Genomic DNA, 72,089 nt, shown 5'->3' with positions numbered 1-72,089 from the left:
AGACTTCAAAAACTATTCCACCGCCTCTACTATCTTGCTAAGAGTAGGTGAAAATTTTGAATCGAGCCCTTTAAACTAGAAGGGAGGTAGTGGTACTCTAATAGCTAACCTTGTTGTGATTGACAAGATAGGACATGGCACGCACCTGGACGAAGGAACTAGTCTGCATTGTGGATTTAAGTTTTGTTTGAAGCCAATGTACCTCTACTTTCACCAGACTTATAGAAAAATGTGTCAACATTCACAATTGTCAAAGATTAGTCGTTCGGCCATTAAGGTGGCACACTTAATCGCTAAGTATAGATTTGACAATAGATTAGATGGTATTCTTGTAAATAACGTACCACCCTGTGTGGTGAATATTGTATCGAATGAGTGTACTGGTGTGGCTGGTTAATTAATATAAGGTGGTGTTCAAAAAAAGTATAAATTTGGTCAAACACTTTGCAAACAGTTGACGGGAGTAAAAAGGACTAGAGGGAGTATCATGCATGCGGAGTAGGGAAAAATTGCTTGTCTAAAAAAAGGCAAAACAAATTGCTCATTTATAGCCGGTCGAAGTCTCAAAGGGCGTGACCGCGCGAGGGAGGCGAAGGTTGTGGGAGGCGCGACGTTTGACGGAATTAAGTGAAGTTACATCCACGTGCCGGCATGGCGTGCGAACAGGCAGAAGCTATACCGTCAGGCCTACGATATGGGTCTAGTAGACATGACATCTAGTGGGTCCCGCATAGTTCTCGAGAACTCTTTGCGGGCTTGCAGCCATTTATCCACCGGGAAAGCCAGCAACCCCACGCCGTTCGCACGCCCTACTCGTCCCCGTCTTCTACCTTACAACAGTTCGCTCCCGGTCGTCCCGTCCTTTCACATTAGTTCGCTCCCAGTTTTTTTTGCGGGGTACAACAGTTCAACTTCTCCTAACCCTCCTCCAAAATCCATGGCCTCCCAAATCTCCATGGTCACCGCTGAGTACCAAGTTAGAGCCATCACCGGCGATCAGTTCATCGTCATCTACACACGTGGATCCGAGATGGTGAAAGCATGGCTTGCTCGCTTCCTACGCATGTTCAACAGTTCAACGAATGAGTGGGTCGCTGGGCTAGATGTTGAGTACACCACAGTCCTGGGACGAGAGAAGGATCTAAAGGACGAAGAGAGGAAGAAGCCCGCCGTGATCCAGGTTTGCGTACATAACGTTTGCTTGGTCTACCACATATGCCATGCCGACATTGAGTGCCAGGATTTTAAGAACTTCCTCAAGCACAAAAGAGTGAAATTCATTACTGTAGGCTTTAAGAACGACAGGGATGTCCTGCGTTGGTAAGTCTAATTGTAGGCTAGCCCTTCGATCTCCAGAAGGCAAGCCTGGTGTCCTCCTCTCAACCTTCAATGCTGACCCTGGCAGCAGCCATGATTGATCCTTCGTATGCTAAACTGAAGAAACCTCATCACGAGTTTCATCATGCATGGGAGTCGAAGACATTAGATGAAGATCACATCCTGTACGCAGCAATGGATGCCTACCTTTGTTTAAATATCTATAAGGGTTGGATGAAGAAGCAGAGCCCAGTGTCCGGTTCAAGCAAAGAAGCGTCGGACAAGAGGAAGAGGAAGAGGGATGAGGACAAAGTCGAGGATGTGGACTCGGACTCTGAGTAGGTGGCAGTGACGTCGCTCATGCTGGTTCTACTGCAGTGTCAAGCGGACTAGTTGCTTAGTTTATTTTCAAGGGCGTATTGTGCTGAGGCCCCAGCAGAACTATGTTTATGTTCTTTCTCGTTATTTGAACTCTTTAGTACGTACAGTAGTACTAGTACTATGTCTTACTACTGTTCTTCTTGCAGTTGGTACTACTGCTCGTATCTTCGTGTTCCTACTATACTTAATACGTTCGTACTAGTAGTAAAATTTGGGTTAGTCGATTTGTGAAAGAAGTTCGACAGAGCGAGGGAAGAAGAGGTGGAAGAAGCCCTTCTAGCCATCCATGTTGCATCAAACGGCTCACATGAGTCGCCTGACCCAAATTGCTCCTTCAGATTGCAGGATCCACGTGGCATTCAAGGTCTCAAAGGTATATTCCGCGTTCGCACCCGGTTTGCGGGCTCGACACGCGTGCGACCGGCTTCCGCCGCGACAGCCATCATGCGCGCCTCCTCCGCGTGGACAGAGACGACAATGACATGGTAGTTCCTCCTCGCCGGCGTGCTGGAGCACGCGCTCATCCTCCTCTTCGTACGCTGCATGCATAGACGCGGTTCCACCAGCTGCTCGCGTGCTTGGCAGCGCGGCGGCATCGCGAGGAGGGACTACAGACGACGTGAGCGGGCGAGCCTTCGACTTCATGGCACAGGGATGGCGGCGACATGGCGGTGATGGGCGAGAAATTGTTGGCCGGAGCAGGCGAGCGCCAGCATGCGCAACGGCGGCGGCAGCATATTGATGAGTGCGCGTGTGGAAGCTTACTTTAGTTATATATATATAAGGTTGGTCAAACTTAAAAGAAAACCGTACTAGTACACGTAAACATTAGACTTAGGCAACACTTTTATTAGTTAGTACCACAGCCACGATACGGAATCCTATGCAAGCGCGTGAACCGCGACCGCGCGGTCGATCGAACGGTGCATCACCGTGTCGCGCTCGAAGGACATCCACCGAACCTTTTTGTGTGTGTGAAAACAATCCTCAAATATTACTCAACTTTTTTCCTGTGAAAGTTCTTGACGCTGCAATATTTCCATATATTTGAATTTAGCTCCAGTTCGTGTTTATTTGGATTTGGACGTTTTAGGTGCGCCCTAGTTTTTTTAATACTGATTTTGTGTGTGTGACTGAGAGAGAATGTGTGTATGTGTCCATATGTGTGTTGTGGCGGAAGGGCAATGTGGAGACGGTGTACGTGTGATACAGACATAGAGAGGTGTGAATGTGCAAATGATCATGCATGAGTGAGACATAGATAGATGCCGATACGTTGTGTATACATGAGAGAACGGTCTTCTAGTTTAGGGCATGTTTGGTTCCAATAAGTCACCTGACTTATAAGTCAGGTGACTTAAAATTCGTGACTTATAAGTCACGCCTGTTTGGTTGTCATCTGACTTATAGGTCAGCTGACCACACCTTCCCACCTTGTTTTTTAAGGTAAAGGTGATGGGACCCACGTAAAAAGGGGTGACTTATAAGTTTTAAGTTGGGGTGGAGCAACTTATGACTTATAAGTTGGGGTGACTTATAAGTTGGGTCCGTTTGGCAAAATAAGTCACTTTTTGCACTTTTCGACTTATAAGTTGGTGACTTATTTGGAACCAAACAGGGCCTTACTTGTGTGTGTGTGTGAGAGAGAGAGAGACAGAGAGAGGAGTATCCGTAACACAACAACCATCTCTCTCGATTCGTCCGTCCCTCGCACGGTCGCATGCAACACATGCATCAACGCGCACATTTTGACACCCTCACCCGGCCCCTGCCCACCTCAAGGCCCGCACAATCTCTTTGTGAATACCCATTTCTCTCCTTAGGTTTGTTTTCTCTCAATATCTTACACACACATAGAGAGAGAGACATGCAGCACAACACACACACACACACACTCCCCCGAGCACACAATTCATCCCCATCCAAGGTTATACGGCGACCACTCTCGCTTGTGCTTCTTTGCACCCCAACATGCACAACACCTCAATATTCAAAGAGGGCATCGAGCAGATCGAAGATGGCGACCACACCGCGCTAGAGAATGCGGGGTCATTTGGAAGCAGGGTGATGTGACGACGGCTGACTGACTCCTCCCCCACCCCCTCTCTCTCTCTCTTGCACAAAATTACCAATCCCTCTCTCTCCCGCACAAAATTTTCAATCCCTCAACCCACGAGATCCTTCCCCTCTCGTCCATATTTTTCCAGCTCTCTCATCAAACATGTTGTCTCTTCTCTTTCCACGTATACAGAATCCAGATGCACACGCATCTCATGTATATTACATGTATCCATCTTTCTCACAGACCTAACTTCTTCCTCTCTCTTTCTCTCTCTATATCTCTCTCTCTGTCTCGTTAGGTTTGTCTCCTACTCTCTCGTCCACATACATACAATCTTTCCCACCCTATCTGCTCCATCTTCAAAAGCTCTTTCTGCACGTTTCATTCACACATTGGGATATGTCAAAATGTTGCTTCTATAATGGCTGATGTAGAGTTCTGGTTGTTTTTGTTGCACCCTACAAAGCAATAACTATGAAATACATTTAGATTCTCATTTGACTGGGATTATGTGAGTTTGAGCATGTTGTGAAGTACTATAGACCTTGTATACATCTTGGGATTCGACAATGATTGTAACTATTGAATTGTATAGACCATTACATTCGAAGTCAATAGCCTAATATATTTATTTCACAATTTCAACAAATGATTAGTTCACTACAAACTAACAAAACAAATGTGTACTCCCTCCATTTTTATTTAAGTCCGCGTATTAGCATTGGTCAAAGTCAAGTTTTGTAAACTCTCAGAAAGCTTATAACAAAAAATATTAACATATACAATAACAAATAAATACCATTAGATTCATTATTGAATGTACTTTGACATCATACATATTTGTTATGGTAAATGTTTATATTTTTCTATAAACTTGGTCAAACTTTAGGAAATTTGACTTCGGTCAAACCTAATATGCAGAGTTTACTACTACTACTCGCTATTTGCTTAGCTGAATCACTCAACATGCCACACGGGGAGTCCAGTGTCACAAAATTTTGAGGTCGGCGGGAAAATCTCCCGCGACCCTGATTCGAGCAGTGGGAAGTTACCATCATAGCCTTCGGAACAGGCCTATGGATGACGCTTGGTAGGGGGCTGTTTTTGTAACTTCAGGTTCACACTACCCAGCCAACCCCACCCCGGCACCCAGAGTAGTACACCTGAATACTACCCATTTTCTATCCCCACCGCAAAATAGACTTCTCCACGGCACCGCAACCTTCGTGCTCCTCCCCTTTACATCGGCGCACTCATCCACCGCAGCGCATCTACCTCATCGACGACCTCGTACGCCGCACTAGAGCCGGTCCACCGTCGTCGTCGTACACGGAGCCTCTTCCCCGGCATCATTTTCCACGGTCTCGGATCTGCTTCCCGAAAGCCGACGCCAAGCACAGAAGTACCACCGTCGTGAACAATGAACTGACTCCCGTTGCCGACCATGACTCACAGAGGCCGCCATGACCATTGTTCACCTCCTCGATTGGTAATGTGTGTATTGAATCACTTAGCAGTACATGTGCAGTTCCAATTTTGTTCATACTTACCCTTCAAATTTCCTGGGTGCTATTGTTCCCGTAAAAGTAATTGGTTATAGCCTCCATTGTCCAATAGAATATCAGCTTGTAATTGTGCGTCGCTCCTGTATCGCGCTGTGCTTGGGTAGGTTTTTCATCTGCAACCAGTAGTGTGACAAATGATGGAAAGGTTTTTAGAAGTAGCAAGATGCCCATGCGTTGCACGCATCAAGATGCATTTGTATGAGTAGTTTATCTTGTGGGAGAAAAGGATGAACGAGGGAAGGCCTTATTTGCAAATCTGGAGAGGGGTATGGGTATCTTTTTGCCAAATTCCCATTTGTTTCCTTCCTATCTGTCAGATATAAATCGGACGGCCTATATTGGAAGAAAAAAGTATAGAGAAAAAAAAGTAGACAGTAAAGGAAGTAGAGATAAATATTAAATCTAAAATATAAAATAAATATAACAGTAGAGAAGAGAGTAGAGATAGCATGTTGAGATTTTTAAAGCGCCGCGCGTTGCGATTCTATTGGAGATGCTCTAACATGGCAGACGAGTGCTTTAATGTTGCCCACAAGATGCACGAGTATTACTAGTAGTATATTTTTCTTGCCATGTTGAAATTTTAAAACCACGAGTGCGAACATGCAGAGGAGCAATGAAGACCAAACACGGGATATTCGAGACATCTTCAAGGAGCGTGGCAAGTTAAAGAGGAGCTGCACCGAACCTGTAAAATGAGCTTTGGTAAGTAACACCCTTTCAATTACTTTCGTGTAGCCTCATGTTCTTCAATGTGTATATGTTGTAGTTTCTGTTTCTCTTAAGTGTGGTGTTCTTCGATGTGTAATAAGAAGAGTCTTAATCATCCTAATGCTTTCGTTTTTAGCTTGATGTAGGAAGTGGGTGTTCTCACCTTGTAGTCTATTTTTATTTTATTTTTTCCTTTTGAATTCACTTCTCCGAGTTCTGTTTATCTGGCTTCTACTAAATGGATCTAGGTTGCTCTGAGTATTGATCTAAAAAAGAAGTAACTTCATGTCAGGATGAAGTCCTGCGAGGAGGGAAGTATGGTCAACCTCGATATCATGTTTCCAAAATGAGGCCAGATTACACACAAGGTGCCAGTTCCCTAATGATGCTGGATTAGACACAAGGTGCAAATTCCTAGATGATGCTGGATTACACACAAGCCAGGTGGAGTCGTCAGTTGTTCGTGTCCTCGTGACATTAGTAAAGACTGAAAGAAAGCGTGCAGCAGCCCTTGAGAATGTAGCTGAGTTCCTGAAGAAGTGAAAAGAACAATCAGATGCTCTCTTCACCCAAGCCAAAGAAGAGATGGAAGAAGCCAGAAATAAGCTAGCAGAGGCAAAGCAGGCTAGGCGTCTCCTGCTATCTAAAACTGTTGTCAATACAAAATTTCCTTCATAATAGCTAGGTTCAAATGTTTATCCAGACAGCATGCCTATTGTGATGTTCGTGCATCTACTGATGTATCACAAAATGTTTTTTTCGGGTCATGTAATAACAGCAATTACTTTCCAAACTATAACAGACGAAGCATTGGACATGGTATAGTTCACGCGCAAGCCCGACATTCCAAGTTCAACTTCCACATCAAACTCATGTTCACAGATATCTGCACATTCATATATAATGTCCACAACCATGATTCACTTCAAAGCCAAAAAAATGTGAGGAGAGTTATAAATAAAGAAAATCCTCTACTAGTTCCTGCTACCAGTGCGAGCACAACAAGTCAAGACCATGCGTAAATTAATTATATTTTAGTCATTTTGTGTTCTAAAATGCCTGCCGGCTCCCGGAAGGATGTGTTGCCAGCACACGCGCGGATTCAATGAAGGCAGGCGGGGCAGTCTTAAGTTGGTTGCACGCGGCGAGGAGGCGTGCTCAACCGGGCCTGCAGCGAGTGCGGCCCTCTTGGCCGGCGCGCCGGTTCAATGCCTGCGCTATGAGAGGTCGCATCTGTGTCAGAGCAATCACTCCCTCCAGTCCTTTTTTGTTTGGGTATAACAAAATCTCGTTTTCCATTCACATTTTACAAGTAAAATTCGTGGACAAACTTTGACCCAAAGTACGATGGTAAACCAGAATGGAGGTAGTAGTTTTTTTTAATCAAAGAAGGGTTTCCCCTTCCGATTTTCATTACTGAAAACCAGCATCTAAATCTAAACCATAGTATTTTCCCTAGAACTACCAGGTTCAACATCTCGCAACATAAACCCATACAACCTCCATCGCAAAAAAAACCATACAACCATACACCAAGGAGGTACGTAGTACTATGAATTCCATTTTCGCTCCATACCAATCGTTCTAAAAACTACTTACTACTTATAACGCGCCATTGAAAATCGAAACTCTTAACCTTGCTAAAAACGATATTTTAAACGTGGCTACTCGATCTGTGGCAACTGGCAAGCCACCGCGCTCCAAGTCGTTCACCTGTGGTCCCGACCATCAACTCCTACCGATCAAATTATCACACGAGCTGACTATTCCTACAAAGGTGCTCCACCACGTACCCGGTACCCGTGAATGCAGCAATCATGCACCTAGGGTTTTAGGGTTTATTTGTTAACGTCGCATTTACGTAACTCTCATGTGTGCGAGACAGCGAGAGGTCGACTGCGTGTGTGCGCCTCTTCTATTCGTATATGTACTCCGTCGTTTGTCTGGTGTCCAAAAAATTATAATAACTACTAGCAATGTGCCAATGCGTTGCCACACGATCAAAGTAGATTAATACATATTCACCGATTTGACAGAAAAAAAGTCTAGTTTTGAAATACGTATATCACTAAAAATATGTTATGTTTCACTCAAAATATATTCCTTTGGCGGTTTTGATGAGATAAGCGAGGAATGTTGTTGGTTTCAAGATTCGAGAAGTGGTATATGTCTAATTTCTACTCTTACTAGAAAGATGCCCGTGTGCTGCACGGAACATCAAGATCTTGTGGGAGAAAAGGATGAACGAGGGAAGGCCTTATCTGCAAATGTGGTGAAGAGTGCTGGTAAATTGCCATATTTTCCTTCCTATCCGTCAAATATAAATTGGATGACCTACATTGCAGGATGGCAGGCCAACCATCATCACCAACTCTGTTTTTCATCCCTACTCTTATAAAAAGCATTGTCGGTGATGATCATGTGCTTGCCATCCTGCAATATAGGTCGTGCGATCTATATCTGACGGATAGGAAGGAAAGTATGGCAATTTTGCAAAAAGATACCCACACCCGTCTCCACATTTGCAAATAAGGCCTTCCCTCGTTCATCCTTTTCCCCCACAAGATAAACTACTCATACAAATGCATCTTGATGTTCCATGCAATGCATGGGCATCTTGCTAGTTGTTGCAAAAAGCCCATGTTTGTGTGAGAGAGAGGGAGAGTGGAGGAGGACGGAGTGCATGTGTGACAAAGACACAAGGAGTGTGTGTGCGATAGGTATCAACTTAAAATGAGGCGATAGTGTGTGTGTGCACGATCGAGAGGGCGTGTCTCAAGAAGGGAAGAAAAATCTACATAGATACAAGGAGCGGGAGAGAGACATGTATGCGATGGTGGAAGCACGAGTGTGCGGGTGTATAAACCTATCTAGAGGCTAGCTAGTCGATAAATGTTTGTGAGAGAAATACGAGTCGGGGTGCAAAAGCGAGAGTTTTGTGAGAGAGAGAGACGGTAGTCGGGAAGGGGAGTGGAAGCAGGAGTTGTGTGTGTGTGTGTGTCTGTGAGAGAGAGAGAGGAGACGGTAGTCGGGGTTGTCTCGGTAAACAAATGAATAATGTCAGTCTGGGATGGAGACGAAAAGGAGACCACAACAAATGTTGTGTCTACAGGAGAGAGAGAGAGAGAGAGAGAGAGAGTAATTTTAGTGGTATGAGTCATATGTAGAGACATATAGGGTGTGTGAGATAATCCCATAGAGAGAAAGATAAAGTGAAAGACGAGTGGAGACTGTGTGTGTGGCAGTGAAAAATAAAGCTTAGGTACCGAGTGATACCAGAGAACAGTAGAGACGTGAGAGATAATGAAAACTGTGTAATGTATAATGATAGGGAGAGTGTGACACTTCTCAAGGGAGACGTCGAGAGACCATGTTTGCGAGGATAGGAGAAACATGAAGTGAGCGTGCGGGTGAGCTGGAGAAAAGAGAGTGATAGCTACCTGAAGGAGCATGCATGCGAGAGAGATGGGCGTGAAGGAGTGAACAAAAAAGGGATTCAAATATTTGAATTCGAGATGATGATACATGTAATCCATACTCGAACCAAAATTGATCTATCAAACATGCATACTCATATGAATTCACACACATCTATGTTATTTAATATGTAGATATTACTGATCCATACATTTTAGTAGAACATAATTTGGTTAAAAAATTTCGAATTCAACCTTAATATTTCGAGATCGTTGTATTTGTAAATCATATTATACATATAAAGGAGCAGAATTCTTTGTTGTGCTTTTGAAAGTATATATAAAAAATGATGTATATAGAATGTAATTCCAATTGAAAATGGATCATGCCCGAAAAAAATAGAATACAAACGGGATTCGAATTGAGTTGGCATGGTAAACGTGCACTCTGCAAAATTTGAACGAAGCGGGGAAAGTCGCAGTAACCGCCCGAAACCAAAATCTGTGAGATGGAAATCACTACTGCCTATCCCTGTCATGCAAAGCCTATCTGCTGGATTTCTATAGGTTTCGATAGGGGTAGGTTTGTAATTTCACCCAAACGTGACGTAACCGCCTCTCACCCGGATTCATACATGGTGGGCGCCAAAACACAGTGTGTCCTCGGCCGAAATCGACTCCCTCCCCGATTCATATTCCTACACGGTGGGCGCCAAAAAAACTCTCGTCGGCAAATATTCGGTGTATGCGAGATTACCGTCCTATCCCCAACCGACTAATGTTGCTGTGATGTAGTAGAAATTTGAAACGGGGGCTAAGTTTGTAAATTTCCTCGCATTTGAGACAAGCGCGCCCGGAATACATGGTTCCCCCTTCCTCTCTACCTCCCTTTTCCCCATTCATACTCCGTGGGCGCCAAAACACCCTCTCCACCCCACCCTCCTCCGTCCGCCGCCGTCCGCCACCCCATCCACCGCCGTCCTCCTCCACCATGAAGGAGCTGATACCCCGACGCCGCCGTCCATTACAAGAGATCGACCTCTCTCATCCACGGCTTCGGACCGGGATCCTTGCATCCCGTCCTCTCGCTTCATCCCCGTCGTCGTCCACCTTGCCGACGCCGCTCCTACGATTGTCTCGTCCACCGCACCCCGCCGCCACCGTCTACCCTCCTAGATCTGCTTCCACGTTGCCGATAGCCATCGCTACCGTAGCACCGTCAAATTCTCAGCAGATGCGTACACGGCGCCACACCAGAGGCGATACTCTTTCGTATCTGCTCAACTTATTTATCGCAGCAAGAAAATAGATCGCCACTGCTTTACTCTGATTTCTTGTCTTGGCTGCGAAGTTGCCTTTGTCCGGTTTGCACCTTCAGATCCGCCATGGCACGCTCAACACTATACTCCCAATGCTTATGGTTTTCCCCTTTTATATTCCGCACTAGTTAAATCACAGTAGACTAAATTTCAAAATTGGGTCAGTAAATTTTTCAGAGCTCGCCGGAGTTCGCCGGTGCGATCAAAGGGGCTCGGGTGGTTGTGGGGCCTCGCCGAACGAAGAAAACTCGACGCAGGTGGGGGTTGGGGCAGGGGTGCGGGTGGGGGTTGTGGAGGAACACAGGCGGTGGGGGCCGGTGGTCCGGCCGGCGGCCCGTGCGGTGTTCTATATGGGAAGAATCAGAGACAAGGAAGAAGAAGGGTTAGGAGACGTAAGATCTTCATCCAACCGCCTGAAATGGTCGAGAGACAGTTGGGAGTTGCATTCTTAGTGCGCTCTGGTTCATCATGTGTGGGCACTGTGCAACCAACATTTTATTATCCAAAATCTGCTTGGTCTTCTTTACCATGTTCCTCTTCCGTTCTTCTTTAATATGTACTCTCTCCGTTTCTAAATACAAGTCTTTGTATAGATTCCACCATGGACTACATATGGAGCAAAATGAGTGAATCTACACTCTAAAATGTATCTGGATGCATCTGTATGTGATCCATAGTGGAAATCTCTACCAAGACTTATATTTTGGAACAGATGGGAGTATAATAGTAGTATAGTATGTTTCTTGTACTGAAGATGAGCAGGGACATTTGCAGTGTAGAGGTCTATACGGTCGGTTGTGATGGACACTTTGAGCCTCTTTGATTCGTAGGATCTTGTAAACATAGGAATAGGATTTGTAGTGGCCTGCCCAATTGAATCCTATAAGAATAGCAAGGAAATGCGGGCAGCTATGTCGCCTTTGAGAGTTACACTGATATTAACAGTACCGCACCTTCACTTGAAGAGAGCTGGTATCCGAAGCCTTTCTAGTCGTACCGGCAATACTAGCACATATATTCCAGCAAGTTCCACTTTGCTGATTTTACTCCGATGCTTAAGGTTTTCCCATTATATCTACACTATGATATGTGTAGCTGCTTTGTGTCACACTAGCAGCAGTCCACTCTTGAAGCTAAACACTGCAATGACTTACAAAATTGGCACCAAGGCATTGAGTGCCATTCTGGATGCAATGAAACTCATACGCTCCCCACCTGTTGATTCTTGTTCAAAATATGATCCTAATGACTATTCTAACCTCGAGGAGTCAAAGGCAGATGGCCTGTCCTGTTCACCCATCAAGGTGCCTATTCTAATTTGGCAATGTTTTATTGATTGTGGGTATCTTGCATATGTTGTCTTGCATTTCTTCTACTTTGTTGCACCGCCATCTGCTTAGTTTACTCATCATATATGTCGAGATGCCATGCCCATCCATTATCAATACATATTCCATCTGTCATCATACCATGTTTTTCCACTCAAATGATGTTCTTATGCATCAGACATCAAAAAGGAAGAGGGTGATTGCCGAACCTGAAGGAGCACCAGCAAAGTCCTTGAAAAACATGGTGGTGCCGGAGAAATCAGACAGCACCCCACTTATATTGGCTGTACAACCAGTGACACAAAACGTAGGACCGACTCTAGCAGACTGTACCCATACTTCACTGGCCCCACCACTAGCCCCACCACACAGGACCTGCACTCCAGCAAAAGGTATACCGATTTCATTTGCCATTGCACCAGCTGTACCATAGAAAAATCCCACTCCAGCAAAAAGTACAGCAAGTCCACCGGCCGAAGACCTATCCCAACTGCAGAGACGGCCAATTCCTGCAGATTGGAACCCCATTCCATTTATTCCCAGTTTAAAAGACAATGCTTTCAATGTTGTTAGGGACTACGTGCATATATTCCCATCATGGGAAGATTATTGTGAAGACAAACACCATTTTCACATCTTCCTGTCCAACTTACGTGTAAGTGCTATTATGCATGGTTATTATTTTCCTGTTTTCTGCTGATTGAACACATCAATTTTTTGCATTACATTGTTGTAACTAGGCGAGGGTCAATCTGGATAGTCATGACGAGCAAAGCTTGCTTGTGCTTTTCAAGGAAGCATTGCAGCCGTATCGGTGTTACCTGAGGAAATCACACTTTGATGGCAAGTCTATAAACGAATTTCCGGTGAAGTCTCCTGTGCTAAATTTAGAAGACATTGAATGGAAAAACCTTGTTATGCACTGGTCTCGTTCCCAGGATGAGGTACTGTCTATGAAATCACATGACAATTTGAACTTCTGCTTTTCCGCATGTGCCTTACGGATCTTTTTGCAGGAAATCTACTTGAAGAAGAATTTTGGGTTGACAAGAACGACAGGATATCGCAAATATGCTACTCGCTGCTTTGCTCTTGTTAGTACCAGTTGTCATGTATCACTGTACTTGCATACATACCTGGTTCATTATGTGACAGCAGTATGCATGATAGCTTGCTTATCAATTGTTCGCTCCAAATTATCTGATTTGTATGAATGGTTACATTAGTGTAGAATATATCCAATGCCAATGTTTTTTTAGCTCTGCATTGTTCTTGTAAGTACATGTTGTCCTTTATCAATGTACTTATAATGACAGGTAGTTTTTCATGTACCATCACCATACAGCTTATTTTCCTTTGCCCTCCATTTTCTACACATCAGATCTATATTCACTCTTACCATAAGGTTGGTACTGAAGAAGTTTAGCTGTGCATTGCTCTTGGATGTACCTTTTGCATGTATCGCTGCACTTACATTTATAGCTACTTGGTTATGTAGCATCACTCTTCATCTTATCTTAAATATTCTCCATTTTTTCGTATATTATCACATCTATATTTACTCTTAACAAAATGTAGAATAAAGGCAATGCTTTTGAAGAAGATTCTGTGGTAAACTTCTTGAATTGCCCCCCCATCATCATGGACAAGGCCTTTATAGAGCCTGTCTTCACCAATAATGTAAGTTTGTCCATCTCAAGCCTTCAAACTTTGTTGTATATATTTGGTTAGGCATGACTGTAACAGCTGTTTGTTTTTGGTGTTTGCATCAAATTGCTTGTTTAAAGTTTTTTATGTAGTTCATAAACAAAAGTTTGTCCTTTCTCAATTTAAGTTTTTAGTTGTACAACCAAGTTCCTTCTTCGTACCATGTAAATTAAACTATACAGAGCAAGTGATCTTCTTTTGCACTGCATGTATGCTTATGTTCTTCATCCGTAATCCAGTGGTGTGGTGAACCTACCCACTACAGCACAATGTCATATTCTGCAATGTCTTAACTATGAACAATGTCATATCATTCTACTATTATTTAAACTGTCTCTTTATTTGCGAATCTGAAATGGTATAAATTGACAGCACACTAACCATTGATACTTATGAGTTCTTGATCTGTAATCCAGTGGTGTCATGAAGCTGCCAACTCCTTCACAATGTCATTTCCTGCCATGTCTTGACCTGAACAATACCATATTGTGTTAATGCAATTTTAAACTGTGTCACTTTATTCGTCAGTAAGAAATGTGATGAATTGTCAGCACTGATACTTTTATGTGCAAAACCTGTCATCTTTCTGCTTGTTTATCTTTCAGAGTGAGGAAGATATAAGTGTTGAACAAGCGCAGTCTCATCATCTTGCTCGGCTGCTTGCGCTGCAGCTCCCCAGTAGGGCTAACCTTTCTTGAACTCTATTGAAGTGTTGTCGGTTTTGTATATTATTTTGTCGGCGTGTTTATTTGCACTGGTGGCGATCTTTGATGCCCCGTGTATGTAATCTGCTGTCTGCTTGTGCTTTATTATCATAGTGGCGAACTTTGATGCCTAGTGGATGTAATATGCCGTAATTTCTTTATTGTATAGTCTAGGGTTTTTTCTTATTCATGATGATGCAATTATTTTACTGTATATATATCCTGTCTTCGCAGTAAACCGGCTAAACTGTAAAATTACGGTACATAATCGGGCCGTCATGCAATCACGATGTAGGTTGGGCCTGAAACGTGCCGAACAGCTCACGGGCCGGCAGCAACCCGAAATGAACCCCGGCCCATGATTGTGCGAATCAAATCACGGGCTTTTAACAGACCAAAATTGTCTCGGTCCTTGTTTGGCCCAATCAGATATCGGCTGCGAGCAGGCCGGATGCAAACCAGGCTGTAGTTAGGCCCAACTATATGACGGGTTTTTAACAGGCCGAAATTAATATAGGGCCGAAATGTTAAACGGGCCCTTAACAGGCCAAAACTAATATCAGGTCGAATTACTAAGTGGGCCTTTAGCAAGTGGGCCCAAAAGCATAGTGTCCAGTTGACAGGCCGAATCTGATATGGGCATAATTGAGCCCAAAGCCTCTTAAAGGGTCAGACCTGATCTGTGCCGTAATTTGGCCCAGAACGTGGTAGGCTTTAAATGGGCCGGATCTCATATGGGCCACTATTAGGCCCGGAGCGTGGCAGGCCATTAATGGACCGGATCAAATATGGATCGACATTTGGCCCAAAACTGTGACGCCCCCGATTCAATCGTACACTAATCATACACACAAACGTGTACGATCAAGATCAGGGACTCACGGGAAGATATCACAACACAACTCTACAAATAAAATAAGTCATACAAGCATCATATTACAAGCCAGGGGCCTCGAAGGCTCGAATACAAGAGCTCGATCATGGACGAGTCAGCGGAAGCAACAATATCTGAGTACAGACATAAGTTAAACAAGTTTGCCTTAAGAAGGCTAGCACAAACTGGGATACAGATCGCAAGAGGCGCAGGCCTCCTGCCTGGGATCCTCCTAACTACTCCTGGTCGTCGTCAGCGGGCATCACGTAGTAGTAGGCACCTCCGGTGCAGTAGGAGTCGTCGTTGAAGGTGGCTTCTGGCTCCTGGGCTCCAACATCTGGTTGCGACAACCAGGTAGAAGGGATAGGGGGAAAAGAGGGAGAAAGCAACCGTGAGTACTCATCCAAAGTACTCGCGAGCAAGGAACTATACTACATATGTATGCATTGGTATCAAATGGAATAAGGGTTTCATATGTGGACTGAATTGCAGAAAGCCGGAATAAGGGGGGGTAACTAATCCTGTCGAAGACTACGCTTCTGGCAGCCTCCGTCTTACAACATGTAGAAGAGAGTAGACTGAAGTCCTCCAAGTAGCATCGCATAGCATAATCCTAACCGATGATCCTCCCCCCATTGCCCTGTGAGAGAGCAATCACCGGTTGTATCTGGCACTTGGAAGGGTGTGTTTTATTAAGTATCCGGTTCTAGTTGTCATAAGGTCAAGGTACAACTCCAAATCGTCCTGTTACCGAAGATCACGGCTATTCGAATAGATTAACTTCCCTGCAGGGGTGCACCACATACCCCAACACGCTCGATCCCATTTGGTCGGACACACTTTCCTGGGTTATGCCCGGCCTCGGAAGATCAACACGTCGCAGCCCCACCTAGACCAACAGAGAGGTCAGCACGCCGGTCTAAACCTAAGCGCACAGGGGTCTGGGCCCATCGCCCTTAGCACACCTGCACGTTGCGTACGCGGCCGGAAGCAGAACTAGCCCCCTTAATACAAGAGCAGGCTTATGTTCCAATCCGGCGCGCGCCACTCAGTCGCTGACGTCACGAAGGCTTCGGCTGATACCACGACGCCGGGATACCCATAACTACTCCCGCGTAGATGGTTAGTGCGTATAGACCAAATGGCCAGACTCGGATTAAATATCCAGATCTCGTTAAGCGTGTTAAGTATTCGCGAACGTCGACCAGGGCCAGGCCCACCTCTCTCCTAGGTGGTCGGAACCTGCCCTGTCGCTCCGCCTCAAAGATCCACTCGCGGGTGCTCCTCAAGCCGACCCGTCTTTAGTCACCACATGTATCATGTATAAAGTATATAGTATATACCCGTGATCAACTCCCGAGTGATCACGGCCCGATAGTATAGCATGGCAGACGGACAAGGATGTAGGGCCACTGATGAAAAACTAGCATCCTATACTAAGCATTAGGATTGCAGGTAAGGTAACAACAGTAGTAGCAAGGACAGGCTATGCATCAGTATAGGATTAACGGGAAGCAGTAACATCCTACACTAATCTAATGCAAGCAGTATAGAGAAGAGTAGGCGATATCTGGTGATCAAAGGGGGGGCTTGCCTGGTTGCTCTGGCAAGAGAGAGGGATCGTCAACTCCGTAGTCGTACTGGGTAGTAGCGGCGTCAGTCTCGGTGTCTATCGAGAGAAGAGGGGGGGAGAAACAATAAATATATAAGCAAGCATATGCATAGTGATGCATGACATGACAAGTAACGACGTTAGAGGTGCCCTAACGCGGTATTAGGTGATACCGGTGAAGGGGAATAACATCCGGGAAAGTATCCCCGATGTTTCGCGTTTTCGGACAGATGAACCGGAGGTGAAATGTTGCAGGTTCACTATGCTAGGGACGTGTGGTGGATAAACGGGCTGCGTATCCGGATTCGTCTCGTCGTTCTGAGCAACTTTCATGTATAAAACTTTTTCATCCGAGCTACGGATTATTTTATATTAATTTTTAAAGATTTAATCAATTTCCCAAATTATTTGTATTTCAAAATTAATAGACAAAATGCTATGGGTACCCAGTCCTGTGTACACAAAATGTACACAAAGGCTGACATGTGGGCCAGTGGACCCAGTTGACCAGTCAAACTTTGACTGGTCAACAGGAGGGTGGGGCCTCCTTGTCATTGACTCATTGAACTAGTGAGGTAGTTAATTAGTTAACTAAGCAATATTAATTAAGTTAATTAACTATTAAATTAATTAATTAATTATTAAATATATTTAGTTATTTTGAAATTCTTTTTTTTTCTAACAGGGGGCGGGCCCCACTAGTCATACCCACAAGGGGCATTAGCACTTAATCTAATCCGGGGGTTATCCCCACTAATCCAACAGTGGACCGGCTGGACTCGTGCGGGCACGCGGCGCCAACGGCGGTCGGGGCGGCGCCAGGCAATGGCAGCAGCTACTACAACAGCAGCAGCAGTAGTAGGCGACGACGGCCTGATGGAGCGATGCGGGGGGGGGGGTTGCAGCAGCAGAAGTGACCGGAGGTGCGGGGCTCCGGTGGTGGCGGGGCTACCAGGGGAGCGAAGGCAGAGCCGGCGAGGTCATGGCACGCGCGTGGCCAGCGCCACGGTCGGGGCTCCGGCGCGGCGGAGGCGCACGGGGCCGCAGCAGGGGGAGCAGCACTCGGGCGGAGGCAGCATGGCACGACGGGTCAACTGCGGGGCCGGCGACGAGCGGGCGCGGTGGTGCGGGGACCGCAAGGCGAGGGGGAGGGCCGCGCGCGAGTGGGAGAGCGCGAGCGTGGCTGATCCGGTGACGGGAAAGAGAGAGGTTGAAGAGGAGGTGCTCACGTTCAGAGCAGGGGATCGGGCAGCGAGGCTTGAGGTAGTCCGGCGAGGAGGAGGATGGGGACGGGCGGCGAGCTGGTGCGAATCCAGCGACGGAGCTCGGCGGCGGGGCAGCGCATGCGAGGCGGCGCCTGGCGCCGGTGATGACGACGCGTCGGTGGTGGTTGCGCGGGCTTCGGGCGGCGGCGCCCAATCGGCGAGGGGCGGCGCGGATCGATCCGGTGACCTCGGGGTTGGTGACGGGGCGAGGCGACGGCGGCGATGCGGGTGGGGGCTGGCGGAGCGCCGGCGTTGGGTGGTTCGGGGGGGGAACGGCGGTGGTCTCCTCCCGATCCAGATCGGGGGAGAGGGGGATATTTCGGGGGGGAGTGGGGGCTGTCGGTGGGGAGTGGGGGGGAGGAGTGGATAAGGGAGAGGACGTGGGGGCCGGCCTGGGCCGGCCTGGTTGGCCCGATGGCCAGCTGGGCCGCGGTCCAGCAGGGGGGGGCTTTTTCCTTTTTTTTTGTTAGTTTAGTTTTTTTTATTTATTTTCTTTTCTGTTTTAATTCATTTTAAGTATTTAGGTCTTTTACAAAGGCATGGATCCCACACCATAAATTCCTAGGAATTTATTTGCACACCCCGAACATTTTGTCTTAAATTTTGAAAAGTTTTTATTCTTTGCTTGATTTGAATTTGAATTTGAATCAGTTTCGAACTAGCACGAGACTAGGAACAGTAATCGAGGTGACGTGGCATCATTAGCAGAGGTTCACTGTAGCTTAATTACCCGGGCGTTACAAAACTCCTCCACTATAAGAAATCTCGTCCCGAGATTTAGGAGGTAGAAGGAAACAACGCGGGGTATTCATCACGCAGGCGATCCTCGCGTTCCCAAGTGGCTTCGTCTTCAGAGTGATTCGACCACTGGACTTTGAGGAATTTGATCGCCTTCTGACGTGTGCGGCGTTCAGCTTGGTCGAGAATGCGGACCGGATGCTCTTTATAGGAGAGGTCTTGTTGCAATTCAAGCACTTCATGATCCACTGCTCGAATTGGGTCCTTGAAGCAGCGTCGGAGTTGTGACACATGGAACACATCGTGCACCTGAGAAAGGTTCGGCGGAAGCTCCAGTTGATATGCCACTTTACCACGCCTTTCGAGAATAGTGAAAGGACCAATATAGCGGGGAGCTAGCTTTCCCTTGATCCCGAAGCGGTGAGCACCCTTCATTGGTGTAACTCGAAGATAAGCCTTTTCGCCAGGTTGATAGACCATGTCTTGGTGATGACGGTCATACTGACTTTTCTGACGTGACTGAGCAGTCTTGAGATTCTCGCGAATAATGCGAACTTGTTCTTCGGCCTGTTGTATAATATCCGGACCAAAGAGTGGACGTTCCCCAGTTTCTGACCAGTTCAGAGGGGTTCGACACTTTCGTCCATATAGCACTTCGAAGGGGGACATCTTTAGACTAGCTTGATAGCTATTATTAGAAGAGAACTCGGCATATGGAAGAGATTCCTCCCATTTCTTGCCGAATGAGATTACACAAGCTCGAAGCATGTCTTCGAGAACTTGGTTGACACGTTCAACCTGTCCATGCGACTGGGGATGGAACGCAGTACTGAACGACAGATGAGTCCCCATAGCTTCTTGGAAACTCGCCCAAAACCTTGAAGTGAATAAGCTGCCACGGTCTGAACTGATAACCAGTGGGATACCGTGAAGTGAAACAATTCTAGCCATGTAGAGAGTAGCAAGCTGACTAGCAGTGATTGTCTCTTTGACCGCCAGGAAATGGGCAACTTTGGAAAGCCGGTCAATGACGACAAGAATAGCATCATTACCTTTCTGCGATTTGGGAAATCCAGTGACGAAGTCCATTTCAACATGGTCCCATTTCCATTCAGGAATAGAGATAGGTTGCAGAGTTCCAGCAGGCCTTTGATGCTCTGCTTTGACTCGGCGACAAACGTCACACTCAGCAACATAACGAGCAATGTCCTGCTTCATATTAGACCACCAGAATCTTTGACGAATATCCTGGTACATCTTTGTACTACCAGGATGGATGGACAGAGGTGTATCATGGGCTTCTTGCATAACCCTTTTAGTCTTATCCAGGTTTTTCTTCGAACATGGTACCACTAGGCGGCCTTTGAAATACAAGGCGCCATCGTCGGCGATCGTGAAGAATGAGGGCTTTCCTCTTTTGAGGTCGCGCTTAATCTTGAGGACTTCATCGTCACACTTCTGTATCCATTTGATGGTGTCCACAAGATCTGGTTTCGCAACCAGGGTATTGAGAGAACCCTTGGGAACAACATGGAGGTTCTGTTTGGGGAAACCTTCGGGAGGGGGAGCGAGTGATCCCGGGGGAACAATATGGAGGTTCAGCCCTCTAAATTCTTCGACAAGCGAGGGCTGAACTTTGTGGACCTGGAGGTGGTTGCAGTAAGACTTGCGGCTCAGGGCATCAGCCATTACATTAGCCTTGCCGGGGGTATATGATATATCCACGTCAAAGTCTGCAACAGTTTCCATCCATCTTTGCTGGCGTAGGTTCAAATCTGGCTGAGTAAACAGATACTTCAGACTTCGATGGTCGGTGAAGATCTCGCAACGATTACCGAGAAGGTAATGTCGCCACTGCTTCAGTGCATGAATGACAGCAGCAAGCTCGAGGTCGTGAACTGGGTAGTTTTCTTCGTGAGGGCGCAGTTGACGAGAGGCATAAGCAATCACTCTACGCTCCTGCATTAGGACACAGCCTAATCCTTGACGGGAAGCGTCGCAGTAAATGACGAAGTCCTTCTTAGTATCAGGTGGAGCAAGTACGGGGGCAGAAGTCAACTTGTCTTTGAGCGCCTGGAAACTTTCCTGACACTTGTCTGTCCAGTCAAACTTGACACCCTTATGCAACAGATTAGTCAGGGGCCTGGCAATCTTGGAGAAGTTCTCGACGAATCGACGGCAATAGCTGGCGAGACCGAGGAAACTTCGGACTTGCTTCACATTCTTCGGAGGAGTCCAATCGAGAATAGCCTGAACTCGTTCAGGGTTGACGGCAATACCATTCTTGGAGATGACATGCCCAAGATAGGTTACTTCGGGGAGCCAGAATTCACACTTGGAATACTTAGCATACAGTTGATGCTCTCGAAGTTTTCCCAGCACAAGACGAAGATGTTCAGCATGTTCCTCCTTGTTCTTGGAAAATACAAGGATATCGTCCAAATAAACCATGACGAACTTGTCGAGGTAATCCATGAATATATAATTCATCAGACGAGAGAAGGTGGCTGGAGCATTCGTTAAACCGAATGACATGACGGTGTACTCGTATGATCCATACCGAGTCACGAAGGCAGTTTTTGGGATGTCCTCTTCACGAACACGGATCTGGTGGTAACCCAACCTCAAGTCGAGTTTGGAGAACACTGATGAGCCAGCTAGTTGATCATAAAGATCATTGATCCGAGGAAGAGGATATTTATTCTGAATGGTAGCTTGGTTTATAGGACGGTAGTCTTGGACTAATCGGTTTGTCCCATCCTTTTTCTTAACAAAGAGAGAAGGTGCTCCCCAAGGAGAGCAACTAGGACGAATGAAACCTTTGACAAGAGATTTGTCGATTTCCTCCTTAAGCTCAATGAGTTCATGCGGCGGCATCTTATAGGGTCGTTTGGCTATAGGGGTGGTGCCGGGTTTCAAGTCGATGATGAATTCGACAGCTCTAGCAGGGGGAATCCCTGGAAGTTCTTCTGGGAAGACATCTTGGAATTCACGAACGACGGGAATGTTTTCAATGCCCTCGAGTGGTGCAGCGTTCAACACATTCAAGGCATAAAGACGTGCCTCGGCGTTCTGAACTAGATGAGCTTGGTAAGCTATTATTTCATCAGAAGGGTGTAGCAGATGGACGACCTTAGTGGCGCAAACTATAGAAGCAGTATGCGCTTTCAACCAATCCATTCCCAGAATGAGGTCGATGTTAGACGACTTCAGGATAATGGGAGAGGCATAGAATTCCAGCCCTTCGATTTCCACGGGGACATCGATGCCAACCAGTGAGGTTTGACATTGTCCCACGGGGGTTTTTACCAATACCGAAGCGTTCATCTCCTCACATTTAACATCATGCTTGTATGCAAACTCTTCTGACATGAATGAATGCGATGCCCCTGAATCGAATAAAACAGATGCAGGTACTGAGTTTACGAGGAGTGTACCCATCACGGTAGCAGGCTGGTCTAGAACTTCATTGAGATCAACATGGTTGGCATGAACACGACCATAAGACTTGGCACTGTTGTTGCGAGGCTGGTTGCTTCCACGGCCAGTTGCTGGGAGGGCCAGTTGATTCTGGTTTTGATTGCAATCCCTAGCACGGTGACCTGGCTGACCACACTTGTAGCAGAGGCCATTATTGGGAGTGGGAACAGGAGCTTGTGGTGGTGGAGCTGGAAGTCTTGTCTGCCTAGTTGGAGGAGCAGGCAGACGAGGTGCAGCATAGGACTGCCTTGGGGCAGGTGCATCCGGCTGGTACATGCTGTTGGGGATCCATATCTTGCGCTTCTGCGAGGACGGGCCCGAAGATGAGCCCGTGTCACGGCTGCGCTTGTGAGAGCTCTGGTATTCCTGCAGACCAGTTTCGACGTTGATGGCTTTGTTCACCAGAGTGGCGAAATCAGCAAAGTCGTGCACTAGAAGTGCGAGCTTGATGTCAGCTTGAAGGCCATCACGGAACTTCTCCTGTCTGCGTGCATCAGTTGCGATGTCTTCTTCAGCATAGCGGGACAAGTCGAGAAACTCCCGCTGGTAAGCTTCCACAGTTTTATTGCCTTGGGTGAGGTTGCGGAACTCACGCTTCTTCCGGTCCATAACTCCCTGAGGAATGAAGCGAGCACGGAAGGCAGCTTGGAAGTCTGGCCAGGTGATGATTGTTCCAGCTGGCAGAGTACGCCTGTGGCTATCCCACCATTGAGCTGCGGGTCCTTTCAGGAAGAAGGAAGCAAAGGTGACATAGCTGGCAGGGGCTACATCAGCAGACTCCATCTCATAGGTGATGTCACGGAGCCAGTCATCAGCATCCAGAGGCTGAGTTGAGCTGCGGTACACAGTTGGGTTCAGGCGCATGAAATCCTGCAGGGTCACTTGGGTTGGCTGCTGGTTCATATTGGGGCGAGGAAACTGAGCCATAATATTCTCCATGAACTGACGATTCAGTTCAAACTGTTGCATCATCCCAGCCATGTACTCAGGCGGTGGTGGGGCGTTGCCACCACGACCACGACCACCTGGTCTAACCATCCTGCTAATATATAACAGGGGTAGTTCAGTATTGAGAAATGTGCAAAGACGAGAATCATTCATGATGAAACATGCACAACGAAAGCAGCACGATAGATACTACATAGTAGTCGGCATATCTTACAAAAGAGATCATGCATGGAGTTCGTTACACAGAGTCTGGTACATAGACTAAGACATCACAGGCGGCACGCAGGCTCGCGGCGAATGCATCTAACACTAACAAGCAAGTCTACATCAGTCCCACGCGGTACTGCGGAGGTAGCTGTAGCCTGAAAGCTGGTAGTGTGGCATCGGGTACACCACGTCGGCAACCTGGGGTCCGCGGGTACTCTGGTGCAGAACCTGACGCTCAAGTGGCAGAAGAGGACCAAGTGCGGGAGAGTAGCCTCCCACCTCTGGCCAGCCGACGCCCTGGGGCATCACGGTCCGGGCAGGGTAGATCGCAGAACGCGACAGATCACCAGAGCGGACAGAGGGGTGCAACAGTGTCAGAGCACGGTAGAGGTGCTGATGAGTGGTGTACAACTCGTGGCGAAGAGCTCGGTTAGCTCGATCCAGCCCATCAGCATGCAGAACCAGGTTCTGATGGTAGAAGGGCTCTCGGGTGACAGTGGAGTAGGCAGCAGTGTAGTAACCCTCCGCACCAACATCGGATGCGATAGCAATGTGCCTGAAGGGGGAGGTATCCAACTCCTGATACTCTCCACGGAGACGTGTCAGAGCAGCATAAGCAGCATCGTGGACCGCCATATCGATAGTCACTCCAACACCATGAGCAGTGTGCAGCACGGTAGTGGAGTCATACTCCCGAGAGTAGAGGTGGACGATGGCACGGTACTGCTCCTGGTTGAAGTCCTGATACTCCTCATAGACGGTGTACTCAGGGTGCCAGCGATAACCCAGATAGGTCATCATCTCAACCAACACAGCAGGTGACCCTGAGGCACCAATGGCCGTCGTGTGGCGCACAACCTGCCTCGTGGGTTCCATCTGAAAACACAGATGTTTTCACAGAAGTCAAATGACAATGTGGATAATGTTCAAATACAATTCTAAAGAATAACTAGGGCTTATCCAACTTTGGAGTGAATGTCGTAACGGGATCCTAGTGTCAGAGTTAGTAAATTCGTTTAACCCGAGTAGAAGAGAGTTCAGAGTCCCAGAGTAAAGGTCGAGGAGTAAAAGATCCTAGTACCACCCGATGGCGACATGGGCCCGTAAGGCACACAGCCAAGTTAGTAAAAGTTTTTGCAATGTCTAGACTCGACTTCGGCCAAGGAGTGTGGAAGGGGGGTTCCTACAGGCAGTCGGCTCTAATACCAACTTGTGACGCCCCCGATTCAATCGTACACTAATCATACACACAAACGTGTATGATCAAGATCAGGGACTCACGGGAAGATATCACAACACAACTCTACAAATAAAATAAGTCATACAAGCATCATATTACAAGCCAGGGGCCTCGAAGGCTCGAATACAAGAGCTCGATCATAGACGAGTCAGCGGAAGCAACAATATCTCAGTACAGTCATAAGTTAAACAAGTTTGCCTTAAGAAGGCTAGCACAAACTGGGATACAGATCAAAAGAGGCGCAGGCCTCCTGCCTGGGATCCTCCTAACTACTCCTGGTCGTCGTCAGCGGGCATCACGTAGTAGTAGGCACCTCCGGTGCAGTAGGAGTCGTCGTTGAAGGTGGCTTCTGGCTCCTGGGCTCCAACATCTGGTTGCGACAACCAGGTAGAAGGGATAGGGGGAAAAGAGGGAGAAAGCAACCGTGAGTACTCATCCAAAGTACTCGCAAGCAAGGAACTATACTACATATGTATGCATTGGTATCAAATGGAATAAGGGTTTCATATGTGGACTGAACTGCAGAAAGCCGGAATAAGGGGGGGTAACTAATCCTGTCGAAGACTACGCTTCTGGCAGCCTCTGTCTTACAACATGTAGAAGAGAGTAGACTGAAGTCCTCCAAGTAGCATCGCATAGCATAATCCTAACCGATGATCCTCCCCTCATTGCCCTGTGAGAGAGCAATCACCGGTTGTATCTAGCACTTGGAAGGGTGTGTTTTATTAAGTATCCGGTTCTAGTTGTCATAAGGTCAAGGTACAACTCCAAATCGTCCTGTTACCGAAGATCACGGCTATTCGAATAGATTAACTTCCCTGCAGGGGTGCACCACATACCCCAACACGCTCGATCCCATTTGGCCGGACACACTTTCCTGGGTTATGCCCGGCCTCGGAAGATCAACACGTCGCAGCCCCACCTAGACCAACAGAGAGGTCAGCACGCCGGTCTAAACCTAAGCGCACAGGGGTCTGGGCCCATCGCCCTTAGCACACCTGCACGTTGCGTACGCGGCCGGAAGCAGAACTAGCCCCCTTAATACAAGAGCAGGCTTACGTTCCAATCCGGCGCGCGCCACTCAGTCGCTGACGTCACGAAGGCTTCGGCTGATACCACGACGCCGGGATACCCATAACTACTCCCGCGTAGATGGTTAGTGCGTATAGACCAAATGGCCAGACTCGGATTAAATATCCAGATCTCGTTAAGCGTGTTAAGTATTCGCGAACGTCGACCAGGGCCAGGCCCACCTCTCTCCTAGGTGGTCGGAACCTGCCCTGTCGCTCCGCCTCAAAGATCCACTCGCGGGTGCTCCTCAAGCCGACCCGTCTTTAGTCACCACATGTATCATGTATAAAGTATATAGTATATACCCGTGATCAACTCCCGAGTGATCACGGCCCGATAGTATAGCATGGCAGACGGACAAGGATGTAGGGCCACTGATGAAAAACTAGCATCCTATACTAAGCATTAGGATTGCAGGTAAGGTAACAACAGTAGTAGCAAGGACAGGCTATGCATCAGTATAGGATTAACGGGAAGCAGTAACATGCTACACTACTCTAATGCGAGCAGTATAGAGAAGAGTAGGCGATATCTGGTGATCAAAGGGGGGGCTTGCCTGGTTGCTCTGGCAAGAGAGAGGGATCGTCAACTCCGTAGTCGTACTGGGTAGTAGCGGCGTCGGTCTCGGTGTCTATCGAGAGAAGAGGGGGGGAGAAACAATAAATATATAAGCAAGCATATGCATAGTGATGCATGACATGACAAGTAACGACGTTAGAGGTGCCCTAACGCGGTATTAGGTGATACCGGTGAAGGGGAATAACATCCGGGAAAGTATCCCCGGTGTTTCGCGTTTTCGGACAGATGAACCGGAGGTGAAATGTTGCAGGTTCACTATGCTAGGGACGTGTGGTGGATAAACGGGCTGCGTATCCGGATTCGTCTCGTCGTTCTGAGCAACTTTCATGTATAAAACTTTTTCATCCGAGCTACGGATTATTTTATATTAATTTTTAAAGATTTAATCAATTTCCCAAATTATTTGTATTTCAAAATTAATAGACAAAATGCTATGGGTACCCAGTCCTGTGTACACAAAATGTACACAAAGGCTGACATGTGGGCCAGTGGACCCAGTTGACCAGTCAAACTTTGACTGGTCAACAGGAGGGTGGGGCCTCCTTGTCATTGACTCATTGAACTAGTGAGGTAGTTAATTAGTTAACTAAGCAATATTAATTAAGTTAATTAACTATTAAATTAATTAATTAATTATTAAATATATTTAGTTATTTTGAAATTCTTTTTTTTTCTAACAGGGGGCGGGCCCCACTAGTCATACCCACAAGGGGCATTAGCACTTAATCTAATCCGGGGGTTATCCCCACTAATCCAACAGTGGACCGGCTGGACTCGTGCGGGCACGCGGCGCCAACGGCGGTCGGGGCGGCGCCAGGCAATGGCAGCAGCTACTGCAACAGCAGCAGCAGTAGCAGGCGGCGACGGCCTGATGGAGCGATGCGGGGGGGGGGGGGGGGGGGTTGCAGCAGCAGAAGTGACCGGAGGTGCGGGGCTCCGGTGGTGGCGGGGCTACCAGGGGAGCGAAGGCAGAGCCGGCGAGGTCATGGCACGCGCGTGGCCAGCGCCACGGTCGGGGCTCCGGCGCGGCGGAGGCGCACGGGGCCGCAGCAGGGGGAGCAGCACTCGGGCGGAGGCAGCATGGCACGACGGGTCAACTGCGGGGCCGGCGACGAGCGGGCGCGGTGGTGCGGGGACCGCAAGGCGAGGGGGAGGGCCGCGCGCGAGTGGGAGAGCGCGAGCGTGGCTGATCCGGCGACGGGAAAGAGAGAGGTTGAAGAGGAGGTGCTCACGTTCAGAGCAGGGGATCGGGCAGCGAGGCTTGAGGTAGTCCGGCGAGGAGGAGGATGGGGACGGGCGGCGAGCTGGTGCGGATCCAGCGACGGAGCTCGGCGGCGGGGCAGCGCATGCGAGGCGGCGCCTGGCGCCGGTGATGACGACGCGTCGGTGGTGGTTGCGCGGGCTTCGGGCGGCGGCGCCCAATCGGCGAGGGGCGGCGCGGATCGATCCGGCGACCTCGGGGTTGGTGACGGGGCGAGGCGACGGCGGCGATGCGGGTGGGGGCTGGCGGAGCGCCGGCGTTGGGTGGTTCGGGGGGGGGGGAACGGCGGTGGTCTCCTCCCGATCCAGATCGGGGGAGAGGGGGATATTTCGGGGGGGGAGTGGGGGCTGTCGGTGGGGAGTGGGGGGGAGGAGTGGATAAGGGAGAGGACGTGGGGGCCGACCTGGGCCGGCCTGGTTGGCCCGATGGCCAGCTGGGCCGCGGTCCAGCAGGGGGGGCTTTCTCCTTTTTTTTGTTAGTTTAGTTTTTTTATTTATTTTCTTTTCTGTTTTAATTCATTTTAAGTATTTAGGTCTTTTACAAAGGCATGGATCCCACACCATAAATTCCTAGGAATTTATTTGCACACCCCAAACATTTTGTCTTAAATTTTGAAAAGTTTTTATTCTTTGCTTGATTTGAATTTGAATTTGAATCAGTTTCGAACTAGCACGAGACTAGGAACAGTAATCGAGGTGACGTGGCATCATTAGCAGAGGTTCACTGTAGCTTAATTACCCGGGCGTTACAAAAACATGGCAGCCAGTTAATGGGTCGGCCTACTAGGGTCCTCAAAATCTTGTGGGCCTACAGCTGGGCCGGCCCATTAATGTCAGCGAAATCTCATGGGCCTTTAGCTGGGCCGGCCCATTATGATCCGCAAGAATCTTGTGGGCCTTTACCTGGGCCGGCCCATTATGATCCGCAACAATCTTGTGGGCCTTTACCTGGGCCGGCCCATTATGGCACACAAGAATCTTGTGGCCCTTTACCTGGGCCGGCCCATTATGGCCTGCAAAATCTTGTGGGCCGTTAGCTGGGCCAGCCCATTATGGTCCGCCAAAATCTCGTGGGCCTTTAGCTGGGCCGGCCCATTATGGTCCGCAAAATCTTATGGGCATTCAGTTGGGCCGACCCATTTAAACTTGATGGGCCGGTCCACGTGTCAACATATCATAGGCGCGTCTCGCCCATTGGATGAGTGACACCTGTGCCAATGCGGACCTGGCACGTGTCTCCTCCAGCCGATGATGATTTTACACGTGGAAAATCCCCATTGGTCGGGGCTGTTAACGGGTTATCGGATCCAAAACCCGACCCGATAGCTTAACGGGGTTCCCTTACGGTGGATGCCACGTGTCAGTCACCCTTGACGAAAGCACTTCTGTGACACGCGATTTATCATCATGGAAGTGGACACTTCCGTGATGATAATTTTGGTAATGTCATGGAACACTTCTACACGGAAGTGTATTTTTTATAGTGCTATAGGATAGGTGACTGTGTAATTTTCCCACCATGAGGCTGCTGGTCCATCCAACTGATGTGCGGCAGAACACACCTTCTCAGCATCTTTACATCATGCAGTGGTTAACTCCCTTCCAATCCTGCGGAGCCAATCATCTGCCACTATCGGCTCGGTGCTACTGGAGAACACCGGCGGCTGCAACCTCAGAAAGCGGGCTAAGTTGTCAACTGGTGGTGGTGGTGGGTTGTTGTTGTTGTTGTTGTTATTGCCTTGATTTTGAACTAACAACTGCATCAGTGTATTCTGTTGTTGGATCAACTGAGTGAGCTCCGATGGGAAAGTAAATCTGGGGTCACGTCTTGGAGGCATCTGAGGTTTTAGAGGGAAGAGAATAGAATAGAATGAGGTCCAGTGAGAAAAACACTACCCATATGCACATGAGACAAACACAATCAATCAAGCAAGCAAGGGCATACAATCGATCTAACTATCGTTACAAAAGTGCTCGAACTATACTATATACATGGTGGAATACTACTACCAATGTGGTGGTCTACTAGAAATATTGATCGGTCGAAGACTCCATGATGTCTGCTCCAGCTTCGTCTTCATAGTCATCATCTGTAACATGTTTGTAACATCCCAAAATTTCAATTTGGAATGTTATACAAATAGATCATCATTGCATATCATATTTTATTTGCATTTTGGTTGATCCTAGAAATTCTACGCAACTCAAGGACCCTTGTAGATAGTTGGGGATTTCGTTATTTTCATATTTGAGTTTTCTCAAATTTTGAAAATAGGATCATTTGATTTTATTTATTTTATCTTCAATTATTTCTACTACAAAAATATGAGAGAGGGAATAAAATGACTTTTCCAAAATAAAGAAATATCGAGGATTTAATAATAAAATCAAATAAGATTTTATTTTGGTTTTATTTGCTATTTTATTTGAATTTAGGAAAAAAAGCGCGTTTTTCAAAATTGCATTTAGGCCCCAAATAAATGTTCATCCTATGTGGCTTGATTTTAGAAGCCGGGAAAAATTTATTTCAGGATTTTTGGAGTCCATTTAGTATTCCTTTTGTTTTTTTTCTGCGCGAAAATTATTTAAAAAACGCCGAACCGACATAGAGCCGGACCCGGCCCGGACTCCTACCGGCTGGGCTTTAAATAGCGCCGCCCTGAGGCCCGAGCAGCCCAGCCCCGCCGCCCCGCAAACCCTAAACCTAGCCGCGCCGCCGCTGCCGCCGCTCGCCGCCGCCGACGAGGTTGACTGCCGCAGTTTTTTTAGGAAAACCGTTCGGTTTTTCCGTCGGTTTTTTCGGTTTTTTTAGATCCGTTTTTTTCGTTAGATCGGTTTTTTTGGTTTAGTTAATTAGCGAGCGTTCGCTCGTTTGTTCGTTTTAACGAACGCGTTCTTCGTTTAGGTCCAGATAACGAACGTTCGTTCATTAATCTGTTCATCGTTTTTCTTTTTCTCGGATTAAATCTGCGATTTTTCTGATCGCGATTCCTGATCCGATTTTCGTTCTAGTATAACTTTTTGCTCGTTTATCGGAATCAGGCGATTCAAGCGCCTGGAGTTTCGTCTTGAAACCCTCTTTCCGTTTAACCAACTCAAACAAGTTTTTGCCTCTGTAAAATTTGACCTAGATCCAGAATAGTAAACGAAGCTTGTTTCTTTTGTCGTTTGTCTTTCGTTGCTTCATTCGATTTGATTCTTTTTGCCAACCGGAGTTCTTAAGTTGAACTTTCTGGCTACATCTCTTATTTGAGTTTTACCTGTGCATTAGTTGAGTACTTATTGTATGCTTGTTTGTTTGCGATAGAGTACCCGGAGTGCGCCGCTTGCTACTTCGAATCGCTAGGTTTCCCGGATCATCAGCAAGGCAAGTAACACTTTGATCATACCTCCTACTACCCAGTTTTTATTGCATTAGATCAACCCTCACACATTGCATGATTAGGATCTAATTAAATTGTGGGTTTGGGAAGTAGTTGAGGTAGTACCTATTACCTGTTTATTATCAAACCTTTGGGAGTTACTTCTACATTTGCTTATTATGCAATGCTATGCTAGTAGACGTGGATTGGGTGAGTGTATCCATGACAGATGTGAGATTGTTAAATTAATGGTTTATCTAAGGTGGCAACTTAAACACACATTTTGGTGGATTGAGGCACCTGGGTATTCCAGCTATTGCCAGTTTTTCTTTTTGGACCGCCACCCAGGCTCAAAGGGATCATGAGATTATTCATACTAGAAACTTCCGTGTGTAGCCACAAGCTAATATGGGCTCTAGCATAGTTGACTAAGTCGTGCGAACTCTTACAGTGGTAGACTAGCAGATGTAGGGGATGTAGGTTGGTACGGTCTACCCGTTCGTAAGGTGCTAGTGCTTCTGAAAGACTATGTCTCGGTCATCCGTTTCTCAAACACCATGTAGTGCGAGAATCCCAACGGCAGAGATCGAGTCTTGTGGGGAAAAGTGCGCAAACCTCTGCAGAGTGTATAAACTAATCATGGTTAGCCGTGTCCCCGGTTATGGACATCTTGAGTATCTAGTACTTGGATTATCATGTGAATCTCATCATGTTACTTTAATTAATTTGTTGGGTTTTTAATGATGATGTTTAATTGGGATTGAGAGCGTGTCTACACTCTCAATGTTTAACAACCACCATGATAGTTAAATAAAATTTATTCCTTTGCAGTAGGGAAAAATTGGCTTTACGCAAAACTGTAATCATAGAGCTTTCCACCAGCCAAATATGCATATAGTATAGTCCTATTCCTTCATTGCTCTCTATGTGTTACATTGCCAGCATATTCCATGTGCTGACCCGTTTCGAGCTGCAACATTCATGTTGCCGACTTTTCAAACGACGAGTAAGGTGCCTTTTAGGTCGTGGTTCTATACTCAGTGATGCCGTTGGAGTTGATGGACTCACTTATCTTCCAAGCCTTCCGCTGTTATCGTTATTAGATGGCATTAAGCCATATTTATTGTAATAAGTTCTCTTTTGAGACTCGATGTAATAAGTGTGTGATTGCTACTCTGTTATAAATCCTTCAAGTACTGTGTGGTGTCAGCATTACTGATCCAGGGATGACACCGGAGCACAGAGATTGGACCGTTTGAGGTCTGGTCGCTACAAGATAGTATCAGAGCACACGCTGACTGTAGGACACGACCACTAAGCTAAAGCCCTAGATTACTACTCACTCTTCTCATTCTGACTCCTCATCTTTTCTACTCTTTTAGGATGGCGGATGCAAAGAACAAGTTCACGCAACCGGATGAAGATACACCCTTTGGACGTCACTTGAAGGAAGTCACTAGATATCTAAACATAGGAGTACCAAGCTTCACCGGAACCTACAACGCCACTTTACCTGAAGAGGAGCGCTGGATGATTCAAGTTCAAGTTCCAGGAAGGACGTTCATGCCAGTCACTGAGCCCATAGAGTTTTCCTTTGATGCACCAACCTGGAGTCTAGGAAAGAGCATGGCAGCTCATATCACCATGGGACGCATTGAAGAAGTTTACCGCAATGATCTCAAGGATACTATCTACCAGATTTGTGGGCACCGAGATGAGCACTGGGAGATGATCAGCACCAGGAAGGATAGATCAATAGCACCTTTTATCCAGGAGTTAAACCAGCACATTCAATGTCAGGAGAACCAGATGTGCGCCGACATGATAGATCTGAAGAAGGCAAGGACTAGAATCGAGGAACTGGAGCAAGAACTCAAGGCTACACGTGAAGACTATGAAGAGGAAATCGAAGTATTAGTGGAGAAGAATGACGATCTGATCAAGAAGATTGGAATATTTATGGGAGACCCTACACCAGTAGAGGAAGACGAAGAACCCAAGGAGATTCGCCCGGAATACTACATCATCATCGATGACACTGACTCGGATCCAGATGATAGCGATGATAACTATGTTGATGAAGTTGGAGCAGATATCATGGAGTCTGCAACCGAGGAATATTTCTAGTAGACCACCTCATCAGTAGTAGTAGTCCACCATGTAAATATAGTAGTCCGAGCACTTTTGCGATAGTTAGATCGATTGTATGCCCTTGTTTGATTGAATGAAGTGAATTGTTTGCTTTGCCTCATGTGCATATGGGTAGTGTTTTCTCTCTAGACCCCTCTCTATTCTTAATCTCATCTTTTCTAAACTCTCAGATGCCTCCGAGATGTGACCCCGGATTTACCTTCCCACCGGAGCTCAACCAGTTGATCCAGCAGCAGAACACCTTGATGTAGTTGCTAGTCCACAATCAGAATCAGGGGAACAACAACAACAACCCACCACCACCACCACCTGTTGATCACTTAGCCCGTTTTCTTAGGCTGAATCTGCCGGTGTTTTCCAGTACCACCGAGCCGATAGTAGCAGATGATTGGCTCTGCAAGACAGCAAGGGAGTTGACCACGGCAGGATGCACAGATGCGGAAAAGGTGAAGTTTGCCGCACATCAGCTTGAAGGACCCGCAGCATCATGGTGGGAGAATTTCAGCGCCACTTTCCCTATCGACACTGTCACATGGGACCAGTTCCAGCAGGCTTTCCGTACTTCCCATGTTTCAGCAGGAGCTATGGCCATGAAGAAGCGTGAGTTTCACAACTTGCGCCAAGGAGGACAGACAGTTGGCCACTATGTGGAGGACTTTAGTAAACTAGAACGTTATGCCCTAGATGACGTTGCTACGGATGCAGCTAAGCAGGAGAAGTTTCTGGAAGGACTGAATGATGATTTGAGCATGTAGTTGATGGTAGCAACCTTCAACAACTACCAGGAGTTGGTAGATCGTGCTCTTATGATTGAAGGGAAGCAGCAGATTGAGAATCGCAAGAGGAAATATGGACAAGGAAAGTACAATTTAGGAGCTCAGCAGAAGCCACATTTTACCCCTAGACCGGGAGGACATTTTCAGCATACCCATGGAGGAGGTAGCTCGCACAATCATAATGGCCCCAAGAGGTAATGGGAATGGAGGAAGCAACGATCAGAACCATACCAACCCATCATCCCCAGCCAAAAGAGACCTAAGCCAAGTCACTTGCTTTAAGTGCCAGAAGACCGGGCATTATGCCAATGAATGTCCTGAATCTCAAAATGGAAATGGCAATGGAAGCTCGGGGAAGAAGCCAAACCCTTTCAACAGGGGACAGGTGAACCACGTTAACGTGGAGGAGGTTGAAGAGCAGCCGGATGCAGTAATCGGTAAGTTTTTGGTTAAGTCATTTACTGCACTCGTTCTTTTTGATACCAGTGCATCGCATTCATACATATCAAGGGGATTTGTGGATAAGTATAAACTACCAACCCAAGCCCTTAGGTCACCCATGTTAGTAACCTCGCCTGCAGCAGAGTATATGGCTAGTCTATGGTGTGATCGGTTACCATTAAGGATTGGTAACTATGTATTTCCCTCGGACCTAATAGTATTGGAATCTCAAGGATTGGATGTCGAAGTATGAAGGGAACATTGAATGAGCCAGTAAGTCAATTTTGCTTACCACCCCAGAAGGGAGAAGGATCAAGTATGTATCCCGGCATGTGCCAAAAAGGACTCAAGTAAATTGCTTAACAGGAGTTGTGCAGGAGGAAGTACCAGTAGTGAAGGATTTCCTGGATGTATTTCCAGAGGAGTTGCCAAGCATGCCACCGGATAGAGATATTGAGTTTTTAATTGAGCATTTGCCAGGCACAGGGCCAATATCTAAGAGACCATACAGGATGCCCGCAAAGGATTTGGTGGAGATTAAGAAGTAGATTAAGGAGTTACTGGATAAAGGTTATATTCGCCCAAGTTCTTCGCCTTGGGGATCGCCAGTACTTCTAGTAGAGAAGAAGGATGGATCGTTAAGGATGGTTGTTGATTATCGAGGATTGAATGAAGTAACCATCAAGAACAAGTACCCACTACCGATGATCAATGATCTGTTTGATCGATTGCAAGGAGCTAAGGTATTTTCCAAGATCGATCTGCGATCAGGGTACCATTAGTTGAAGATTCGAGAACAGGATATACCTAAGACAGCTTTTACCACCAGGTATGGGTTGTACGAGTATACCGTTATTTCATTTGGTCTGACTAACGCACCTGCATATTTTATGAACATGATGAACAAAGTGTTTATGGAGTTTTTGGATAAGTTCGTCGTAGTGTTCATCGATGATATCCTGGTTTACTCAAAAAATGAAGAGGAGCATAAGGAACATTTGCGTTTGGTACTTGGTAAGCTCAGAGAGCATCAGTTATACACCAAGTTTAGCAAATGTGAGTTTTGGTTGAAGGAAGTTGGATTTCTCGGACACGTTATATCCGTAGAATGTATAGTAGTAGATCCCACTAAGGTTGACACTGTGACAAATTGGGAAGCGCCAACAACAGTTGGAGAGATCCGGAGTTTTCTTGGACTCGCAGGATACTACCGGAGATTTATTGAAAATTTCTCGAAGATTGCAAGACCTATGACGGAGTTGTTGAAGAAGGATACCAAGTTCATATGGACCGAGGAATGTGAGGCTAGTTTCCAGGAGTTGAAGAAACGTTTGGTTACATCACAAGTGTTGATTTTGCCAGATCAGACCAAGGATTATGAGGTGTATTGTGACGCTTCACGTCGAGGACTTGGAGCAGTGCTTATGCAGGAAGGAAGAGTTGTTTCATATGCCTCACGACAGCTTAAGCCTCATGAGTTAAATTATGCCACGCATGATTTGGAGTTAGCAGCCATAGTGCATGCATTGAAGACATGGAGACACTTTCTCATTGGAAACCATTGCGAAGTGTACACGGATCACTAGAGTTTGAAATATATTTTCACGTAGAAGGAGTTGAATCTCAGGCAAAGGAGATGGTTGGAGCTCATCAAGGATTATGATATGAGATTGCATTATCACCCTGGAAAGGCTAATGTAGTAGCTGACGTGTTGAGCCGTAAAAGTCATGTCAACACCTTAATGACGGGAGATTTACCAAGGGAGTTAGCCGAAAATCTTCGGGAGCTATGTTTGGAGATAGTTCTGAGAGGCTGTGTAGCAGCATTAGAGATTCAGTCTACTTTGATGGATAAGATCAGAGAAGCTCAAAGGACTGACAAGGAGATTGCTTCTATAAGGAGAAAATGAGAAAATGAAAATCTAAAGGATTTCGTGAGGATGAGCACGATACCTTATGGTTTGAAGATCGTGTTTATGTTCCCAACGACCCGGAGATTAGGAAGTTGATTCTGCAAGAGGCCCATGATTCACCATATTTGATTCACCCCGGAAATACCAAGATGTATTTGAATTTGAAGGATACTTTCTGGTGGACCGGAATGAAGAACGACATTGCGAAGTATGTAGCAGTTTGTGATGTATGTCAGAGAGTAAAGGCAGAGCATTAGAAGCCAGCGGGATTGCTACAGCCATTGCCAATACCCGAATGGAAGTGGGATAAGTTAGGCATGGATTTTATCACAGGATTGCCCAGAACACGTTCAGGCTATGACTCGATATGGGTTGTAGTCGATCGTTTGACAAAGGTAGCTCATTTCATCCTAGTGAAGACTACCTATACCAGTGCCAAGTTAGCAAAGATATACATGACCAGGATCGTGTGTTTGCATGGAGTTCCAAGGAGCATTGTATCAGATAGAGGAACCCAGTTTAACTCAAAGTTCTGGAATCAGTTGCATGAAACTTTGGGTACCAGGCTAGAGTTTAGTACAGCCTTCCATCCGTAGATAGATGGACAGACCGAGAGAGTCAATCAGATTTTGGAGGATATGCTGAGAGCTTGTGCGCTAGATTAGAGGAACCCAATTTACCTCAAAGTTCTGGAATCAGTTACATGAAACTTTGGGTACCAGGCTAGAGTTTAGTACAGCCTTCCATCCGCAGACAGATGGACAGACCGAGAGAGTCAATCAGATTTTGGAGGATATGCTGAGAGCTTGTGCTCTAGATTACGGATCTAGTTGGGACGAGAATTTACCATACGCAGAGTTCTCTTATAACAACAGTTATCAATCCAGTTTGAAGATGGCACCTTTCGAAGCCTTGTACGGACGGAGGTGCAGGACCCCATTGTCGTGGGATGAATTTGGAGACCATCAGTTGTTTGGACCGGATCTGATTAAGGAGTCTGAACAGAAGGTGAAATTGATTCGCGATAGGCTCAAGGTAGCCCAGTCTAGGCAGAAGAGCTATGCAGATTCAAAATGCAAGGAGACAGTTTACGAAGTCGGAGACAGAGTTTATATTCGAGTATCTCCACTTCGAGGAGTTAAGCGTTTTGGAGTTAAGGGAAAGTTAGCACCACATTTTGTAGGACCATACAAAGTTTTGGAGCGTATGGGAGAAGTAGCCTACAAGTTGGAATTGCCCGAAGGATTGTCAGGAGTTCACGACGTGTTCCACGTTTCCCAGTTGAAGAAGTGCCATGTAGAGATGGCTGATATACCACTGAGAGACACAGTGCCGCTGGAAGCGATTCAGTTGGACAGTGATTTGACCTATGAGGAGAAAGTAGTCAAGATACTTGAGTATGCCAGCCGAGTCACCCGCAGCAAGGTTATTAAGTTTTGCAAAGTTTAGTGGAGCCACCACACGGAGGATGAAGCCACCTGGGAGCGAGAGGAAGATCTGCTGAAGGACCACCCTCACCTATTTTCTAGCCAACCCGAATCTCGAGGGCGAGATTCATCTTAAGGCGAGTAGGTTTGTAACATCCCAAATTTTCAATTTGGAACGTTATACAAATATATCATCATTGCATATCATATTTTATTTGCATTTTGGTTGATCCTAGAAATTCTACGCAACTCAAGGACCCTCGGAGAGAGCTGGGGATTTCGTTATTTTCATATTTGAGTTTTCTCAAATTTTAAAAATAGGATCATTTGATTTTATTTATTTTATCTTCAATTATTTCTACTACAAAAATATGAGAGAGGGAATAAAATGACTTTCCCAAAATAAAGAAATATCGAGGATTTAATAATAAAATCAAATAAGATTTTATTTTGGTTCTATTTGCTATTTTATTTGAATTTAGGAAAAATGCGTGTTTTTCAAAATTGCATTTAGGCCCCAAATAAATGTTCATCCTGTGTGGCTTGATTTTAGAAGCCGGGGAAAATTTATTTCGGAATTTTTGGAGTCCGTTTAGTATTCCTTTTGCTTTTTTTCTGCGCGAAAATTATTTAAAAAAACACCGAACTGACTTAGAGCTGGACCCGGCCCGGACTCTTACCGGCTCGGCTTTAAATAGCGCCGCCCCGAGGCCCGAGCAGCCCAGCCGCCGCCGCCCCACAAACCCTAACCCTAGCCGCGCCGCCACTGCCGCCGCTCGCCGCCGCCGACGAGGTTGACTGCCGCCGTTTTTTTAGGAAAACCGTTCGGTTTTTCTGTCGGTTTTTTCGGTTTTTTTAGATCCGTTTTTTTTCGTTAGATCGGTTTTTTCGGTTTAGTTAATTAGTGAGCGTTCGCTCGTTTGTTCGTTTAAACGAACGCATTCTTCGTTTAGGTCCAGATAACGAACGTTCGTTCATTAATCTGTTCGTCGTTTTTCTTTTTCTCGGATTAAATCTGCGATTTTTTTGATCGCGATTCCTGATCCGATTTTCGTTCTAGTATAACTTTTTGCTCGTTTATCGGAATCAGGCAATTCAAGCGCCTGGAGTTTCTTCTCGAAACCCTCTTTCCGTTTAACCAACTCAAACAAGGTTTTGCCTCTGTAAAATTTGACCTAGATCTATAATAGTAAACGAAGCTTGTTTCTTTTGTCGTTTGTCTTTCGTTGCTTCATTCGATTTGATTCTTTTTGCCAGCCGGAGTTCTTAAGTTGAACTTTCTGGTTACATCTCTTATTTGAGTTTTATCTATGCATTAGTTGAGTACTTATTGTATGCTTGTTTGTTTGCGATAGAGTACCCGGAGTGCGCCGCTTGCTACTTCGAATCGCTAGGTTTCCCGGATCATCAGCAAGGCAAGTAACACTTTGATCATACCTCCTACTACCCAGTTTTTATTGCATTAGATCAACCCTCACACATTGCATGATTAGGATCTAATTAAATTGTGGGTTTGGGAAGTAGTTGAGGTAGTACCTATTACCTGTTTATTATCAAACCTTTGGGAGTTACTTCTACATTTTCTTATTATGCAATGCTATGCTAGTAGACGTGGATTGGGTGAGTGTATCCATGACAGATGTGAGATTGTTAAATTAATGGTTTATCTAAGGTGGCAACTTAAACACACATTTTGGTGGATTGAGGCACCTGGGTATTCCAGCGATTGTCTGTTTTTCTTTTTGGACCGCCACCCAGGCTCAAAGGGATCATGAGATTATTCATACTAGAAACTTTTGTGTGCAGCCACAAGCTACTATGGGCTCTAGCATAGTTGACTAAGTCGTGCGAACTCTTACAGTGGTAGACTAGCAGATGTAGGGGATGTAGGTTGGTACGGTCTACCCGTTCGTAAGGTGCTAGTGCTTCTGAAAGACTATGTCTCGGTCATCCGTTTCTCAAACACCATGTAGTGCGAGAATCCCAACGGCGGAGATCGAGTCTTGTGGGGAAAAGTGCGCAAACCTCTGCAGAGTGTATAAACTAATAATGGTTAGCCGTGTCCCCGGTTATGGACATCTTGAGTATCTAGTACTTGGATTATCATGTGAATCTCATCATGTTACTTTAATTAATTTGTTGGGTTTTTAATGATGATGTTTAATTGGGATTGAGAGCGTGTCTACACTCTCAATGTTTAACAACCACCATGATAGTTAAATAAAATTTATTCCTTTGTAGTAGGGAAAAATTGGCTTTATGCAAAACTGTAACCATAGAGCTTTCCACCAGCCAAATATGCATATAGTATAGTCTTATTCCTTCATTGCTCTCTATTTGTTACATTGCAAGCATATTCCATGTGCTGACCCGTTTCGGGCTGCAATGTTCATGTTGTAGACTTTTCAGACGACGAGTAAGGTGCCTTTTAGGTCGTGGTTCTATACTTAGTGATGCCGTTGGAGTTGATGGACTCACTTATCTTCCAAGCCTTCCGCTGTTATCGTTATTAGATGGCCTTAAGCCATATTTATTGTAATAAGTTCTCTTTTGAGACTCGATGTAATAAGTGTGTGATTGCTACTCTGTTATAAATCCTTCAAGTACTGTGTGGTGTCAGCATTACTGATCTAGGGATGACACCGGAGCACAGAGATTGGACCGTTTGAGGTCTGGTCGCTACATCATCGCTATCGTTGGGGTCCGAGTCGGTGTCGTCGATGATGATGTAGTCCTCAGAACGAATCTTCTTGGGTTCATCGTCTTCTCCTCCTGGCGTGGGGTCTCCCATGAATACTCCTAGCTTCCTTTCCAGATCGTCATTCTTCTCCACTAGTACGACGATTTCCTCCTCATAATCTTCGCGAGTAGCCTTGAGTTCTTCCTCTAGTTCCGTGATCCTTGTCATTGCCTTCTTCAGATCTATCATGCCTGCACACATCTGGTTCTCCTGGCGACAAATGTGTTGGTTTAACTCCTGGATGAAAGCTGTGATTGATCTATCCTTCCTGGTGCTGATCATCTCCCATTGCTCATCTCGGCGCTCACAAATTTGATAGATAGTATCCCTAAGCTCCTTATGGTAAACTTCTCTAATGCGTCCCATGGTGATGTGGGCTGCCATACTCTTTCCTAGACTCCAGGTCGGTGCATCAAAGGAAAACTCTATGGGTTTGGTGAGTAGCGCGAATGTCCTTCCTGGAACTTGGACTTGAATCATCCATCGCTCCTCTTCTGGTAAAGTGGCGTTGTAAGTCCCGGTGAAGCTTGGTATTCCAATGTTCAAGTACTTAGTGATTTCCTTCAAGTGTCGTACAAAAGGTGCTTCTTCATCCGGTTGTGCAAACTTGTTCCTTGCGTCTGCCATCCTAAAGAGTAGAAAATGGAGAGGAGTCAGAAATGAGAAGAGAGTGGTGATCTAGGGCTTTAGCTTAGTGGTCGTGTCCTACACTCAGCGTGTGCTCTGATACCATCTTGTAGCGACCCGACCTCAAACGGTCAAGTATCTATGCTTCAATGTCATCCCTGGATCGGTAATGCTGACACACACAGTACTCAAAGGATTTATAACAGAGTAGCAATCACACACTTATTACATTGAATGTCTCAAAAGAGAACTTATTACAATAGATATGGCTTAAGGCCATCTAATACGATAATAGCAGAAGGCTTGGAAGATAAAGTGAGTCCATCAAATCCAACGGCATAGCTGAGCTGCACGGCAACGACCTAAAGAACCTTACTCCTCGTCTGAAAAGTCTGCAACATAATATGTTGCAGCCCGAAAATGGGTCAGCACATGGAATATGCTGGCAATATAACACGGTAGAGCAAGAACAGAATAATGCTATCACTATATGCCTATTTGGCTGGTGGAAAGCTCTACGGTTAAAGTTTTGCGAAAAGCCAATTTTTCCCTACAACAAAGAAATAGATTTTATTTAACTATCATGGTAGTTGAAACATCATTGAGAAGGTTCCTCCAACTCAATCCCAATTAAAAGTAATTATCAACCCAACAATATTAATTTAGAGTGATGAGATACATATGATAATCCAAGTACTAGATACTCAAGATGTCCATAACTGGGGACACGGCTAACCGTGATTAGTTTGTACACTCTGCAGAGGTTTGCGCACTTTTCCCCACAAGACTCGATCTCCTCCGTTGGATTTCTTGCACTACATGGTTTTTGAGAAACAGATGACCGAGACACAGTCTTTCAGAAGCATTAACTCTCTACTCCGGATAGACTATACCACCTACAACCCACTACATCTGCTAGTCTACCTCTTCCAAGCCTTCCGTTGTTATCGTATTAGATGACCTTAAGCCATATCTATTGTAATAAGTTCTCTTTTGAGACATTCGATGTAATAAGTGTGTGATTGCTACTCTATTATAAATCCTTCGAGTACTATGTGTGTCAGCATTACCGATCCAGGGATGATACTGAAGCACAGAGACTTGATCGTTTGAGGTCGGGTCGCTACACCCAGGGGGTGGGCGCACCCCCACCCTCATGGGCAGCCCGGGACTCTCCTGGTCCATCTCCGATACTTCGTGGGCTTCTTCTGGTCCAAAAATAAATTCCGTGAAGTTTCAGGTCAATTGGACTCCATTTGATTTTCCTTTTCTGTGATACTCTAAAACAAGGAAAAAACAGAAACTGGCACTGGGCTCTGGGTTAATAGGTTAGTCCCAAAAAATAATATAAAAGTGTCTAATAAAGCCCATGAACATCCAAAACAGATAATATAATAGCATGAATACTTCATAAATTATAGATATGTTGGAGACGTATCAGCATCCCCAAGCTTAATTCATGCTCGTCCTCGAGTAGGTAAATGATAAAAGAAATAATTTATGAAGTGTGAATGCTAGCAGGTGCACAAGTTTGATCAATGATAATGTCAATCACCTTTTATAGCATCATTATATATCATAACAATAGTTCATCTCATAAAGCTTCTCCTGATCAAGTAATAAGCTATTCACATGTTAAAGTATAGATCATAAACTTTCTTGAAAACTAACAAACCGTGTTATCAGTCATCAAACAATTATAATTCATCTTATTTTCAGGAAGAGTCTATGTCAGAGCTTTGATTTAGCAAACCCCACATACTCAACTATCATGTAGTCTTTCACAATTGCTAACACTCATGCGATATTTATGGGTTCAAAGTTTTAATCAGACACAGAGAAAGATAGGGGCTTATAGATTCACCTCCCAACCTTTTACCTCAAGGGTAATGTCAACAATAATAGTTCATGATTCCTTATATCCAATTGGATATATGTGTCAGAATCTTTCCAACAGAATGTGCTTGCCAAAGTATAAAATGTAAAAAAGGAAAGGTGAAGATCACCATGACTCTTGCATAAGGGTAGAAGATAAAAGTAAAGATAGGCCCTTCGCAGAGGGAAGCAGAGGTTGTGATGCGCTTTTATAGTTGGATGCATAAAATCTTAATGCAAAAGAACGGTCACTTTATATTGCCCCTTGTGATAGGGACCTTTATTATGCATTCTATCGCTTTTATTGCTTCCATATCACAAGATCGTATAAAGCTTATTTTCTCCACACTAAAAGATCATACATATTTAGAGAGCAATTTTTATTGCATGCACCGATGACAACTTACTTGAAGGATCTTACTCAATCCATAGGTAGGTATGGTGGACTCTCATGGCAATAATAGTTTAAGGGATGTTTGGAAGCACAAGTAGTATCTCTACTTGGTGCAAAGAATTTGGCTAGCATGAGGGGGAAAGACAAGCTCAACATGTTGGATGATCCATGACAATATACTTTATTTCGGATATAAGAAAACATAACCCATTACATTGTCTTCCTTGTCCAACATCAACCTTTTAGCATGTCATATTTTAATGAGTGCTCACAATTACAAAAGGATGTCCAAGATAGTATATTTATATGTGAAATCTCTCTTCCTTCAATATTCTTTCATGAATTGTTCAAGTGACCAATTCTACGTTTGCTAACATTCAATAAGTTTACTACCTATACTTATTCTATGTGAAGTCATTACTCCCCATGGTATAAGCATATGAAACATTTATAAATTCAGATTTATGATATTCAATTCATTCAACCATTTACTCATAGGATATACTTGAAGCACGTGAGTAAATGACAAACTACCCCAAAAAGATATAAGTGAAGAACACTGAGTAGTCAAATAATTAACTAGCCACGGGAGGATTCTTTTTCATTTAATAATTCAGATCCAATTATTTTATTCAAACAGCAAGTAAAATTTAAAATACCCTCCAAGCAAAACACATATCATGTGATGAATAAAAATATAGCTCTGAGTAAGGTATACCGATAGTTTTGAAGATGAAAGAGGGGATGCCTTCCGGGGCATCCCCAAGCTTAGGCGCTTGAGTCTTCCTTGAATATTACCTTGGGGTGCCTTGGGCATACCCAAGCTTAGGTTATTTCCACTCCTTATTCTCCTCATATCGATATCTCACCCAAAACTTGAAAACTTCAATCACACAAAACATAACGGAACTTCGTGAGATAGGTTAGTATGATAAAGAGTAAACCATTCACTTTGGTACTGTCAAAGACAAGGTTCATAATTGTTCTCACACAATTCCTATTGTAACATATCATTTCTACAATTTATATTGAGGAATATAATCCATAGAAACTAGAAAACAAGCAAACTATGTAATGAAAACAGAATCTGTCAGAAACAGAACAGTCTGTAATGATCTGAATATCAACTATACTTATGCTATTCAAAAAATTATGAAATAAATTTGTGGACGTGAGGAATTTGTCTATTAATCTTCTGCAAAAAGAATTAGCACCAAATCACTCTTCTGTAAAAAATGGCAGCTAATCTTGTGAGCGCAAAGTTTCTGTTTTTTACAGCAAGATCACATTAACTTTCACCCAAGTCTTCCCAAAGGTCTTACTTGGCACTTTATTGAAAGAAAAGCTATAAAACATGATTACTAAAGTAGCTTAATCATGTAAACACACAAAAACAGTAAGGGTAAATATTGGTTTGTTTCCCAACAAGCGCTTTTCTTTAATGCCTTTTAGCTAGGCATGATGATTTCAATGATGCTCACATAAAAGATAAGAATTGAAACATAAAGAGAGCATCATGAAGAATATGACTAGCAAATTTAAACCTAACCCACTTCCTATGCCTAGGGATTTTGTGAGCACACAATTTATAGGAACAAGAATCAACTAGCATTGTCGTGGTATTTCTCACGGGGGGCTTGCGAGTCGACAGATGCCACAAGGGCTTAGTGTGTTGGTAAGACTGGTGCTGATAGGCCCGGGAGCGGGTATGCGAGTAGCACGCGGTGGTTTACCCAGCTTCGGAGCTCTCCGGAGAGATAATACTCCTACTACTGCATGTCTGAGTGTATCTATCTGGGGTGTACATCGGGCAGTACAAAGTGCTCCTGGAGCTGTATCTGGGATCAGTGCCAAGTGCATCTGATCTGGTATATGTCTCATATGTGTATGTGAGCTAGCTAGTGGCCGGCCATGCTCATGCGTGAGAGTGTGTGAGTCCATGTGTGTATGAATGGATGGATGGATGGATGGATGTGGGCGTGAGCTAGCTAGCCATCTTGCTAGCTAGCATGCATGCGTGGGAGTGAATGGCCAAGAGGCCATGGTGGCGCCCCCGTGGCCGTGAGCCTCCCCTGGTGCTCCTTATAAAGGGGAGCTCAGGGGATAAGGGATAGCCCATGTGACCAACTTCACTATTTGGGAGACAACGATGTGACATCTCACACCTGCTACAGTGTATCACTATTGCTCAGCAGTGTCCGGGTACAGCCGTCTTGTCCGCGGTATGGCCATCGTGTCAGGGTCTTGTCGGTATCGGGTCGTGCTGCAGTCGGCAGCCGGCTGGTTGGCGCAGTCGGCAGCCGGCAGTCGGCCGGGCAGAGCAGTCGGACGGGAAGCCGGCAGGAGCGGCCGGACAGTCGGACTGAGGGGCTTTGCTAGCCCCGATGTCTTGAAATATCGTCTTGCCGTCCTCGGGGTACCTATGGTCGATTACTCCGACAGTAGCCCCCAAGCCTCCGGGCAACTTGGCAAAGTTGGGCGGAGGTTTTTTGGCGAGTGTTCATGGAAATGATCATGAAAAAAGACAAAGTTAGTCCATGCGGATATATCAAATGTTTTCTTTTAGCATTGCAAGTTTTATGCGGAGGGTGCCGACTCGGTTTCGTCTGAGCCCCCTTAATCTTTTTCGTGTTCCCTCCGCTTTTTGGCTTGTGCTCTTGCTTGCCGGACAGCCGCTCTGCGGTCTGTGGCTAAGAGTGGGCCGCGAAGTGGAGTGTACAGGACTCAGAGTCTAGGAGCAGATTCAACCGAGTAGATATTTGTAAAGGAAAACGGCTGGGTCGCCCAAACTGTTTTTCTTCCCAGACGTTTTTCACGTGTGTGGCCTCCAGCATTCACCCTTGCTAGCCGGACAGCCGCTCTACAGTCTGTGACTAAGAGTGAGCCTTTGGTACTGCGCATGCTACTAAGCCGTCTGCGGGAACTAACAACTCAGGCCAAGCGGCCAGCCCCCGGGCCAACTCTGGCTGGCACCGGGGCGAACAGTGATGCAACTGTAATTAAAATGCGGAGATAGACCCCGAGCATCACTCGGGGTTATCCGTGCTTGCGTGATGCAAAAATATGCGGGCGAGGAGCTCACATTGATTTTCGTGTAGTCGCGGTCGTCGAAGACAGCCGACGCGACTCGGCGCTCGCGGAGCACGTCGGCGCACCCGCTGGGTGTAGCCCTTGAGCCCCCGGGTGCTCGAAAGGGGTCCCGGCTGGTCAGGCTCGACCGGCCGGGCGGCGAGGCGTCTTGCAACGTCCTTTTTCTTCTTTTCCTCTTCTGCCGGCTGCTGGCAGCCGGACAGAACTCTTCTCTTGTCTGCAATCTTCGTGGGGGTGCGCCAGCGCACCCGCTGGGTGTAGCCCCCGAGATTCGGGCCGACTGCTGAGCAGTCGGGCTGGATCTCCCGGCAACTACTTTGTCTTCTTCTTCGCGGGGGCGCGTCAGCGCACCCGCTGGATGTAGCCCCCGAGATTCGGGCCGACTGCTGAGCAGTCGGGCCGGATCTCCCGACGACTACTTTGTCTTCTCTCTCGCGGGGGCGCGTCAGCGCACCCGCTGGGTGTAGCCCCCGAGATTCGGGCCGACTGCTGAGCAGTCGGGCCGGATCTCCCGGCGACTACTTTGTCTTCTTCTCACGGGGGCGCGTCAGCGCACCCGCTGGGTGTAGCCCCCGAGATCTGGGCCGACTGCTGAGCAGTCGAGCCGGATCTTCCGGCAACTACTTTGTCTTCATCTTCGCGGGAGCGCGTCAGCGCACCCGCTAGGTGTAGCCTCCGAGATTCGGGCCGACTGCTGAGCAGTCGGGCCGGATCTCCCGGCAGCTACTTTGTCTTCTTCTCGCGGGGGCGCGTCAGCGCACCCGCTGGGTGTAGCCCCCGAGATCTGGGCCAACTGCTGAGCAGTCGGGCCAGTTCTTCCGGCAACTACTTTGTCTTCATCTTCGCGGGAGCGCGTCAGTGCACCCGCTGGGTGTAGCCCCCGAGATTCAAGCCGACTGCTGAGCAGTCGGGCCGGATCTCCCGGCAACTACTTTGTCTTCTTCTTTTTTATTCATTTACGCCGGCTGAGAACAATCGGACACAGCTGTTTTTTTTAAAGCCGGGTAGCGGGCGTGAGGACCCGGCCTGCCCGGGTGGCAGGAGCCGGCCGTCCGGGAAACGGGCGCGACCCGGCCATCTGGGTGGCGGGAGCCAGCCACTTTCTGTTTCTTCTCTCTGTCGGAGTCCATGTGGGCAACCGGACCTCTTTTTTTTGCAGTCGGCCTTTTGACTTTTCTTTCTTTTCTTTCACTACCTGAGCAGTCGGCAGGAGCGGGACGGCAGTAGCCGGCATCCGGGTCACGGCAGAAGCCGGCAGGCCGGGAAGCGGGCGGAAGCCGGCCAGCGCAGGAGCCAGCCGGCCGGGGAGCGGGGGAGCCGGCCAGGGCGAAGCCGGCAGGCCGGGGTGCGGAGGAGCCGGCAGGCCGAGTTGCAGGGGAGCCAGCCAGCGCAGGAGCCGGCCGGCCGGGCGCGCGCGTAGCCGGCGGGCCGGCGGGTGTCCCGCAGGTGCGTAGCCGCAGGCGCGGCTTGGGCAGCAGTCGGTGCTGCGGCGATGCGGAGCCGGCCCGACATAGGCCGAGTGGAGGAGGTGGCTCGGAGCAGAAGCTGGCGAGGAACGCGCGAGGCGTGCAGAGCCGGCTGCGGACCGACGAGGCGGAGGCGGCCCAGCGCAGCCGGGCATTGGGGAGGCGCGAACGCGGCGCTGCGGGCAATTGGAGCCGGCTGCCGGAGGCGCGTATGAGATGCCGCCAAGGCCGGCTGGCGGATGGGGCCGGACCCGGAGCTGGTCTGGGCGGGCGCGCGGATACGGAGGAAGCCGGCCGCGGGGCGAAGCCGGCGGAGCAAGGAGTCGACTGGAGCCGGCGCGCCCAGGCACGGAGGCGGCTGATGCGAGCGCGTGGAGGCGGAGCAGCCGGCCGGCGAGCGGGCGCGGCAGCGACGGAGTTGTCACAGGGCCGGCGCGCGCGGGAGGAGTAAGTGGAGCCGGTGGCGAGATGTGTCCGGCCAGCGCACGTAGCCACATCCCGCGGGCGCTTGCACCGGGCAAGCTAGCTAGCATGCATGCAGCCTAATCCATTGGGTTTGCTAGCTAGCTAGCTAGCCATGCACGAAGGCGTGTACTTACAGGAGCGATAGCAAGGCGTGGCCGTAACTGCGGCTATAGCGAAACGCTGCATGACAGCTACACCTACAGCGATGCGAGCATGCAGCTATAGCAAGCGGCGGGCAAGCTCATAGTGGAGGCAGGAAAAGAGCCATGGGAGTGGAGGAGGCAGTGAGCGCAGCCACGGAGGCCGGAGCGGCGCAGGAGGAAGCTCAACGGCAGCAGTGGATGACGCTCGAGGAGCTCGGAGAGGCCTGGACGGGTGCGAGCAGCGCGCACGCAGGCATGGGCGCCTCTCGGAGAAGAAAACGAAGCAACGCCGCAGTCGACGGCACGGACGTGCTGCTCCACACGGCCGTCCCGGGGGCATGTTGGTGTCGAACCCTCGAGTGCTACGGGAGAGACGACGGCGATGCCGCGCCGGTGAAGACAAAGATGGCGAGGCCAACGGCAAGGACGTGCCGCCCCTCGCGGCCACACCGGGGGTGTGTCGATGTCGAGCTCCCGACAGCTAACGGATAGACGGCGCGACGCCGCGGCGGTGGAGACGAAGATGAGGCCGACGGCGAGGGCGCGCCGTCCCGCACGGCCGCTCCGGGGGCGGGTCGAAGTCGAGCCCCCGAGCGCTACCGGAGAGACGGCGCGACGCTGCGGCGGGGAAGGCGAAGATGGTCCCGCCCGGACAGCGAAACCAGCAGCAGCGTGGTAGCATAATAGTAGTACCGTCCCACGGTGGGCACCAACTGTCGTGGTATTTCTCACGGGGGGCTTGCGAGTCGACAGATGCCACAAGGGCTTAGTGTGTGGGTAAGACTGCTGCTGATAGCCCCAGGAGCGGGTATGCGAGTAGCACGCGGTGGTTTACCCAGCTTCGGAGCTCTCCGGAGAGATAATACTCCTACTGCTGCATGTCTGAGTGTATCTATCTGGGGTGTACATCGGGCAGTACAAAGTGCTCCTGGAGTTGTATCTGGGATCAGTGCCAAGTGCATCTGATCTGGTATATGTCTCATATGTGTATGTGAGCTAGCTAGTGGCCGACCATGCTCATGCGTGAGAGTGTGTGAGTCCATGTGTGTATGAATGGATGGATGGATGGATGTGGGCGTGAGCTAGCTAGCCATCTTGCTAGCTAGCATGCATGCGTGGGAGTGAATGGCCAAGAGGCCATGGTGGCGCCCCCGTGGCCGTGAGCCTCCCCTGGTGCTCCTAATAAAGGGGAGCCCAGGGGACAAGGGATGGCCCATGTGACCAACTTCACTATTTGGGAGACAACGATGTGACATCTCACACCTGCTACAGTGTATCACTATTGCTCAGCAGTGTCCGGGTACAGCCGTCTTGTCCGTGGTATGGCCATCGTGTCAGGGTCTTGTCGGTATCGGGTCGTGCTGCAGTCGACAGCCAGCTGGTTGACGCAGTCGGCAGCCGGCTGGTTGGTGCCGTCGGCAGCCGGCAGTCGGCTGGGCAGAGCAGTCGGACAGGAAGCCGGCAGGAGCGGCCGGACAGTCGGACTGAGGGGCTTTGCTAGCCCCGATGTCTTGAAATATCGTCTTGCCGTCCTCGGGGTACCCGTGGTCGATTACTCCGACAAGCATAGGAAGGCAAAACTAGTATAACTTCAAAACTTTAAGCACATAGGGAGAAAACCTGATATTATGGCAACTCCTACAAGCATATGTTCCTCCCTCATAATAATTTTCAGCAGCATCATCAAAGAATTTAACAATATAACCACCACATAAAGCATTCTTTTCATGCTCTACAAGCATAGAAATTTTTCTACTCTCCACATAAGCAAAATTCTTCTCATTCGGAATAGCAGGATCACTAGTTCCTAAAGTTGACACTCTTCCAAACCCGCTTTAGATGATAGTATTATTCATACTCCAAAAGATATAAGTGAAGTTCATGGATCATTCTACAATTAATACAAACTAACCAATATCCAAGCTCAAAATGTATAAGTGAAGCACACGAAGCATTCTATAAAACTATATTCAAAAGATTTAAGTGAAGCTCAAAGAGCAATTCTATAAGATCATACTTAAAAGATATAAGTGAAGCATATGAAGTATTCTATAATTTGATGAAGGGACATCTCATACTAGCGTGGTTCTTAAAGAAAAAGAAAAACACAAAGGACACAAATCATGTGAACAAAACAAAAACCAAGGTATACCGATAATTGTTGAAGAAGAAAGATGGGATGCCAACCGGGGCATCCCCAAGCTTAGGTGCTTGAGTATCCTCTGAAATATTTACTTGGGGTGCCTTGGGAATCCCCAATCTTGAACTCTTGCCTCTCTTTATTCTTCTCATATTGATAGCTCCTCGATCTTCGAACACTTCATCCACACAAAACTTTAACAAAAACTTTATGAGATCCGTTAGTGTAATAAAGAAAACTACCACTTTAAGGTACTGGAATGAACTAATTATTTATTTATGTTGGTGTTAAACCTACTGTATTCCAACTTCTCTATGGTTCATACCCCCTGATACTAGCCATAGATTCATCAAAATAAGCAAACAACACGCGAAAAACAGAATCTGTCAAAAACAGGACAGCCTGTAGTAATCTGGAAGTTTAGTAAACTTCTCTAACTCCAATAATTATGAAATAAATTTTTAAATTTTAAAAATTTGTACAGAAGTAATGTTCAAAAAGTTTCAGACCCATTTGACTTTCTAGTAAAAAATGTAAAATCATGCGCTACAGCCAAAGTTTCTGTTTTTATTCTGCACATAGTAAACAAGCAATCTAATCATCCTAGAACCAAGGCTTGGCACATTATTTTTATAATACAATGGATATACACAAGGGGATAATTATTTACAGAGAAACTTCCATGAAAAATTCTACATTGTTTCCATGAGCATGAACAGAATTGCTCAAGGTCGACCCTCACTTCTTCAATGCATAACTTTCCAATCACTTCCCTTTTTGAAAAAAAATTAGGCATGAGAGGTAAGTAATTTTTTTTGGTATTTTAATTATTTTAATTTTTTATGTTTCACCCACAACTAAACAGAAACAAAAAAGAAAAAATAAAATCTACTTAGTGAAGAAAGCAAACAAGAACACACGAGAATATCAACCCCACGCTATTGCTCCCCGGCAACGGCGCCAGAAAAGAGCTTGATAATCCCCGAGTGCAAGGAATCATCGTAGCAATTTCCAAAGGTGGAAGTGATAAGTATGGAGTGTAGAACCCACAAGGAGCTAAAGGTAAGATCAATATTCTCTCAATCCCTATCTGCCACTGATACGACTCTACGTACACCGAACGTTTGCTTCCAACTAGCAACGAGAAATAAAACTATGTTGTGGGTATGAAGTGGATAACTTTGTATGATATCGGAGAGCTAAAATATGAAAGTAGGTGTTGTTATCATAAAGTTAGAATATATTACTAAATATTATAAATAGTGAGTGTGGAATAATGGTGGATCGGTGTGCAGAATTGTCCTAGGCAATCGTTAACAAGATCGGTAATCACTATTGCAGTTTCATATGAGGGAGAGGCATAAGCTAACATACTTTCTCTACTTGGCTCATATGCACTTATGATTGGAACTCTAGCAAGCATCCGCAACTACTAAAGATCATTAAGGTAAAACCCAACCATACCATTAAAGCATCAAGTCCTCTTTATCCCATACGCAACAACCCCCTTACTCGGGTTTGTGTTTTAGTCACTCACCAACCCACTATAAGCGAATCATGAACGTATTGCAACACCCTACAGCGGGAACCCCTCACGCTTGCGTGACACGGAGGGCACCATAGGACAGCATCAAAGTAAAACATACAACTCATACCAATCTAGATCATCAATCAACCCAAAGACAAAAGATATCTACTCAAAACATCATAGGATGGCAACACATCATTGGATCATAATATGTGGCATAAAGCACCATGTTCAAGTAGGGATTACAGCGGGGTGCGGGAGAGTGGACCGCGTAAAAGAGATGAGGATGGTGATGATGATGGTGATGTTGATGAAGACGATCACCGTGGCAATGATTCCCCTCCCGATGGCACTCCGGTGCCACCAAGAGAGAGGAGGAGAGGTTCTCCCCCTTGTGCTTCCTCCTCCATGGCCTCCCCCCTAGATGGGGAGAGGTTCTCCCTCTAGTCCTTGGCCTTCATGGTGATGATGGCCCCTCCGGGATCCTCCTCCATGCCCTCCGGGGTGCCAGAGAGGGCCTAGATTGGTTTTTGGTGGCTACAGAGGCTTCTGGCGGCGGAACTCTCGATCTATTATGCTCCTCAAAGTTTTTAGGGTATATGGGTATATATAGGAGGAAGAAGTATGTCGGTGGATCTCCGGGCTGTCCACGAGGCAGGGGGCGCGCCCAGGGGGGTGGGCGCGCCTAGGGGGTGGGCGCACCCCCCACCCTCGTGGGCAGCCTGGGACTCTCCTGGTCCATCTCCGATACTATGTGGGCTTCTTCTGGTCCAAAAATAAGTTCCGTGAAGTTTCAGGTCAATTGGACTCCATTTGATTTTCCTTTTCTGCGATACTCTAAAACAAGGAAAAAACAGAAACTGGCACTGGGCTCTGGGTTAATAGGTTAGTCTCAAAAAATAATACAAAAGTGTCTAATAAAGCCCATGAACATCCAAAACAGATAATATAATAGCATGAATACTTCATAAATTATAGATACGTTGGAGACGTATCAGATCCACACCAGAGTGGTACGATAATCCTGTTCTGGAGGTCATGTTACTTGACCATGACAAACCTACGAACTATGAGGAAGCGATGATGAGCCTAGATTCCGCAAAATGGCTTGAAGCCATGAAATCTGAGGTGGGATCCATGTATGAGAAAAAAGTATGGACTTTGGTTGACTTGCCCAATGATCGGCAAGCAATAGAGAATAAATGGATCTTCAAGAAGAAGACTGACGCTGACGGTAATGTTACTGTCTACAAAGCTTGACTTGTTGCGAAAGGTTTTTGACAAGTTCAAGGAGTTGACTACGATGAGACCTTCTCACCCGTAGCAATGCTTAAGTCTGTATGAATCATGTTAGAAATTGTCGCATTTCATGATTATGAAATTTGGCAAAGGGATGTCAAAACTACATTCCTTAAGGGATATCTCAAAGAAGAGTTGTATATGATGCAACCAGAAGGTTTTGTCAATCCAAAAGGTGCTAACAAAGTGTGCAAGCTCCAGCGATCCATTTATGGACTGGTGCAAGCCTCTCGGAGTTGGAATATATGCTTTGATAGTGTGAACAAAGCATATGGTTTTATACAGAATTTTGGAGAAGTCTGTATTTACAATAAAGTGAGTGGGAGCTCCGTAGCATTTCTGATATTATATGTGGATGACATATTTTTGATCGGAAATGATACTGAATTTCTGAATAGCATAAAAGGATGTTTGAATAAGAATTTTTCAATGAAAGACCTTGGTGAAGCTACTTATATATTGGGCATCAAGATCTATAGAGATAGATCAAGACGCTTAATTGGACTTTCACAAAGCACATACCTTGATAAAGTCTTGAAGAAGTTCAAAATGGATCAGTCAAAAAAAGGGTTCTTGCCTGTGTGACAAGGTGTGAAGTTGAGTCAGACTCAATGCCCGACCACTGCAGAAGATAGAGAGAAATGAAAGTCATTCCCTATGCCTCAGCCATAGGTTCTATCATGTATGCAATGTTGTGTACCAGACCTGATGTGTGCCTTGCTATTAGTTTAGCAGGGAGGTACCAAAGTAATCTAGGAGTGGATCACTGGACAGCGGTCAAGAACATCCTAGTTTATGGAGGTGAAGAGCTCATCGTAAATAGTTACGTCGATGCAAGCTTTGACACTGATCCGGATGACTCTAAGTCGCAAACTGGATACGTATTTATATTAAATGGTGGAGCTGTCAGTTGGTGCAGTTCCAAGCAGAGAGTCATGGCAGGATCTACGTGTGAAGCGGAATACATAGCTGCTTCGGAAGCAGCAAATGAAGGAGTCTGGATGAAGGAGTTCATATCCGATCTAGGTGTAATACCTAGTGCATCGGGTCCAATGAAAATCTTTTGTGACAATACTGGTGCAATTGCCTTGGCAAAGGAATCCAGATTTCACAAGAGAACCAAGCACATCAAGAGACGCTTCAATTCCATCCACGATCAAGTCAAGGAGGGAGACATAGAGATTTGAAAGATACATACAGATCTGAATGTTGCAGACCCGTTGACTAAGCCTTTCTCACGAGTAAAACATGATCAACACCAAGACTCCATGGGTGTTAGAATCATTAGTATGTAATCTAGATTATTAACTCTAGTGCAAGTGGGAGACTGAAGGAAATATGCCCTAGAGGCAATAATAAAGTTGTTATTTATATTTCCTTATATCATGATAAATGTTTATTATTCATGCTAGAATTGTATTAACCGAAAACTTAGTACATGTGTGGATACATAGACAAACAGAGTGTCCCTAGTATGCCTCTACTTGACTACCTCGTTAATCAAAGATGGTTAAGCTTCCTAGCCATAGACATGTGTTGTCATTTGATGAACGGGATCACATCATTAGAGAATGATGTGATGGACAAGACCCATCCGTTAGCTTAGCATAATGACCGTTTAGTTTTTCTACTATTGCTTTCTTCATGACTTATACATGTTCCTCAAACTATGAGATTATGCAACTCCCGAATACCGGAGGAACACCTTGTCTGCTATCAAACATCACAACGTAGCTGGGTGATTATAAAGATGCTCTACAGGTGTCTCCGATGGTGTTTGTTGAGTTGGCATAGATCGAGATTAGGATTTGTTACTCCGTGTATCGGAAGGGTATCTCTGGGCTCTCTCGGTAATGCACATCACTATGAGCCTTGCAAGCAATGTGTCTAATGAGTTAGACACTAGATGATGCATTACGAAACGAGTAAAGAGACTTGCCGGTGACGAGATTGAACTAGGTATGATGATACCGACGATTGAATCTTGGGCAAGTAACATGCCGATGACAAAGGGAACAACATATGTTGTTATGCGGTTTGACCGATAAAGATATTCATGGAATATGTAGGAGCCAATATGAACATCCAGGTTCCGTTATTGGTTATTGACCTGAGATGTGACTCGATCATGTCTACATAGTTCTCGAACCCGTAGGGTCCACATGCTTAATGTTCGATGACGATTTGTATTATGAGTTATGTGATTTGATGTACCGAAGTTTGTTCGGAGTCCAGGATGAGATCACGGGCATGACGAGGAGTCTCAAAATGGTCGAGACATGAAGATTGATATATTGGACCATGTTATTCGGACACCGGAAGCGGTTCGGATAGTTTCGGGTAAAAAGGAGTGTCAGAGGGGTTACCGGAACCCCTAGGGGAACTAATGGGCCACCATGGGCCATATTGGAAAGAGAGGAGGGCTGCCAGGGAAGGCGCACCCCCCCTTTGCAGTCCGAATTGGACAAGGGAAGGGGGCGGCGCCCCCTTTCCTACTACCTTTCCCTCTCCTTCCTTCCCCCTTCCTCCCTTTTGGTGGAATCCTACTAGGACTACGAGTCCTAGTAGGACTCCCCTCTTGGGCTCGCCCTAGGGGCCAGTCGTCCCTCCCCTCATCCCTCCTTTATATACGTGGGGAAGGGGGCACCCTAGAAAACACAAGTTCATCTTTTAGCCGTGTGCGGTGCCCCCCTCCACAGTTACACACCTCAGTCATATCGTTGTTGTGCTTAAGCGAAGCCCTGCGTCGGTAACTACATCATCACCATCGCCACGCCGTCGTGCTGACAGAACTCTCCCTCGGCCTCAGCTGGATCAAGAGATCGAGGGACGTCATCGAGCTGAACATGTGCTGATTGCGGAGGTGCCGTGCATTCAATACTTGGATCGGTTTGATCGCGAAGACGTTTGACTACATCAACCGCGTTACTAAACGCTTCCGCTTTCGGTCTACGAGAGTACGTAGACACACTCTCCCCTCTCATTGCTATCCATATCCTAGATAGATCTTGCATGGTCGTAGGAAAATTTTGAAATACAGCGTTCCCCAACATATTGGGCCAAGGGTGGGACAGACCAGCCCCTAAGGGCCTGGTGCGCCTCCATATGGGCCGACCTAAGTGGAGAAAGGTAAAGGGGAGGAGGAAAGGAACTAGAGGGAATAGGATTCCCCCTTCCTTTCCCCTCTCCCCTCTTTCCTTCCCCCTCCGGGCATAAGGAAAGGGGAAGGCCGAATTGGAAGAGGCCCCCAAGTAGGATTCCTCCTACTTGGGGCGCCCCATGGCTGTCCCCCTGCCCCTCCTACCTATATATATGTGGGGAGGGGCGCCTAGAAAAAACAAAAAACATTGTTAGCCGTGTGCGGCGCCCCCCTCCAAAGTTTATGCCTCCGGTCATATTCACATAGTGCTTAGGCGAAGCCCTGCGCGGATCACTTCACCATCATCGTCACCACACCGTCGTGCTGACGGAACTCTCCCTCGACACTTTGCTGGATCAAGAGTTTGAGGGACGTCGTCAAGCTGAATGTGTGCAGAGCTCGGAGGTACCGTACGTTCGGTACTTGATCGGTTGAATCGAGAAGACGTTCGACTACATCAACTGTGTTAAACTAACGCTTCCACTTTCAGTCTATGAGGGTATGTGGACACACTCTCCCCCTCTCGTTGCTATGCATGTCCTAGATAGATCTTGCATGAGCGTAGGAATTTTTTTGAAATTGTATGCTACGTTCCCCAACAATTGAGAGCCTAGTGTTCTGAAAAGTCTAGCTCCTTTTGTAGTGAATGAGTCCTTCTTCCTTCCCCGCATCTTCTCAGTTTATGTGTCTTCAATTAGTAGCTTGCGTCAATAGGCAGCAGTGCCGTGTGCAAGTGATAGGTCTAGTGTGGAGCTCAGTTAGTGCAAAGGGAAGTCCAGTTGGGCCCTCCCGGACATCCTTCTCATTGATGGCTCATTCAGGTTCAAGGGTGAACTTTCTTGTGCGCCGACGGTGTGGCGTCCTTCAAGCTAGGGCAAGAAGTGTTGATTGCCAGGTAAATAGCCCAAAACGAGTTGGCTTCGAAGCGAGGGAGCTTGTAGAAAGCGGTAACTTTTCCTCATGGAGAAACCATATGGATCAATTTGTGGAGGTAATAGGTTCTATGATAGGGGGTAAACTCTACAACACAAATAAAACATCAATTATGTCCCCAAAAATACCAACAAGGATGTTAACCATGCTAGCATTGCCAGTTGTACAAGCTAAATGAAATACACTATTATAGATAATTTTTTTGTACTTCAGAATAAAATATAACTAGAAATAAAACTGTGTGTAAAGTTGTTTGAAGGTGATTCTTATGCTAAAAGCTAGACTAGGGTTCATAGGTTCACCAAGTGTAAATCTCCAATACAATAGAAAGGACAAGCAACATAGTTATGTGAAAGAGTGCAAAATGAAATATCCCGTGCTCATGCTAGATTATATGGCATGTGTTGATGTTATATAGGTAGTATGTCCATAATTCTATAGACGGGGACCCTCCATGTATTTATGGCTAATAATCGTTTGAAGGCCGAGACCCTCCCTACACCTATCAAACTTTAAGTGTAAATGCAAATAATTGTGTTAAGCAAGATGACATAATTTTGTTTGCATGATTTCATTAGGCGTAAATGTAGCCCTTATTCCTCATGTTCGACGAAGCCCAACATATAGTGGAAATACTTATATGACGGTAGGTAGCGGTGATCCATCGTGGCGTCGACAATTGTGTGGTGATGCAAGTCGATGATGCGGATGGACGGGCCATGGAGCGACATGCTCAACAGAGTTGGTGGCGGGAGATAGTGGCCATGGTGATGCAGTGATGGCTCGTTGTGTATTGTCTGGGGCAAGTTGCCCTGTCTAGATTTACCACTTGCGTACACTTTCGATGCTAGTATGAGACTGTTGAAGCATTCCCAAGCGTCGATGGATGCTCTTGGTTCTAAAGACGGCTCTTGGCGGCTGCAATACCTTCTTCTGTTGGGGAACGCAGTATTTCAAAATATTTACCTACGATCGCGTAAGATCTATCTAGGAGATGCATAGCAATGAGAGGGGATAGTGTGTCTACGTACCCTCGTAGATCGAAAGCGGAAGCGTTTAGTAACGCGGTTGATGTAGTCGAACATCTTTGCGATCCAACCAATCAAGTACCAAACGCATGGCACCTCCACGATCTGCACACGTTCAGCTCGGTGACGTCCCTCGAACTCTTGATCCAGTTGAGGCCGAGAGAGAGTTTCGTCAGCACGACGATGTGGTGATGGTGATGATGAAGTTACCAATGCAGGGCTTCGCCTAAGCACTACGACAATATGACCGAGGTGTAAAACTGTGGAGGGGGGCGCCGCAGACGGAAAGATCAACTTGTGTGTCTATGGGGTGCCCCCTCCCTCGTATATAAAGGAGGGGAGGAGGAGGCCGGCCAGCCCTAGGGGGTGCGCCCATAGGGGGTCCTACTCCAAGTAGGAATCGGCTCCCCCATTTCCTAGTCCAAGTAGGAGAAGAAGGAAGGAGAGGGAGAGGGAGAGGGAAAGAGGGGCCGCGCCCCCTCCCCTAGTCCTATTCGGACTCCCCTAGGGGGCTCCACCTCTTGGTTGCTTCCCTCTCTCTCCCCTAAGGCCCAGTAAGGCCCATTACATCCCCAGGGGTTCCGGTAACCCTTCCGGCACTCCGGTTTTATTCGAAACTATCCGGAACACTTCCGGTGTCCGAATAACATGGTCCAATATATCAATCTTTATCTATCGACCATTTAGAGACTCCTCGTCATGTTCGTGATCTCATCCGGAACCCCGAAAAACCTTCGATACATCAAATCACATAACTCATAATACAAATCGTCATCGAACGTTAAGCGTGTGGACCCTACGAGTTCGAGAACTATGTAAACATGACCGAGACACAACTCCGGTCAATAACCAATTGTAACACCCATGATGCGGCTATATCTCCCGCGTGTCGAGGCACGACTTAGAGGCATAACCGCATGGTGGTTTTGTCACAAGAGGGGTAATCTTCACATAATCCCATGTACTGAATAATAAAGGGATAAGGAGTTGGCTTACAATCGCCACTTCACACAAATAACAAGTTAAATATACATCATCCAGAGTACAATCAAGGTCCGACTATGGGACCAAAATATAAGAGGACAACCCCAAATGCTAGATCCCCGATCGTCCCAACTGGGCACCACTACTGATCATCAAGAAGCGAAACATAGTAACGACAAAGGTCTTCATCTAGCTCCCACTTGAGCTCGGTTGCATCACCTGCACTGGTATCATCGGCACCTGCAACTGTTTGGAAGTATTTGTGAGTCACGAGGACTCAGCAATCTCACACCCGCGAGATCAAGACTATTTAAGCTTATGGGTAGGATAGCGTAATGAGGTGGAGCTGCAGCAAGCACTAAGCAAGTATGGTGGCTAACATACGCAAATAAGAGTAAGATGAGAAGCTACGCAATGGTCGAAAAGCTATAAGTGATCAAGAAGTGATCTTCTACCTCTTGAGCTTGCGTTGGTTTTCCCCGAAGAGGAAGGGATGATGCAGCAAAGTAGCGTAAGTATTTCCCTCCATTTTTGAGAACCAAGGTATCAATCCAGTAGGAGGCCATGCTCAAGTCCCTCGTACCTGCACAGAACGATAGCTACTCGCAACCAACGCGATTAGGGGTTGTCAATCCCTTCACGGTCACTTACGAGAGTGAGATCTGATAGATATAATGTTTTTGGTATTTTTGGTATAAAGATGCAAAGTAAAAAGTAAAGGCAAAGTAAAAGGCAAAACAAGATTAAAGTGATGGAGATTGATATGATGAGAATAGACCCGGGGGCCATAGGTTTCACTAGTGGCTTCTCTCAAGAGCATAAGTATTCTACGGTGGTTGAACAAATTACTGTTGAGCAATTGACAGAATTGAGCATAGTTATGAGAATATCTAGGCATGATCATGTATATAGGCATCATGTCCGTGACAAGTGGACTGAAACGATTCTGCATCTACTACTATTACTCCACTCATCGACCGCTATCCAGCATGCATCTAGAGTATTAAGTTAAAAACATAGTAACGCCTTAAGCAAGATGACATGATGTAGAGAAATAAATTCATGCAATATGAAATAAACCCCATCTTCTTATCCTCGATGGCAACGATGCAATACATGCCTTGCTGCCCCTTCTGTCACTGGGAAAGGACACCGCAAGATCGAACCCAAAGCTAAGCACTTCTCCCATGGCAAGAACTACCAATCTAGTTGGCCAAACCAAACGGATAATTTGAAGAGACTTGCAAAGATAACCAATCATACATAAAAGAACAGAGAAGATTCAAATATTATTCATAGATAGACTTGATCATAAACCCACAATTCATCGGTCTCAACAAACACACCGCAAAAAGAAGATTACATCGAATAGATCTCCACAAGAGAGGGGGAGAACTTTGTATTGAGATCCAAAAAGAGAGAAGAAGCCATATAGCTACTAACTATGGACCCGAAGGTCTGAGGTAAACTACTCACACTTCATCAGAGAGGCTATGATGATGTAGAAGCCCTCCGTGATGACGGCCCTCTCCAGCGGAGCTCCGGAACAGGCCCCAAGATGGGATCTCGTGGATACAGAAAGTTGTGGCGGTGGAATTAGGTTTTTGGCTCCTGTTCTGATCGTTTGGAGGTACGTAGGTATATATAGGAGGAAGGAGTACGTCGGTGGAGCTTCGAGGGGCCCACGAGGCAGGGGCGCGCCCTAGGGGGGCGTCCCCCACCCTCGTGACCGCCTCTCTGATGCCTTGGCGTAGGGTCCAAGTCTCCTGGATCACGTTCGGTGAGAAAATCACGTTCCCGAAGGTTTTATTCCGTTTGGACTCCGTTTGATATTCCATTTCTTCGAAACACTGAAATAGGCAAAAAAACAGCAATTCTGGGCTGGGCCTCCGGTTAATAGGTTAGTCCCAAAAATAATATAAAGTGGAAAATAAAGCCCAATATAGTCCAAAACAGTAGATAATATAGCATGGAGCAATCAAAAATTATAGATACGTTGGAGATGTATCAGGCATCCCCAAGCTTAATTCATGCTCGTCCTCGAGTAGGTAAATGATAAAAAGAGAATTTTTGATGTGGAGTGCTACTTGGCATAATTTCAATGCAAATCTTCTTAATTGTGATATGAATATTCAGATTCGAAAGATTCAAGACAAAATTTTATATTGACATAAAAATAATAATACTTCAAGCATACTAACAATGCAATTATGTATTCTCAAAATAACATGGACAAAGAAAGTTATCCCTACAAAATCATATAGTTTGGCTATGCTCTATCTTCACCACACAAAGTATTTAAATCATGCACAACCCTGATGACAAGCCAAGCTATTTTTTCATACTCTAACTTTTTCAAAACTTTTTCAATCTTCACGCAATACATGAGCGTGAGCCATGGATATAGCACTATAGGTGGAATAGAATGGTGGTTGTGGAGAAGACAAAAAGGAGGGGAAGATAGTCTCACATCAACTAGGCGTATCAACGGGATATGGAGATGCCCATCAATAGATATCAATGTGAGTGAGTAGGGATTGCCATGCGACGGATGCACTTGAGCTATAAGTATATGAAAGCTCAAAAAGAAACTAAGTGGGTGTGCATCCAACTTGCTTGCTCATGAAGACCTAGGGCAATTTGAGGAAGCCCATCATTGGAATATACAAGCCAAGTTCTATAATGTAAAATTCCCACTAGTATATGAAAGTGATAACATGAGAGACTCTCTACTATGAAGATCATGGTGCTACTTTGAAGCACAAGTGTGGTAAAAGGATAGTAGCATTGCCCCTTTTATTTATTTTCTCTTTTTTTGGGCCTTCTTTTTTTCTTTGGCCTTTCTCCCTTTTTTTGGCACAATGCTCTATTAAATGATGATCATCACACTTTTATTTATTTACAACTCAATGATTACAACTCGATTCTAAAACAAAGTATGCCTCTATATGGATGCCTCCGGCAGTGTGCCGGGATATGCAATGAATCAAGAGTGACAAGTATGGAAAAATTATGAACGGTGGCTTTGCCACAAATACTATGTCAACTACATGATCATGCTAAGCAATATGACAATGATGAATGTGTCATGATGAACTAGAGGTGGAAAGTTGCATGGCAATATATCTCGGAATGGCTATGGAAATGCCATAATAGGTAGGTATGGTGGCTGTTTTGAGGAAGGTATATGGTAGGTGTATGATACCGGCGAAAGGTGTGTGGTATTAGAGAGGCTAGCAAAGGTGGAAGGGTGAGAGTGCGTATGATCCATGGACTCAACATTAGTCATAAAGAACTCATATACTTATTGCAAAAATCTAGAAGTTATCAAAGCAAAGTATTACGCGCATGCTCCTAGGGGGATAGATTGGTAGGAAAAGACCATCGCTCGTCCCCGACCACCACTCATAAGGAAGACAATCAATAAATAAATAAATCATGCTCCGACTTCATCACATAACGGTTCACCATACGTGCATGCTACGGGAATCACAAACTTTAACACAAGTATTCTTTAAATTCACAACTACTCAACAAGCATGACTTTAATATTATCACCTACATATCTCAAAACAATTATCATGCTTCAATCTTTTCTTAGTATTCAACACACTCAAAAGAAAGTTTCACAAATCTTAAATACCAAGCATATTATTATTAAGCAAATTACCATGCTATTAAGACTCTCAAAATAATTTAAGTGAAGCATGAGAGATCAATAGTTTCTTTAGAACAAATCCACCACCGTGCGCTAAAAGATCTAAGTGAAGCACATAGAGCAAAATTATAATGCTCAAAAGATATAAGTGAAGCACATAGAGCAAAACTACTTAGCTCAAAAGATATAAGTGAAGCACATAGAGTATTCTATCAAATTTTAATTCATGTATGGCTCTCTCAAAAGATGTGCATAGTGAGGATGATTGTGGCATACTAAGACACAAAGACACAAATAATACAAGACGCTCCAAGCAAAACACATATCATGTTGGTTAATAAAAATATAGCTCCAAGTAAATTACCGATGGAAGTGGACGAAAGAGGGGATGCCTTCCGGGGAATCCCCAAGCTTTGACTTCTTGGTGTCCTTGGATTATCTTGGGGGTGGCATGGGCATTCCCAAGCTTAGTCTCTTGCCACTCCTTGTTCCATAATCCATCAAAATAATTCACCCAAAACTTGAAAACTTCACAACACAAAACTTAAAGTAGAAAACTCGTGAGCTCCGTTAGCGGAAGAAAACAAAAGACCACTTCAAGGTACTGTAATGAACTCATTCTTTATTTATATTAGTGTTAAACCTACTGTATTACACCTTCTCTATGGATTATAAACTATTTTACAAACCATAGATTCATCAAAATAAGCAAACAACACACGAAAAACAGAATCTGTCAAAAACAGAACAGTCTGTAGTAATCTGTAGCTAGTGCAAGATCTGGAACCCCAAAAATTCTAAAATAAACTGCTGGACGTGAGGAATGTATCTATTAATCATCTGCAAAAATAATTAACTAAATAGCACTCTTCAAATAAAAATTACAGAAGTTCTCGTGAGCGCTGAAGTTTCTGTTTTTTACAGCAAGTTCAACCAGACTTTCCCCAAGTCTTCCCAACGGTTCTACTTGGCACAAACACTAATTTAACACAAAAAACACAACCAAAACAGATGCTAAATAATTTATTTATTACTAATCAGGAGAAAAAAGCAAGGAATAAAAATAAAATTGTGTTGCCTCCCAACAAGCGTTACCGTTTAACGCCCCTAGCTAGGCATAAAAGCTTGGATAGATCTAGGTATTGCCATCTTTGGTAGGAAATCCATAAGTGGCTCTCATGATAGTTTCATACGGTAATTTTATTTTCTTTCTTGGAAAGTGTTCCATGCCCTTTTTCAATGGAAATTGAAATCTAATATTCCCTTCCTTCATATCAATAATCGCACCAACCGTTCTAAGGAAAGGTCTACCAAGAATAATAGGGCAAGAAGGATTGCAATCTATATCAAGAACAATGAAATCTACGGGAACATAATTTCTATTTGCAACAATAAGAACATCATTAATCCTTCACATAGGTTTCTTAATAGTAGAATCCGCGAGATGCAAGTTTAGAGAGTAATCATCAAAATTACGGAAATCTAGCAAATCACACAAAGTCTTGGGAATAGTAGAGACACTAGCACCCAAATCACACAAAGCATAAAACTAATGATCTTTAATTTTAATTTTAATAGTTGGTTCCCACTCATCATAGAGTTTTCTAGGGATAGAAACTTTCAACTCAAGTTTTTCTTCATAAGATTGCATCAAGGCATCAACAATATGTTCGGTGAAGGCTTTATGTTGACTATAAGCATGTGGAGAATTTAGCACGGATTGCAACAAGGAAATACAATCAATTAAAGAGCAACTTTCATAATTAAATTCCTTGAAATCCAATATAGTGGGTTTAGCAACATCTAGATTTTTATTTCTTTCAAGCCCACTTTCATCAATTTCATCATAAAGATCTAAATACTCAGAATTTTTAGAATGCCTTCTAGGTAAAGGAAGATCATATTCAGTTTCATAAAGATTCATATTGCAAAATAAAGATTTAATAGGGGATACATCAATAAATTTTAGATCTTCATCTTGATTTTCATAGGAATTGGAAGAACACGCTTTAATAAAGGCATCTTTGGAAGCACGCATCCTAGCGGTTATTTCCTTGCACTCATCAATGGAAATTCTCATGGCTTTGAGAGACTCATTGATATCATGCTTAAGAGGAATAGATCTAAGCTTTAAATAATCAACCTCAAGAGAAATTCTATCAACGTTCCTAGCCAAATCATCAACTTTAAGCAATTTCTCTTAAAGCAAAGCATTAAAATTCTTTTGTGAATTCATAAACTCGTTAACACTATTCTCAAATTTAGAGGGCATCTTATTATAATTTCCATAAGAGTTATTGTAGGAATTTCCATAATTATTAGAAGGATTACTAGGATATGGCCTAGGATTAAAATTCCCTCTATAAGCATTGTTACCAAAATAATTCCTACCAACAAAATTCACATCCGTAGATTCATTGTTATTCTCAATCAAAGTAGACAAAGGCATATCATTAGGATCAGAAGAAACACTCTTAGTAGCAAATAATTTCATAAGTTCATCCATCTTTCCACTCAAAACATTGATTTCTTCTATCACATGCACTTTTTTATTAGAAGATCTTTCAGTATGCAATTGAGAATAATTAACCATAATATTATCTAGGAGTTTAGTAGCATCTCCTAAAGTGATTTCCATAAAAGTGCCTCCCGCGGCCGAATCTAAAAGATTTGTAGAAGCAAAATTCAATCCGGCGTAAAATTTTTGTATAATCATCCACAAATTCAAACCATGAGTAGGGCAATTATGTATCATTAATTTCATTCTCTCCCAAGCTTGTGCAACATGTTCATGATCAATTTGCTTAAAATTCATAATATCGTTTCTAAGAGAGATGATCTTAGCGGGAGGGAAATACTTAGAGATAAAAGCATCTTTGCACTTGTTCCAAGAATCAATACTATTCTTAGGCAAAGACGAAAACCAAGCTTTAGCACGATCTCTAAGCGAAAAAGGAAATATCTTCAATTTAACGACATCATTGTCGACATCTTTTTTCTTTTGCATATCACATAAATCAACGAAGCTATTCAGATGAGTAGCAGCATCTTCACTAGGAAGGCCGGCGAATTGATCTTTCATAACAAGATTCAACAAAGCAGTATTAATTTCACAAGATTCAGCATCGGTAAGAGGAGCAATCGGAGTGCTACTAAAATCATTGTTGTTGGTATTGGTGAAGTCACACAATTTAGTATTATCTTGAGCCATCACGACAAACAAGCAAACTAGCACACGAGCAGACAAGAGCAAACGGGCAAAAGAGGCAAATAGAGAGGGAGGATAGAGAGAGAGGGCGAATAAAACGGCAAGGGTGAAGTGGGGGAGAGGAAAACGAGAGGCAAATGGAAAATATAGTAATGTGAGAGATAGGGATTGTGATGGGTACTTGGTATGTTGACTTTTTGCATAGACTCCCCGGCAATGGCGCCACAAATCCTTCTTGCTACCTCTTGAGCTTGCGTTGGTTTTCCCCGAAGAGGAAGGGATGATGGAGCAAAGTAGCGTAAGTATTTCCCTTAGTTTTTGAGAACCAAGGTATCAATCCAGTAGGAGGCCACGCTCAAGTCCCTCATACCTGCACAAAATGATAGCTACTCGCAACCAACGCGATTAGGGGTTGTCAATCCCTTCACGGTCACTTACGAGAGTGAGATCTGATAGATATAGTATTTTTGGTATTTTTGGTATAAAGATGCAAAGTAAAAAGTAAAGTCAAAGTAAAAAAAGCAAAACAAGATTAAAGTGATGGAGATTGATATGATGAGAATAGACCCGGGGGCCATAGGTTTCACTAGTGGCTTCTCTCAAGAGCATAAGTATTCTATGGTGGGTGAACAAATTACTGTTGAGAAATTGACAGAATTGAGCATAGTTATGAGAATATCTAGGCATGATCATGTATATATGCATCACGTCCATGACAAGTAGACCGAAACGATTCTGCATCTACTACTATTACTCCACTCATCGACCGCTATCCAGCATGCATCTAGAGTATTAAGTTAAAAACAGAGTAACGCCTTAAGCAAGATGACATGATGTAGAGAGATAAATTCATGCAATATGAAATAAACCCCATCTTGTTATCTTCGATGGCAACGATGCAATACGTGCCTTGCTGCCCCTTCTGTCACTGGGAAGGGACACCACAAGATCGAACTCAAAGCTAAGCACTTCTCCCATGGCAAGAACTACCAATCTAGTTGGACAAACCAAATGGATAATTTGAAGAGACTTGCAAAGATAACCAATCATACATAAAAGAATTCAGAGAAGATTCAAATATTATTCATAGATAGACTTGATCATAAACCCACAATTCATCGGTCTCAACAAACACACCGCAAAAAGAAGATTACATCGAATAGATCTCCACAAGAGAGGGGGAGAACTTTGTATTGAGATCCAAAAAGAGAGAAGAAGCAATCTAGCTACTAACTATGGACCCGAAGGTCTGAGGTAAACTACTCACACTTCATCGGAGAGGCTATGATGATGTAGAAGCTGGGATCTCGTGGATACAGAAAGTTGCGGCGGTGGAATTAGGTTTTTGGCTCCTGTTTTGATCGTTTGGGGGTACGTAGGTATATATAGGAGGAAGGACTACGTCGGTGGAGCTTCGAGGGGCCCACGAGGCAGGGGGCGCGCCCTAGGGGGCGCGCCCCCCACCCTCGTGACCGCCTCTCTGATACCTTGGCGTAGGATCCAAGTCTCCTGGATCACGTTCGGTGAGAAAATCACGTTCCCGAAGGTTTTATTCCGTTTGGACTCCGTTTGATATTCCGTTTCTTCGAAACACTGAAATTGGCAAAAAAACAGCAATTCTGGGCTGGGCCTCCGGTTAATAGGTTAGTCCCAAAAATAATATAAAAGTGGAAAATAAAGCCCAATATAGTCCAAAACAGTAGATAATATAGCATGGAGCAATCAAAAATTATAGATACGTTGGAGACGTATCATGATCCTAAAACTACTTACGTTCAAGCATAACACAAGATCGTGTTCACTTCCCGGACTCCGCTGAAAAGAGACCATCATGGCTACACACGAGGTTGATGCATTTTAATTAAATCAAGTGTCAAGTTCTCTACAACCAGACATTAACAAATTCCCATCTACCACATAACCACGGGCACGGCTTTCGAAAGTTTAAACCCTGTGATATGTCTCCAACATATCTATAATTTTTGATTGCTCCATGCTATATTATCTACTGTTTTGAATGTTTATGGGCTTTATTATACACTTTTATATCATTTTTGGGACTAACCTATTAACCCAGAGCCCAGTGCGAGTTTCTATTTTTACCCTATTTTAGGGTTTCGAAGAAAAGGAAAATCAAACGGAGTCCAATTGACCTGAAACTTCACGGAACTCATTCTTGGAAGGAAAGAAGCCCAGAAGACCTGGATTGCACGCTAGGGGACTTACGAGGAGGCCACGAGGCAGGGGGGCGCTGTCGGTGTCAATACCGGCGGATCTCGGGTAGGGGGTCCCGAACTGTGCATCTAGGCCGGATGGTAACAGGAGGCAGGGAACACGATGTTTTACCCAGGTTCGGGCCCTCTTGATGGAGGTAAAACCCTACGTCCTGCTTGATTAATATTGATGATATGGGTAGTACAATAGTAGATCTACCACGAGATCAAGGAGGCTAAACCCTAGAAGCTAGCCTATGGTATGATTTTTGTATATGGAGTTGATTGCCTACGGACTACAACCCTCCGGTTTATATAGACACCGGATAGGCTTAGGGTTACATAGAGTCGGTTACAATGGTAGGAGATCTTGAATATCCGCATCGCCAATCTTGCCTTCCACGCCAAGGAAAGTCCCATCCGGACACGGGACGAAGTCTTCAATCTTGTATCTTCATAGTCCAGGAGTCCGGCTGAATGTATAGTCCGGCTACCCGAACACCCCCTAATCCAGGACTCCCTCAGTAGCCCCCGAACCAGGCTTCAATGACGATGAGTCCGGCACGCAGATTGTTCAGCATTGCAAGGCGGGTTCTTCTCCAAATCTTGTGTACCTGTAGGAATAATGTCCGATTTTTTTAGTGCTCCTCGGCTTCCATGCCCAATAATGGCCGTCTTCCACGTGTCAAACGGATGCGAAAAGCCGGGGCTTTTTTACATCCACACCCCTAGCTGTATAAATGAGCCGCCTATTTAACGGGATGGGGATTTAGGTCCAAACCACATCTTCTCCTTTCCGCGAGTTATCATCAGAGCGCTTCCAGCAAAGGTCCATTCCAACATGACCAACCGTCGCAGCTCCTCCCCTCGCCCCTCCGATCCCAAACCTGGGGACTGGGAGAGTTGCACCATCCTGCATAGTGAGTTAGTGTCGCTTCAGGCCAAGGGATTTCTCCCTCAGGCATACATGGTCCCGGTCCGAGCCGGTCTCGCCACCTATAATGGCGGAAAACAAGCGGAGAGCACCCCCAATCCTTCTAAAGGAGAGCGGGTGTGCCTCGTCCCCTATCTAATAAGGGGACTGGGGTTTCCAATTCATCCATTTCTCCGCAGGCTTCTGGAGTTCTACGGCCTCCAGCTGCACAATCTCACGCCCGCCTCCATATTACATATTGCGGGTTTCGTCGCCCTTTGCGAGCTATTTTTAGGCGTTGAGGCTCATTTCGCGCTGTGGAAGAGGTTATTCTGCCTGGTGCCCCGTTCTCGAGAGGCGTCTATATACTAAGTGGGCGGAGCCGAAGTATGGCGCATCGCCAGGACCGGATACCTATCCGGAACCCCAAAGAAGGCGTTCGAGGACTGGCCTTCGGAATGGTTTTACATAGATGATGTCCCGCTACCAGACCCTATCCGGGTCGGTCTCCCTGAGTTCAATAGTGCCCCATTGAAGAAATGCTTGAGCTGGCATCCGCGGAGCTCTCAGAAAGAAAGCGACAGAGACGTCCTTTACCTGATGGGCCGGATAAGACTGTTGGCTCATTCTGGACTAACCATGATTGGAGTCATGGCCGCATGCATTATGCGGGGGGTGCAGCCGCTTCAATATAGAGGCCACCCCATGTGGGATTTCAACGGGGAGGATGACGCCACCCGTTACGGTTGTAAGGGGCCGGCCTCAGCTGCCGCCCTAGTAAAGATCTTATCCTCTTTGTACAAGGGAGAAAAGGAGGAATTCCTCCACGTCAATCCGCAGGCCGGATTTACTATGTACGATCCTCCATGTTGGGTAAGTGAATAATTGCGCTTGCCCGTTTGTTTTATACTCCCACGGTTAGATATGTAGTCTAACGACTTCAGTGCAGGAACTGTGACAGGAGGTAAAGGATATAAACAGCCGCCCTCCACAGCCCAAGGACCCAGAACGGTCCCTCGATCCGGACTCCGAAGAGGACCCGAACATATCGGTGGAGCTTATCGACGGGGTGTTCCATCATCTAAGCAAGGACAATACCTTGGTAGCCATCACGGCTGATTACCCAGGGTTAATCCCGGCCTCCCAGGTGACAGAAACCGGAGTCTCATTCCCTTGAGAGAGATTCCACTCTCACGTATTCCGGTGTTTCTGACGACAACCATGTTTTGCAGGGGAGATTTCCGAGGCAGGAGGCCGAACCTGTGGCGGCTAGCCAACGAGGGGCCGTAGGACCCCATGGGGCAAAAAGGAATGCAGTCCGGACTGAGATGCCGGCGCAAAGGTATAGCACACCCTCTGTTTCCCTGGTGTTATTCTGTCAGGGCATATTAACGTTCGTGCTATCTCCAGAACGAAGAGACCTCGCCGGACTACATCCGGAGAGGTTGCCAATCACGCCCCCACCAGCCAGGCTCCAACGTCTGGCCAGGAAGCAGAGGCGAGCACAAGGCGCGCACCGGACGCTCCTCCGACAGAGGATGCGGACAGGCTGTCTGCCACAAATTCTGAAGTGGAGAGTGCCATGAACCACAGGCGTCGCCAGACAGTTCTACGCGACGCTTGTTTCTCCCAAGAGGCTTCAGATGCCTTTAATTCGGGAGATGCGTACCTCCGTGCCGCTCAAAATGGTTTAGCCAGAGCCACGGAGCAGTATGTAAAAGACATACGGGTAAGAAAATTTTGGTCAAATATAGATATACCAGTAGCCCCCGAGACTTGAAACAGTTAGAGCAACTGATTTAAGGATCATTTAATAAGCAGGTTCTTACAGAGAAGAATACCGTACTGTCCCAGGAGCTGGAAAAGTGCAAGGCCCAACTAGAGGCCGCACTAGCCGCAGCAGGGGAGCCCAAAGAGACCCCCCTCAGGTAAGATATGCTTCGAAAGATTAGTATTGTGCGGTGTGGGTGCAAATCTGACAAATCATGTTGCAAATGGCACCGGACTCGATCCGGAAAAGCAACAACTCTTACGCCGGCTAAAGGCCGGTGAGAGTACGTTGACAAAGGTGAGGCGAGAGAAGAATGATCTTTAGGATGCCAACACCAGGCTGGACATCGAACTTAAAGATGTTCGTGGCCAGCTGTCAGACTCCACGAGGGAGAATCAGCGGCTTCGACGCGGCATATTCAGTAAGTGCTTGAACGAACTTTGAAAAAAAAGAGTTCGGCGAGGAAGTCGACTAACAGAGTAATGTCTGTAGGTATGCTCACAGGTCGTCCTGCAGAGGAGATGCCCGGTTCTATGGGTGACCTTCTTCCCGAACTCATGCAACTGCACGAGCGAATTCGGCAGGCGATGCGAGGTGTTGCCCAAGTCTTATGGCCTGCCC

Source organism: Triticum urartu, chromosome 3A (genome assembly GCF_056163025.1).
Source record: "Triticum urartu cultivar PI428250 chromosome 3A, HENAU_Tu73, whole genome shotgun sequence".
Classification (NCBI taxonomy): domain Eukaryota; kingdom Viridiplantae; phylum Streptophyta; class Magnoliopsida; order Poales; family Poaceae; genus Triticum; species Triticum urartu.
Note: the sequence above shows the minus strand (reverse complement) of the source record.